At 39.1% G+C, this 72,089-nt stretch overlaps 2 long non-coding RNA genes across 4 annotated transcripts; both read left to right on the plus strand.

Annotated features, from left to right (window-relative positions):
* Positions 1-19,447: 19,447 nt before the first annotated feature.
* On the plus strand, positions 19,448-20,217 carry LOC133821585 (uncharacterized). Its single transcript, XR_009887687.1, has 3 exons — positions 19,448-19,537; positions 19,656-19,965; positions 20,050-20,217. It is a non-coding gene; the product is annotated as an uncharacterized LOC133821585 (long non-coding RNA).
* A 2,454-nt stretch (positions 20,218-22,671) lies between these two features.
* LOC133821586 (uncharacterized) lies at positions 22,672-23,576 on the plus strand. Of its 3 annotated transcripts, none has more exons than XR_009887689.1 (3): positions 22,672-22,786; positions 23,013-23,093; positions 23,509-23,576. It is a non-coding gene; the product is annotated as an uncharacterized LOC133821586 (long non-coding RNA). The 3 variants fall into 3 exon arrangements; XR_009887690.1 differs by lacking the exon at positions 22,672-22,786 and adding an exon at positions 22,796-22,845; XR_009887688.1 differs by lacking the exon at positions 22,672-22,786 and having other exon boundaries at positions 22,920-23,093.
* Positions 23,577-72,089: the final 48,513 nt, after the last annotated feature.

The raw sequence follows: 72,089 nt of genomic DNA on the forward strand, positions 1-72,089 counted from the left end.
ATTCTATGTCTCCATGTTGTGGAAGTATGTTTTAGACATAATGCATTTGCTGAAGTATGAGGACTTAGAGTTACAGACAGATTTGTCCTATGAAGAGCAACTGGTTCAGATTTTGGACCGGAAGGACAAAGTTTTACGGAATAAGACAATTCCTTTAATTAAAGTGTTGTGGAGAAATAGCAGGGTCGAGGAAGCGTCCTGAGAGATGGAGACAGCGATGTGGGATCAATATCCCGAGCTATTTAGGTAAATTTCAAGGAAAAAATTCTCAGTAGGAGGGGATAGTTGTAACAACCCAAAATCACTAATATGGCTTAAGGGCCCTGATTAGTGTGCCGGGAAGGCATAATTGACTTATGAGTGAATTTATTGATTTAATGCATGATTATATGATGGGCATGCTTGTATGATTATATGAACATAAATGTGATTAAATACTATATATGTGAGAACCACATTATTATGTGGATAGATTTGCAGTGAGCGACTTGTGGCGCTCCTAGGGAGCTAGATAGCGGGAAAGTCACAATGGGGCTTAGTATTTGACTTTGGATAAGTCAGGGGTATTTTAGGTATCGGGTAGTTATTTAGACTATCGGATTATGGAAATAAATATATGGAGATATATTTGAGGATAGAAAGCTTAGGCGGGAATATTTGGGAAAATTGCCCTCGGGGACGTTTCCGGTACCCTGAGCCTCGGGATTGACTTAACTGGCTAGGATTAGACTAAGTTAATGAAAAATAGAGGGACAAAACACAATCCGACCTCAGTTCTTCTTCTCTCTTCTCTTTTCTTCCTTCTCACTTCTCTTTCAAGGAAAACGCAGAAAATTCAAGGGAAATCAGCTGGAAATTTAGTGATTTGGGCTGGAACTTGTAGGTTAAATCTAGTGCTCAGCTAAGGGAACTCAACCAAGATTAAGGTAAGGGCTGAATCATGTCTCTGAACATTTGAATTTTGAGTTTTGACTGGGTATTAAGGGAGTTTATGGTTTTGATGCTTAAGGGTTGAATTAAGCTGAGAAGCTTTGATTTTAGCTCAGGAATTCGTCAAGAAGGTGGTTAAGAAAAAGAGGTAAGCTTCAATTCGTAATTCATAGGTTAAAATATGAGTTTTGCATGACTGGTTTTTGGTGTTTAGAGTTGTTGGGTTTCAGAGAATCAAAATGGAGTTTAGTAGGTTTTTAGGCTGAATTTCTGTTGGATTATGTTGTTAGAGTCATGATAAAAGTTTTGTGATTAATGGATTTTGAGTTAGGGTGCTTTGGAATGGTTTTGGATGGGGTTAGGATGCTAGAAATGGTGGTTTTTCTGGGCACGAAGGGAAGGGCCGCGGCTCTGTTCTATAGCGCTGCAGCCCTACAAAGTAAGAGAGCCAGGGAGGCTCGGCCAGGGGAGAGCGTCGCGGCGCCCTTGGGCAGGGCCGCGGTGCGTGTTTGCTTGCTGAGGGCCTTGGGCTCTGTTTTAGGGGCGAGCCGTGGCTAGGGTTCAAGGGCTGCAACCCTTTGGTACATTCTTGATCATTTGGGGATTTTAAGCGCGGGAATCTAGCCTAGGGTGTTCGGGATCGATTTCACCACCGTGCTTTGTGGAATTCGATGTCCCAGAAGCTAGTATTGTATCTGGAAACCCTTATTTGAATATTAATGGAATCCAATACCTTGGTTGTGACTAGGTGTTAAGGCTAGGGCTCGGGAACAGATCGTGCTCGAGGAGCGTCGCTCGTAATCAGTAAACGCAGAAACTAAAGGTAAGAAAACTGCACCTGGTTGTATATCTGTAATGGGATTAAGGGTTCCCTAATGTGTATGCTTGAAAGGATGGTATTATGCCAGGTAAACAGTGAACCAATGGCCTAAGAGTGCCAAGGGTTACACTAGCACACAGGGCGTGGCTTGGCCACTGGTAGCCGAGGACAGCTTATTATGCACTGAGCTCGGTTTAAGCGTGCCGGGGTCAGTGGGGTAAACAGAGGGTGTGCCCTAAGTTGTCAGCCCTGAATATTATGTGACCTGATTATTATGAGTCCCGAATGTTATTTGTAATTAGTTGCATCTTTGATTCTGAGTATGTGCTGAATGGTTAATGTGGAATATTTAATAATTGATCATGCTTAAAGATTTGACTTTCTGTTATTGTTGTTTGTGTTGCACATTATGTTTTCTTGTTGGGCCTTGGCTCACGGGTGCTACGTGGTGCAGGTAAAGGCAAGGGCAAGCTTGATCAGCCCTCACTTGGAGAGCTCTATGAGCTGAATGTACATGACTAGCTGCTCAGCCGCCACAGTTGGGGTTTAGGCAGGGACGCGAGAACTAGAAATGCCTATTTTGCCTTAGTATGGCTGATAGTTTTCTGTATTTTGAAGATTCTGTAAATTAACTTTTTAACCCTAGCTCATACATGTTTAGTGACACGTTTTTAAATTAATGACTTGATTAGCAAGTCCTGCACCTTTATAAGTACACAGTGTAGCGGTCTTGGCTATCCCGGGCGTTACAATACCTGCTCTAGGATCCCTAAAAATCCAATACACATGCTTGTAGCATATCCTCTAATATCTGAATTTTCTTCTTAGACTATCCATCGGTCTGAGGATGATAAGATGTACTGAACTTCAGTTGTGTACACATATCCTTCTGCAAGCCTCTTTAGAACTTAGAGGTAAAAGTGGGGTCCTGATCTGATACTATAGACTTTGGAGATGTACAATCTCCCCCACATACTACTCAGCGTACTGATCCACGATATAGTTTTTCCTCACAAGAAAAAAGCAAGCTGACTTGGTGTATCTATCAACGATCACCCATACAGAATCATGTTGCCCCACCGTTCTAGGCAAGCCTACCACAAAATACATAATGATGTCTTCCCACTTCTACTTCAACATGTCTGTCTCAGAAATGGTAAAGTCCTTAGCCACTCCAGCTAGGACGTCCTCCCGGTGCTTTTCTAACTGAGGATCATTCCTTTGAGCTTCTCTTACCCTCTCAAGGAGTGTAGAATGAAGAGTAATGTTGGCCAATCTACCCACAACAAACTTTATCCCAACTCTGGTCATATCCTCTACCGACTTTCCCGATATCTGCTTTAGACTAAACATCTATCCTGAACCTCTTCGACTCAAGGCATCTGCCACCATATTGGAATTTTCTTGATGGTAGAGGTTTTCATAGTCATAATCCTTCACCAATTCTGACCAACATGTCTGTCTCATGCCCAGATCCTTTTGTGTGAAGAAATACTTCAAAATTTTATGATTGGTGTATATCTCACACTCCATATAAGTAGTGTCGCCACACCTTCAATGCAAACACCACCACTGGCAACTCTAAATCATGAGTATGGTACCATTAGCTATCATGAAGCATAAGCAGTCACCTTCTCAGCCTGCATAATAACACAACCTAACCCTTGTCTCGATGCATCGCAATAAACCACAAACTTCTCCTGATCTGACGGAAGACTCAATACTTGAGTAGTGATCAACCGCCGCTTCAACTCTTGAAAACTGTTCTCACATCTGTTAGACCAAACGAACCTTGAGTTCTTGCATGTCAATTTTTTGAATGATGTTGCAATTTTGAGAACCTTTCAACAAAACGTCAATAATACCCTGCCAAGCCAAGGAAACTTCCAATCTTTGAAGCACTCCTTGGCCTTGGCCAATTCCTCACTGCCTCTTTCTTGGTTGGATCCACCATTTTCTCGTCCTTACTCACAATATGACCTAAGAATGTCACTTGAGGCAACGAAAACATACATTTCTTGAACTTTGCATATAGTCTGTGCTCTCTCAATCTTTATAGTACAAGTCGAAGATGTTGCTCATGCTTTGCCTTTGAGTTTGAGTAGATCAGTATATCATCGATGAAGACAATCACCAACTTGTCCAAATAATGTTTAAACACCCTGTTCATCAGAACCATGAACGTTTCCAGGGCATTGGTCCATCCAAAGGACATGACCAAAAACTCATAATGCCCATACCTCGTGCAAAATTGTCTTCGGGATATCATCCTCCTTGATCCTCAACTGGTGATAACCAGATCGAAGATCAATCTTCGAAAACACTGACTTTCCTTGCAACTAATCAAATAAATCATCAATCCTAGGCAACAAATACTTGTTCTTAATAGTCAGCCTGTTTAATCACTACAAGAAAACAAGGCTTTTACTTTGATTTTTAGGTTGGATTCACTTTGGTTTTCGCTTAAATTCACAACCGCAGTAGTTCGGAGCGAAGTAAAAAGTAGATAAAAATCAAAGTAAAATATAGGCTTTCTACTTTGGTTATTATGTAAAAACCAAAGTAGAAAGTGGGGATTCTACTTCAATTTGTACATAATAATCGAAGTAGAAAGTTGTGTACACCTCTGCGCGGTACCTTTTACTTCGGTTATTATGTAAAAACCGAAGTAGAATCCCCACTTTCTACTTCGGTGTTTACATAATAACTGAAGTAACAAGCCCCCTTCCTTTTTTTTTTTTAATAATTATTTCTGATTATTTTAAAATGGCCCAATTCTTAATTTATATATATTTTTTTGCACTGATTTTTTTAAATGGTCTAATTATATGAATTTATAGTTATATATATTTTTGCAATTGGAATTAGTTATGATTTTTTTTTGAATGAAAATATGCTAACTTTCATTAATTAGAAATGTCATACATAAGCATAAACACAAGTGCTTCAGTAAGATAGCCAGCCTTAACATTAATACATTTACATAAAACTAACTTAGAACTAAACAAACTCATAAACAGAATAGGCTTAATAAATGTATGTCATCAATTGACCTAACCATTCGTGTTGGATTGGCAAGAGGTCTGCAATCTCACAATATTCCTTCTTCCCATCAAACTGTAAAATTAATAAATATCAATTAATTAATAACAACATTGATTATTTTATAGGTTATCGATACCCAAATAACTTATAAAAAATAAACTTACTTTTTCTTTTAGGGTTTCTATTGTATTTGATGCCCGTACAAGATCTCTAATGTACTTCAACACATAAAAACCGCATTCATGACTTTGTAGTTGTTTTGGACATACAACATTGAATATCTTTGTAGGATTGCCGAGTAATTCATCGGAAGAAGCCTTATAATATGCACTATATAAAAAGAAAAAAATACAAAAGTTATTAAAATGTAGTAACATGTAATAGTTGTTGTGTATTAAGAAATATTTTTAAAATTTTGAAACTTACCTCATTATCATTGAATCAATTTCTTTAGGATGTTTGTGTACTTTCAATGGATCCAAGAACACGATTTTCCCTTTTGGCATAGCAATCACCAACATCCAATGTTCCCTAAAATAATAAGCATGTTAAATAAAATAATTAAAATTTTAATATGAATAATCAAATAAGAAAAGTTTATAGTATTTCTTACCGTATGTTCCAAGGTATAAAGTATAGTTGACCAACTTTATTTATGGTCATCAACCAATTTTCCAAGTCAATGGTTGATCATTCTACATCTTGTGCATTATTAATGCTAACACACTCAGTGTCAAAAAACTAGTAAAAGACACACTGATTTGGAAATAAGGACTCCCAAATGCATCTGCAAAATTTTCTTAAGTGTTAAATATTTTTTAAAAATTTCGGCAGAGTTTTCCCTATAAATAGGACTACCCAAACTTGTAAACATTCAATTTACTATGAAAATATGCCACAAATCACAGAGCAATACTCATAACCATCATGCACATTCATCTCTGCCAATGATTTACATACGACGTGCTTATCTTCTTTAGACAATGTAAAACAAGCAGGAGACAAATATGTGCGTTTACCTTTTTCTTCAGGTTCCAAGCGATGTCTTATACCCATCTCAACAAGATATAAACGACTAGACAAACCATCTTTGCTTTTACCATGGATATCAAGTAATGTACCGATTATACTTTCACACACATTTTTTTCTATGTGCATGACATCCAAGCAATGTCTAACGAGTAAATCTTTCCAGTAAGGAAGTTAAAAGAAAATTTATTTTCTTTGAAAACATCCATTGAATTTTTTGTTTTTATTCTTCTTCCCATACCTAAAGTCAAATTTTTCTACTTCCAAAAGAATTTGCTTACATGACAATGGCAAATGAGCAAGGTCTCATTCCACAGTACCGTCAAATGCTTTTTCTTTATTTATGTCACGATGACTTAAATGCAAATATCGTCTATGGCCCATATAACACATTTTGTGTCCATTTGACAAGCGACATGCCCTTGTGTTGCTGTAACAAATTGGACAAGCTTAGTAACCTTTTGTGCTCAACCCTGATAGGTTACCATATGCTGGAAAATCATTAACAATCCATAACAACACCACTTTCAAATTAAATACTTCTTTTTTAAAACCATCATATGTCTCAACACCATTTTCATACAACTCTTTCAAATCATCAATTAACGGTGCCAAATAAACATCAATATCGTGTCCTGGTTGTTTTGGGCCTGAAATCATTAATGAAAGCATCATAAACTTCCATTTCATGACCAACCAAGGAGGAAGATTCTACATAACGAGGAAGACAAGCCATGAACTATGCCTACTACTCAGATATCTATGCAGGTTTTCTCCATCAACAGCTAAACCGAGACGAAGGTGTCTTGGCTCATTTTTGAATTCTGGATTAAAATAATTTACTTTCTTCCAGGCCTATGAATCTGCAGGATGTCAGAGTTTACCATCATTCACTCGTCTAGTCTTGTGCCATATTAAGTTCTTAGAGTGTTTTGTGCTTCGATATAATAACTTCAGTCACGAAATCAAAGGTAAGTACCATAACACTTTCTGAGGAATAAGTTTCCTAATCTCCTTACTTTTGTTAGGTTTGTACCGTGGTAAACCACATTCTGGGCAAGTGTCCATGTCTCCATACTCCTTACGATATAAAACACAATCATTCAGGCATGCATGAATCTTCTCATATTCAACCCTATCAAACTTAAAAGTTTTGTTTACTTCATATGTAGACTCCAAAAAACAATTTTCTAGCAGCAAAATCTCCTTGAAATCAACTTAAAATTGACTAAAACACTTATCACTAACTCCATTTTCTTATTTTATGTTATAAAATTTAACCATTGTTGGCAATCTTAGTTTATTGCAACCACTGAAAAATTGTCTATCTGGATCTCGAACCACACTATCGAATTTTTCTGGATTATGAACAAACTCTTCTTGTGCTTCATCAAGCAATTCTATAGGATGATCATCAAAATTATTACTCTCAAAATCATCTACACCTCATCTACCTAATGGATATGGGTAATCATTTAATAATTCTCCATGCCAATACCATCTAGTACAACTTATAGCAAATCCTTGACAAAATACATGATCCTTTATCATGGTATTATTCCCCTTTGCTCCATTACCACAATCAATACAAGGACAATGAATTTTTTGTCAATCACTACAATTCTTTAGGCAAAACTATAAAAAATTGTTGAATCCATCTTGAAATTGTGGTGTTTCTCTCCTCTCAAGCATCCATGATTTATCTATAATAATAATAAAAATATTAAATTCCTAATAAGTTAGAAAAAAACTTATACACGTTTCAAAAACAATTTAATCATGTAAAGAGTTGTACTCTATGCATGATAACTTTAGGCATGTTATTAGGTTTTAGTCTTATAAAATTTTTAAAAAATATCAGCAGAGTTTCATCTGTTTCTATAGCATACTGTAATTTCATAATTACCTATAAAATTAATACAAATAAACACAATTGTTAAGCATAGATGAATCCATCATTAATAGCTTCTAGTCTTATATTTTTTTTTAAAAATTCGGCAGAGTTTCCTCTGTTTCCATAGCATACCGTAATTTCATAATTACCTATAAAATTAATACAAACAAACACAATAATCAAGCATAGATGAATCAATCATTATTAGGTTATAATCTTATAATTTTTTTGAAAAAATTCGGCAGAGTATCCTCTATTTCTACAGTAAACTGCAATTTCATAATTTCCTATAAAAGCAACACAAACAAACACAATAATCAAGCATAAATGAATTCATCCTTATATCACCACAGGAAAAAAATTTCCCAGAGCCTACTTCACTAATTTTTAAACATAACTTTCACTAAATCCAATATGCATGATTTAATTAACCTTATCTTTAAACATAAATCTTGTAGTAATATAAATAAAATTAAAAAATTACTAACATTCAATATTACTCTTCAATTCACCCGAAATGAACAACAAAGTCACCACTCAATCGACGACCCTAATAAAACATTACTTACATAATTAATTATCAAACCACTAAATAAAAAAAATAAATAGAACTAGTTATAGAAACTAATGAACAACACTTTGATCATCTTCAAGTCATTTATTTTTTCAAATATTTAAAAAGCGAATTCACCTTGTCACAATTTCTAAAATTTACTAATATTCACACATATATATATTTATAATCAAACAAATTTTTATCACATTATATAAAATAACAAAATAAACAAATAATTAGAAAATTTCACAAAATATTACTAAATCTAATTATAAATTTTGAAATAATATATATAAAAAAAAATAACTCAAACAAAGTTTGTAGGATCAAACATATTCATTGATGATTGAAATCGCTTCTATCACAATTTTAAAACTCAAACCCCCATACACATTCAACAAAAAATATGAGAATAAAAAAAAATTGAAAAAAACATAGAAAAATAAAATATTATCATAAAAACAATGATTTAGTAATTCATACCTTTTTTGAAGCTCAAAAACCCCTTACAATCAAAATCCTGCAAGAAACACCAAGAACCCTTCAGAAATAATACCCACGGCCAAATGCATTTTTTTTCCTCTAAAAAACCAAAATAGAAGGATTTCTAGGCCATATTTCAATTTATAATGAAGGAAAGTTGTAAGAAATGATGAAAAAATGGTTTTATTCAAGAAAATGCTTTTGCCGTACGATTGGCGTCAATGGAGCTCTTGGTTTGCACAGAGGGAAGAGAAGGGATTATGGGCCGTGAGGGTGGAAGAAAGGGTTTTAAAAGTCTTCTACTGCAGTTTTTAGATAAGAATCAAAGTAGAACGTAGGCTTTGCACTTTGATTCTTATCTAAAAATTGTAGTAGAAGGGATTTAAGAGTAGTCGGGCACGCATGGCTGGGTACTTTATACTGCAGTTTTATGTAAAATCTGTAGTAGAAAGCCTTCTTTCCACTTCGGTTCTTAGATAAAAACCACATTAGATAGTGTCCAAAAACTAATAAGGGACACGTTTGGCTCGACCCTTTTACATCCTTATTATCTCCAAACCAAAGTTATGGGCCTGTGCAACCAAACATGGTCCTCTTTCCAATGAATTTTTAACTTCGTTTTTAAAGAAAGTGAAGTAGTATCCAATATTTTTTAGCGCCAAATCCAAAAGCGAAGTAAAATAGTTTAAAAAGGCTTTTACTTCAGTTTTTCGTATGCTGAGTATAAAAACTGACGTAAAAGCCTATATTTCTAGCAGTAAATTCTCTACAATCGATACACATCCTTCTTCTTAACAAACATCATTGGAGCACCCCATGGAGAGTAGCTAGGTCTGATGAATCCCAAATCAAGTAACTCCTGCAAATAAATCTTTAAGTCCTTTAACTCTGCTGGTGCCATTTCGTAAGGTGCCCTGATACTTGTCTGTCCATGGTGCCAGCTCAATCACTAACTCAATCTCTCAATGCGGTTGCAACCCTGGTAGATCTTCTGGAAACACATCTATGAACTCACAAACTAATCTGGTCTCCTCTGGCCAAACTGGTACAACTTTGGGGGTATCCACCACACTAGCTAGGAATCCTATGCAACCTCCTTGTAATAGGTCTCTAGCCTTCAACCCCAAGATCATAGGAACATGAGGTCCGTTCACAGTACCTACAAACAAAAATGGGTCCTCTCCTTCAGGCTCGAAAGTCACCATCTTCCTTTTACAATCAATAGTCGCCCCATACATTGCAAAACAATCTATGCCCAAAATCATATCAATTTCCTCCATAGCTAACTCAACCAAATCTACTAATAACTCCCTACTATCCACTTCTACAGTAGAGATCTAATTCATCTCCTAGAAACTACTAACTCCGCAGTAGGCAATAAGGTCCCAAACCCCACAACATATATATCACAAGGACTACTGATAACTCTAGAAAATAGAGTTATCTAAGGCACTTTTAGGCTAATAAAATGAGTTAGTTTGAGTGATGTGTGTTATTTGTGTTTATTTTGTATTTACTTTATTTTCTATTTTATGTGTTAATTATTGTTGTCTATGTTGTTTGATGGTTGCTAAGAAATGATTAAAACAGCTTAGAATAAATGGAAAAGTTGATGGGTTAATGTAGGATTATATGGATTGTAAGTGTTGTAACTCACATAGTTTAATTATTGTAAAGTAGAAAAAAAAACCCAGGAATGCGACTGCATTGGATTTCGAAGCATTATCTGGAGACTTGAGAAAATGACGTGGAATTGCCTTAAGTGGGGTTTACACATGTGTTGAGGTGGCAATTTTTCTGTGAGGACAGTTGGAATTTGTCTTATTACATTATAAATGCTCCCAATTGAATGGAGCATGTGGGAGAGAAGGGTTTTTCCGACTTTGGTGAAAAATCCCTAAAAGAAGAGGAGAGAAAAGAGAGGCTGATTCATGACCTTACCTCCATAGACACTGTAATGCCCCGAAATCCCTAATGCAGTTTAATGGCTGGATTAGTAGGCCGGGAAGGCCATAACTATTTAATTATGCCATTAACTGATATATGCATGTTTATGTGAATTATATTATAACATGATGTTATATGCATGCATGTGGGTCCACATTTGATTATTAGGGTGTTTTGGTAATTAGGCTCGTTGAGGGCCTATTTGTGTATTTTGGTGCATATTGTGAGTTATGGACGAGATCCCATTATTATGGAGATATATTCGAGCTATTTGGCATGAGATGGTCTTATATTATTAATTAGCGGTTTTGTCATAACAGGGTCATTTATTGGGATATTGAGTAATGAGAATGTTATTTGATGATAAATTGGGAGTTATTGAGATCAGGAAGAAAAGTAATGAGAATGTTATTTGATGATAAATTGGGAGTTATTGAGATCAGGAAGAAATTCTAGGAGTTTTGACTATAATGTCCCCAGGGGTGTTTTCGGGACCCCGAGCACTAGGTTTTTATTTGAGGTTACTTAAGCTTGAAGTAGCTTGTCAGATAAAACTATACGTTAGAAAACCCTTTCTCTCTTCCCGTTAGTTAATTTTACCGTTCGAGGCATAACAATCCTAGGAAAGATTACACGCTTCTTGATCGAAGGATTTGATGAGAAACAACCCAATTAAAGGTAATCTAAGTTTTAAGTTTTGAGTTTTGAGTTTTTAGAGTTTCTAAGCTTCGATTTGGATTTTGTGAAACGTTGAGCTTTTGGTTCGTTTGAGCCTCGAGATTTGATGGTTTTTGATCATTGGGAAGTTTGGGAACTTTGATTTTTGGATTTGGAAGTGTTTATGTGTATTTTTGGAAGGTTTAGGATGGGAGAAATCGAGTTCTTGGTTGGTTCCTGGTGGGGGGCCGCGACCCTATTCTTGGGCGTCGCGGCCCAAGCTCGAAGAAGCAGCTGGGGAGGTTTTGGCCTTGCTGTGCGCCGCAGCCCTGAGTATGGGGCGCCGCTACCCTTGCTCCTGTTGTTTCTGGGGTTGTGGCTCTTGGGTGGTTTTGAGGTCGTTTGAGTGTTTTGACCTCGGGAACTTGGTTTTAGGCCTCGGGATTGTTCCTACTACCTAGATTAGTGGGGATTGATGTCCCGGAGGCTAGATTTTGGTTTGGGAACCTTTGTTATTCATTTTATTGGTGGTGTCCCATATTTGGTTATGACTAGGTGATCGCTAAAGGGCTAAAAGTCAGATCGTTCTAAGGGAACGGAACCCACATTAGTGACTTTTCAACTGTCACTCATCTGTTTTGGACTGAAAGTCCTGAATGATTATTATGATCATTGTTGATATTATATTCATGCTATATTGTGTTTTCTTGCTGGGCTTTGGCTCATGGGTGCTATGTGGTGCAGGCAAAGGGAAAGAAAAGCTCACCCAGCCTTGAGTGGAGAGCTTAAGTGGTGTTGTGTACATATGCGACCGCTTGACCACCACGGCCAAGGAGTTCTTGGAGGAGCTCGGGGGTTTACCCTATTTTTGCCACTTCGGTCGGCGGGTTTGTAAACTTCAAACTGTAATGACCATTTTGAGGTGTAAATAACTTGTAAGTGTTTTGATGGGCCCATGAACAGTTTTATGTATTTAATAAAATTTATCCTTTCCTTTTGATTGGTTTTCCACGTTAGCCTGTTAATAATACCTAGAAGCATGTTTTTTATCCAAAGAACTCGGGTAGCTAGTTAAATTTTTGGTTCACCGTAGCTGTTCTGGGGTAACCAGGGTGTTACAACTTGGTATCAAAGCGTGCCAAGGATAGGGTTCCTGTAGATTAGCTGGGCATGTACACACATCACTTAAGTCAAGCTTAACTCATGGTTTGGTAACTATTTATGTAGTTATATGTATAACTGCTTAAATATAGTATATATGCTTTACCTGTATGCATGAGACACCATGTTAGCAACTGTGTGCTAATTGGTACTGAAATTGCTGGAACATACTTATTAGTATTGTTGTTTGTGAATTATTATGTGATACATGCTAAGTGCTAAATGCTATAATCATGTATCCAATTGTATATTTGTGTGACTGTGGAATATGATAATTGTCTGCTTGTTCTTGGACCGTAAGGCGGCAAGAGGTTTAGTTATTACTACCTGACTGGCTGTATTGATCATTGATTCAGCAAGGTATCATTGATAAGAATGAATCAAGGGCAGACAAATATGTCAGCTGGCCAGAGTGATCAAGGCTAGAATAATAACAATCAGGGTCAAGAAAATGACCAAGGACAAATTCCACAGCCAGCTCCTGTAAACTGGTAGCAAATAATTATTGATCTGCAGGCTACAGTGTTGAGACAGGGAGAAGAGCTTCGTCTCCTGAGACAACAGCAAGCACCTGCAGTGGCCAGTGTATCAGAGGCACCTCCTGTGTTGGTGCCAGCAGCTAGGCAGCTGCTTGAGGTTGGAAATAAATGTGAGCCTCTTTATGAAAGGTTCAGGAAGTCGCAACCTCTAGTATTTGAAGGCAGTGCAGATCCTGCCAAGGTAGAGCAGTGGATGAGTATGATTACCACCATCCTAGCTTTCATGAGGGTGACTGGTAATGAGAGGGTGGCCTGTGCCACTTATATGTTTCGGGAGGATGCCCAAATCTGGTGGGAAGTTATTACCCAGACCAGAAATGTTAATGCCCTGAGTTGGGAAGAGTTTCAGACTCTGTTCAACGAGAAATACTATAATGATGCCATCAAGGCGGAAAAAGCTGAGGAGTTCATTAGGCTACTTCAGGGAGGTTTGTCAGTTACTGAGTATGCCTTGAAATTTGATCGTTTGGCGAAATTTGCCATGGAGCTGGTGCCCATTGATGGGACCAGAAGAGAGAGGTTCCTACAAGGGCTACAGCCCAGATTAGCCCGTGATGTACGTATTGCCACTGTGGCTGGGGTTACTACCTATGCATAGGTGGTTGAGAAGACACTCACAGCTGAGAGTGCAGAGAACAAGATTTGGCGAGATAGTGCAGCCAGAAAAGAGTTCAGGAGGACAGGTCCTCCATTTGTAGGTTCAAGTAGGGGTGGAGGCCCCGGTGAGCAAAAGAGGAAGGTTCTTGACACCTTCCTAGTTCCAGGTCCTGATAGGCGACCCCGTGGTGTTTCAATGGGTCATCCAGGTGGTAATGAAGCCTGGAAGTCTTATCCTGAATGCCCTAGATGCAAGAGGCGTCATTTGGAGAGTGTAGGGCAAGGGCCTACTTCTGTTGTGGAGCAGTGGGTCATCTTAAGAAGGATTGCCCTAAGGCTAGAAAAGAAAAACCCAGAAAAGTGGACAGCTCAGCCCCAGCTCAAGTGTTCGCATTGACACAAGCAGAAGCCAAGGCTTCTCCCTCAGTTGTTACAGGTCAGCTTCTTAGTGCTGGAACCCCTTATAATGTTTTGATTGATTCTGGTGCTACACATTCTTTTGTTTATAGTAGTATTATTGATAGACTGTGTAGACCCTGTGATTTTTGTGCTGTGGGGTTTGGAACTTTGTTACCCACTGGGGAGTTAGTGGTATCCAGGAGATGAGTCAGATCTTTGCCAGTGACAGTGGAGGGCAGAGAGTTATCAGTGGATTAGATAGAGTTGGTTATGACTGACTTTGATATGATATTGGGTATGGATTGGTTGGCAAAGTACGGAGCAACCATTGATTGCAGAAGGAAGATGGTCACCTTTGAGCCTGAAGGTGAGGATCCTTTTGTGTTTGTTGGTACTGTGCATGGACCTCATATGCCTATGATTTCTGTTTTGAGGGCTAGGGATCTATTACAAGGGGGTTGTATTGGATTCTTAGCCAGTGTGGTTGATACCACTCAAGTCGTGCCAGTGAAACCGGAAGAGACCAGACTTGTTTGTGAATTTCTGGATGTGTTTCTAGAAGATTTGCCAGGGTTGCCACCGCACAAAGAAATTGAGTTCGTGATAGAACTAGCACCAGGGACGGAGCCAGTGTCTATAACACCCTACAGAATGGGACCAGTTGAGTTAGAAGAATTAAAGGTACAGTTGCAAGAACTGTTAGACTTGGGTTTTATCAGACCTAGTTTCTCACCTTGGGGTGCGCCAGTTCTGTTTGTGAAAAAGAAGGATGGTTATCTGAGGAAGTGCATTGATTACAAAGAACTGAATAAGTTGAAAATCAAGAACAAGTATCCTTTGCCAAGGATAGATGATCTGTTTGATCAATTTCAAGGTAAGAAGGTATTCTCAAAGATCGACCTTCATTCTGGTTATCATCAGTTGAGGGTCAAGGAGGGAGACATACCAAAGACTGCTTTTCGTACCAGGTATGGGCATTATGAGTTCTTAGTTATGTCATTTGGATTTACTAATGCCCCTGCTGCTTTTATGGATCTGATGAACGGAATGTTCAAGGATTATTTGGATTAGTTTGTGATCGTCTTCATCGATGATATTATGGTATATTCTCAGTTTGAGTCAGAGCATGAGCAGCATCTGAGGTTGGTTCTACAGAGATTGAGGGAACATAGATTGTTTGCAAAGTTTAAGAAATGTGAGTTCTGGTTATCTTAGGTATCCTTTCTTGGGCACATTTTCAATAAGGAGGGGATTAAGGTAGATCCAACAAAGATTGAAGTAGTCAGAGATTGGCCAAGGCCAAAGAATGCTTCTGAGGTTAGAAGTTTCCTTGGATTGGAAGGGTTCTCAAAGATTGCTACTGCATTGACTGAGCTGACACGCAAGAATCAGAAATTTGCGTGGTTAGATAAATATGAGAACAACTTCCAGGTGCTGAAGCAGAGATTGATTACAGCTGCGATTCTGAGTCTTCCGACAGATCAGGAGAAGTTTATGATTTACTGCGATGCTTCTCATCATGGTTTGGGCTGTGTTCTGATGCAGTCAGAGAAGGTAATTGCTTATGCTTCTCGCCAGTTGAAGGAGTATGAAAAGGGATATCCCACTCATGATTTAGAGTTGGAGGTTGTGGTCTTTGCTCTAAAGATATGGAGGCATTATCTTTATGGAGAGAAGTGTGAGATTTATACAGACCACAAGAGCCTAAAATACTTCTTCACTCAGAAAGATTTGAATATGAGACAAAGGCGTTGGCTGGAGTTAGTAAAAGATTATGATTGTGAGATTTTGTATCATCTAGGATAAGCCAACAATGTAGTTGATGCTTTAAGCTGGAAGGGTCCGGGACAGATTTATGGTATGAGGCTGATAGCTAGAGAGTTGGCTGAGGATATGACCAGAGCTGGTATAGAGTTGCTGGTGGGCCAGTTGGCTAATATTACGCTACAGTCTACACTGTTTGAGAGAATCAAGGAGGGTCAGTTGAGTGATCCACAGCTGATCAAGATCAGAGAGGATGTTTTGGCTGGAGCATCCAGAGACTATATAGTGTCTGAGTTAGGCTTGTTGAGATACAAGGGGCAGATATGTGTTCCGTTAGACACTGCTTTAAGGCGATAGATTCTAGATGAATCTCATACTACACCTTACTCTTTGCATCCAGGCACCACAAAGATGTATAAGGATGTGAGATCGTTGTATTGGTGGCCAGGGATGAAGAGAGATGTAGTAGAATATGTGGCTAAGTGCTTGACATGTCAGCAGGTCAAGGCTGAGCATCAGAGGCTGGCAGGGTTATTGCAGCCTCTGAATATCCCAGAGTGTGGAAGTGGGAAAACATCACGATGGATTTTGTGGTGGGCTTACCCAGCACTGTTGGTCAGCATGATTCTATTTGGGTGATAGTGGATCGCTACACCAAGTCAGCTTACTTCTTCCCGATGAGAACTACATATACAGTTGAACAGTATGCAGATCTCTATTTGAGAGATATCGTGCGCCTCCATTGAGCCTCGAGGTCGATCATGTCAGATCGGAACTCCACTTTTACTTCCAAGTTCTGGGGGAGTTTACAGGAGGCCATGGGGACAAAACTGAAGTTCAGTACTGCTTGTCATCCTCAGACAAATGGGCAATCTGAGTGGACGATCCAGATATTAAAGGACATGCTGCGAGCATGTGTACTAGACTTTGGTGGATCTTGGAGTAAGTATCTACCTTTGATAGAATTTTCCTACAATAATAATTATCAGCCTACCATTGGAGTTGCACCTTATGAGATGTTGTATGGTAGGAAGTGCAGATCCCCCATTCATTGGGATGAGACAGGTGAAAGGAGATACTTAGGTCTTGAGGCAGTTCAGAGGACCAATGAGGCCATTGAGAAGATTAGAGCTAGGATGCTCGCTTCTCGGAGTAGGCAGAAGAGCTATGCAGATCCCAAGCGCATGAATGTGGAGTTCCAAGTGGGAGACTATGTCTTTCTTAGAGTCTCGCCATGGAAAGGGGTGAGAAGGTTTGGGAAGAAGGGCAAGCTGAGCCCTAGATTTGTAGCTCCATTTGAGATCCTGGAGGGGATTGGTCAGGTGACTTACAAGTTAGCCTTACCTCTGGCGTTGTCAGCCGTGCATAATGTCTTTCATGTTTCAGCTCTTTGGAGGTATGTATCTGATGTGAATCATATTTTGAGTTATGAAGATATGGAGCTTAAGGTAGATCTCTCCTTTGAGGAGTAGCCAGTCTAGATACTTGATAGAAAGGATAAAGTCCTCAGGTATAAGACGATACCTTTGGTTAAGGTATTGTGGAGGAACAGCAAGGTCAAGGAAGCGACCTGGGAGCTGGAGTCAGATATGCAGAGTCAGTATCCCGAGCTGTTCAGGTAAATTTCGAGGACAAAATTTCTATAAGGAGGGGATAGTTGTAATGCCACGGAATCCCTAATGCGGTTTAATGGCTGGATTAGTAGGCCGGGAGGGCCATAACTGATTAATTATGCCATTACCTGATAATATGCATGTTTATGTGAATTATATTATAATATGATGTTTTATGCATGCATGTGGGTCCACATTTGATTATTAGGGTGTTTTGGTAATTCGGCCCGTTGAGGGCATATTTGTGTATTTTGGTGCATATTGTGAGTTATGGATGAGATCCCATTATTATGGAGATATATTCGAGCTATTTGGCATGAGACGGTCTTATATTATTAATTAGCGGCACTACACCAAATGCCTCTTTCCACAACACAAGAAGATAAGACTATTTAAAAAGTATTATAGTAAGGATGTCCAAAACCAAATGAAAAAAAGGCGGTACCTTTAGGAACTCCCGCTATATTGAAATAGGCATTTTGGTCTGACTATAATATAGTCTCTCTCTACTTTTTTCACATGTAAAATAAAATAAAATAAAGAAGAAAGAAACCTTTCTCCCACCCGATCCTTATACTTTCCTTTCTCCCTCTCTCTATCGCATTTTTTCTGCTAGGCCTGAATGACGATGGCAGGGGCTCAGGGAATGGTGGTCGACGGCGGCAAGGGGGTCGGGGTCGGGCTGTTCGGCGGTAGGGGGCTCGGGGCTGGGTTCGACAACAACGACTAGTGGCTCGGGGCTGGGCTCGACAGCAACGACTGGTGGCTCAGGGTTGGGCTCGACGGCGGGTGGGGGGGTCTCGGGACTGGGCTCGACGGCGCAAGGGCTGGGCAGGACGTGGCTGCCATATTTTGGTGAAGGTGAGTTATTTTGGCCTAATTTTGGCATTTGAGTCATTTAACCTTAGTCATTTAGGTTGTCTTTGCAATTAACCTTAATGTTTTATTTTTCCATACTAAAGTCGTCCATGTTAAAGTCCTCACTCTCTATTTTCTAATTTGTATATATATATATATATATGGCCTCACTCTCTTTTTGCTAATTTGTAGGTGCATCGGTGGGGTTCGACCGTGGCAGAGCTCAACATAGCCGAAGGGCTCAACGAAGGTCGGCAGGCTCTTCTTGATATGCTAAAGAAGGCTGAGAGGGAGAGGAAAATGGAGCTTCAAGTGTTGTTGGAGCACAGAGCTGTAACAAATTTTCCACATCGCAACCGCATTCAGGTCTGTTGCTAGAAGTTCATTTCTATAAGAACAAGTAGATCATCATTATATCTAATATTGTAATTGTTGTCTAATATTATATATATGTATAATTTTTTGGTGAAAGTGTTTATATTTTTGCATTGATAGACATTAGGGTGTGATCATTCAAAGATTTGAAGTTGTTGAGCCCCAAAAATTTGGGAGAGAGAAATTTAGCTGTGGATTCTGGGTAATACCAAATTAACAAGTTAACTCATGCCTGTAAAACTACGATTAGAACATTTTTAGGAAGTACCAGATGTAAAATAAAATAAAAATGCTAGATGCCTAGATTGATGAAGTAATTTCCCCTCAAAAAAGAAAAAAAGAAAAAAAGAAAAAAGGACTTTGTAAGCTGTAACTCACGTGGGGTAGGTTTAGTTGGCAAGTCCACAGTGTTCTGTGGTTCCATTTCTTATGGGGCTACTTAAAATTTGCTGTACCTTTTTGTCTCCCAAAGATTGTGGGATTCAGCAAGAAGATCTAATAATGAGGAGAAATTATTTTTTGATAGTTTGTGGCCCCCTTAAAAAACATGCTTGAGTTCATCTCAGTTACAATTAGTCAATAAAACCGACACCCTTAAATTGTGTTACTGTTATATATCATTTTTTTTTGCTGATATGATAATTGTGTGGTTGAGCTGTGCTTAAATCTTGAATTCAATATTTACTTCGAGGTGTTGTTAAAACTTTTCCAGTGTTGCTAATTATTTAATTCTTTACTTTTATTTTCTCAGTCATTACTAAGAGGTTGGTTCTTGCATAATGGAAGTATGGTTGAGAATGAGAGGCCCTCTTCTGTGGCTGAAAGTGAATTAGGCTTATTGAGGCAAAGGCATACAGTCTCCGGTCTGAGGTATTTTCTAATTCAGAGCTCAATAACTTTATTTTTATTATTTTTTCTTGAATAAATATATAGTATAATATATGAATGGTTTTTGCTCAAACATTTTGGATCCTTTTCTTTCAATTAGGGAAGGGTTCTCCAGACTGGATAATTCTGTTTGTGCTCAAGCAAGCAGCAGTCTTTTTGATACATCTAACTAGGATAATATTTCAAATCGAAATGGAGAACCTCAAGAAAATAACTTATATGAAGTCAGAGATGATATTTGCGAACAATCAGAACTTAATTATGAAGCGAGTGAAGATCAAGAACATGACAGCCGTGGAATATTGGATGGTCGGAGTGAGTTTGGAAGCAATGCTGTTGAAGATATAGAATCACGGGAATCAAATGCTCATATTATAGAAGGATGGCAGGAACAAGTGCCAGATAATGTGGTAAGACAGTGGCAATGGCCAACCAATGCTAAATTTGCTGACAGTAGAGATGACACTGAACTAAACACGGATGTTGACTCACAGAAAAATACTACTGGTGAATGGGCCCATCATACATTGCATGTTGGTGTTGAAGAACGTAGGAATATTCTGGAAGCCAGTTATGCAGCCAATGATGAATCCAAGCCAAGAAGGGAGTCAAATGACTACCATCATCTATCCGGTCCTGCAGATAATTTAGAAGGTTACACAGTTGCTTCTCATGCGATCGGGCAAGAGTCTGCTTCTGAGGTACAGCAATGGCAGGATCAATCTCTAGCAATTGAGGAGGGAGACTGGGTTCAAGACGTTGCTGAATATATTGAATGGACAGACAGTCCAGGTGAAACTATGGCTGGAAATCAGCAACAAGCTGCCGAATTTGGATGGTCCCAGGGAAATGAAGATTTAGAAAATAGTCACTTGGAAGAGGTTCCTGAAGAGGAGTGGCATGAGGAATGTGATTTCCAAGAAGCTGTGCAAAGTTGGCTTGAAGGGCCTTCTAATAATGAATCTGTTCTAATTTGTAATTTGTATTTATATATGGCCTCACTCTCTATTTTATAATTTGTATTTATATATGGCCTCACTCTTTTTTTGCTAATTTGCAGGTGCATCGGTGGGGTTCGACCGTGGCAGAGCTCATCATAGCTGAAGGGCTCAACGAAGGTAGGCACGACAGTATGTATCTCTTCTCATTCTGCTTTTGTTTTTTTTTCTTTCTCTCTCTTCTCTGGTTTTGTGTTTGGCTCAGGGTTGAGGATGTGTGGAGGTCTCAATCGTGAAGTGGTATTATAGAAGTCTTTAAGGATGGTCTTAGTAAAACTAAGGAGACATAGGGAGATCGAATCTTTTTGACAGCAATGGTGAGACCTACTTCAACCTTCACTCTCCAATTTTATTTCATGGTTATATTATTATGCCTCATTCTAGCTACTTCAAGTGGTGTAGTATATATTTTGTCTCTTATAGTGTTAAGATTTTTTTGGCTTCATATTGGTTTAATATAATTTCAAAGTCTGAATAAGTCTTATATAAAATGTACAAGCTCCAATTCACAAGCTTCATTATTATTAGACTAATAAAAAATTCGAAGTCTTTTTAGAGTTCAAATTATATAGCTTGTTCTAATCAAAGGCTATAATGGATTTAATTTTTAGTACCTGGAAATGATTGTCTTTGAAGATACATATATTTTGATGATGTCTTTTAGTTTTCTATTTGTATTTTCCAGAGTTTGTCTAGATATGTTGTTTAAATTATTTTCTATTTTTTTCTTTCTTATTTTGTTTCTGGTACTAAGATGTGATTAGTTTCCTCTGCTTATAAGGTTTTTCTAATGTTGTTCTGCATTTTTTTGGACCCAAGCATGTGCTTTGTAGTAGGTTAGCTTAAATGGGCTTCATCTGCTTTTATGCTTTCTCTTGCTTTTTCAAAGTTAATGTATGTAAAGCAAGTAGTGTATTGTCTAAGTTGTATGCTTCTGTGCTGCTGAAAGTTGTGTGCTTCTTATTAGGGCACTTCTCGATCATATATCAAATAAGGTGTTCCTCCTATCCATTACAAGTCCTTATTCACATCTAGTATTTCAAAACAAAATAAATTTTATTTAGCATAATGATCTCTTCCTGCTTGCTTCAGCCATCTCACATGCTGAACAGAGAGAAGTAGATACCTTACACTTCATGTAAATAGCCCCTTGGCTGCAAGTATTACATTCTCAAAATAGCCCCTTGATATTATTATTACTTGACTTGGTTAGGCCATGCCCTTTTAATATAAATATCTTGGTATATTTGTTGTTTTCAAATATCTGACTATATAGTTTCCTGAGTATATTTTTGGATTTGACATTTGATCTTGTTTGTGATTATGTTTTATGGGTTTGCGATTATTTTAGTTTCAGTTTTTTTATCCTATTTTTGGATTTAAACTTTCAGTGTGCTGAGGTTGTTTTGGTTATGTATTTGATTTTCTTGTGACTAATTTTTGTTTATGAGTAAAGGTTACATTAGATCTTTGACTTTTTTGTGTATAAGTTTTCTGTGTTGAGTTCATGTAAAAAATTTCAAATTTCACAGCTGCAACTATTCTGTGAAAAAGTGATTGTTTGTTAATCAAAATATCCAAAATGTATTGTTATGCTCAATATTTTTGTTTTCGAAACAGAGGTTTAACTAGTGGCTGAAATATACTTTATATGATAAAAATATTGCCAAGGAAGCCTAGATTTAAGATGCTTGTAAGTTGAAAGTGCTTGTTTTTCTTCAAACAAAACAAAGCTCTAATATATCTTAGCATCTTGAATGTGGCTTTGGTTGACCTCCAGCTTTGGGCTTTTGTTTTGCTTGTTTCTTAGTTTTAGCTCTTGGACTTGGAAATTGTGATAATCAAGCCGTGACCCAATTTTGTTTAAATCCTTTGATGCTTTCCTCATATTAATCTATATTCTATTTGTGGTGATATTCCTTATGTTTGGAGGCCTTTGAGCTTTGACTACATTTAAGTTTGCCACTAAAATACTCTAGGGATGCTATATATTTTTAATTGGCTAATCTTACTGCCATTTTTTTTAATATTAAAATATACTCCTCTTATAAAATAGACCCGTTTTGAGTTATCATTTTATATTTTTGTATGAAAAAAAAAATCTTCGCTATGATGAGCTCAAAATTCTTGTTCACTAATGGTGCCTCCTATGTTTGGGATCCAAGAAAATGGTGCTCATTTGGCTGTGGTGGGTCCTGGGAGGGAAGCTGCATCTGCAAAGTACTCTGATTGGGTAAGGTTAGTTCATCACAGCTCTCTGTTGCACTCTAGTAACATACTGTAACATTTAAGGTTGAGTTTTGAAGTAAATGTTGGTTTCTGTGTGTGATACTAGATATGCATTTTTTTTTTAAGAAACTACATAATTTAACAATGAAGTGTAGATAATCACTACAACAAAGTGAAGTAATTGTCACTTAAGGTTTTTATTTTAATACTTTTCCATAAAACTTGTGTAGAATTTGGAAATATCTTGTCTTGAAAAGAATTTGGATATGAGACTCGGTGTAGTCACCAAAGAAACTAAACCTGGTCTAACTGTAAGTCTTCTATTTATCATATTAACTGAAAATCTAGCTTTCTAGAGACCACAGAGATATTGATTACTGCTAAATTATTCATGCTATATTATAGGAAGATGACATGCTATTTAATTTTTTACAGTAACCTTGTTATTATGAACACTTAGAATCTTGTGCAACTGGGATATCTAACTGAAACTAATCTAGATTTATGATGTTTTGACAATACTAATTAACTAAAAGCTTCTGCAGCAATACCTGCTAGGGTGTGTGTTTTGCTTTAATGGGCATTGGCAGCTCATTTCATGCTCGAGAAACTGCTGTGAGTGGGCAATTGGAGAGTCGAGTGTGGTAAATACTGTTCTTTTCCTGTGTACTGTGTTATGTTTGTTTCTTGCCATGTTAATGCTCTTGTCTCTTATCATTTGCCCAGGGTTGTTGAGATCATCTGCACTTTGGTCAGGAAATTATCTCCTAATCCTAATAGTGCTGCTATAATGGCCATGGGTGTTAACATCTTGGCAAAGAGATTGAAATGGTAAGCTAATCCATATTGCATTTTTTTTTATACTTTTGGGTATAAACTTATATATGGCTCTTTCCACTAGCATGTTTCTTATGAGAAGATTTTGTATTCTTCTCTGTATCAATTGTATGCAAACTTGAAAAGTAAAATAAAAAAATTGTATAATTGTGTAATGACCTCTATCGTTATGCTTTTTTTTTCTTTCTTTTTCAACTGTCCTTTGTTTATTGATATTTATTTTATTCTGCACTTTATGCCATCTGAAATTTGTACTTATTTTGTTAATTTAGTTGTGCATTGCTTACATTGATACCATTTTGGTAAATATGCATGAATGATGCTTTCTCTTCAATCTTGTGATATTTGTGATTGTAGAGTTATTTTGACTCGATTTGGGTAGTATTTGGTGCTTTGCTTCTGTTGTGTTATTATTGTGATTGTTTCTTTTTTAAAGATCACATGAATGTTTTTGTTCATCCTGGTTTTTTCTTCACCCTGTTGAGGACATTTGTTTGTTTCCTTTTTGATTGCAGTTCCCATAGTATCTTTTATTTGATAATTTCTCTAGTCCAATAACCAATTTCATGAACCTTAATATTGTTGTCTTATTGGGTGTTCAGTGTATTATTATGCAGGATTCAATATTAATTTGTTATTGGATGTTCCTTGCCATTTTGTTTTCACGTTGTCCTATCCTGTCTTCATATCTATATGGTCAATTTCTTGATGCATATGTCCAAACTTAATCTAATATGTTGAAAAAATAATTTCTTTAAGTTATTACTTGATTATGAGATTGGATTCATAGTTGAGTTGCTCATTTCAGTTTGAAACTTTATGAAGTTAAGAATAAGTTTTATACAACAATGCTTATGGTTTAAGACAATTAAAAAAAAAACTGCACTCTATATGTTTTATATATTTCTCTAAAATGGCTGGATCCTTTTTCAGATTGGGGTTCTTGTTTTAGTTTCTATCCCATGCTGCCATTGTTGGGTTCATGGGAGGAGCTGCCATTACAATTGCCCTTCAGCAACTCAAAGGATTGCTTGGCATAAGAAAGAATTTCACAAAGAAGACTGGTATTGTCTCTGTTTTGCGCTCAGTGTTTAATTCAACCCACCATGTTGTAATATGATTTCTTAAGCCTAGACTAGTAGACTAAATATTGTAATTACATTTGAGTAATTAATAAAAATCTATTTATGTTACCTTATTTGGCTTCAACTTTCATATTTGTTTTCCTAGTTTTGTGTAAGTAAAAAAAGATTATGTTTCTCTAAGCTAATATAACACATGTGTTATACTAAAGTGTAGTATAACACAAAAAATGTGTTATACTAAAGTGTATTATAACACAAATAAAGTGTTATACTAAAGTGTAGTATAACACAAATTCATAAGTATTGAAATGTGTTATATAATCGATTATAAATAACATAATTAAACACTTATCTATTTATTAAAATAACACAGAAATTGTGTTATCATTGACAGTATAATAATACATCTGTATAACAATGATAAAGTGTTATGTAAAGTACCCTGACCTACGATAACATAGTCGGTCTTAACACATCAAAAAGTGTTATGGTATGTTTTGATAACGCATTTTCGGTGTTATTAAAAGCATTTTTTCTTGTAGTGCGGTTTTGTCATGACAGGTTCATTTATTGGGATATTGAGTAATGAGAATGTTATTTGATGATAAATTGAGAGTTATTGAGATCAGGAGGAAATTCTGGGAGTTTTGACTATAATGTCCCCGGGGGTGTTTTCGGGACCCCGAGCACTAGGTTTTTATTTGAGGTTACTAAAGCTTGAAGTAGCTTGTCAGATAGAATCGTACGTTAGAAAACCCTTTCTCTCTTCCCGTTAGTTAATTTTACCGTTCGAGGTATTTTCAAAGAAATCTTGAGTTCCAGGAGTTGGAATCAAGCGAGGATCGAGGCATAGCGATCCTAGGAAAGATTAGAAGCTTCTTGACCAAAGGATTTGATGAGAAAAAACCCAAACAAAGGTAATCTAAGTTTTAAGTTTTGAGTTTTTAGAGTTTCTAAGCTTCGAATTGGATTTTGTGAATCGTTGAGTTTTTGGTTCGTTTGAGCCTCGGGATTTGAGGGCTTTGGATCATCGGGAAGTTTGGGAACTTTGATTTTTGGATTTGGAAGTGTTTAGGTGTGTTTTTGGAAGGTTTAGGATGGGTGAAATCGAGTTCTTGGCTGGTTCTGGGTGTGGGGCCATGACCTTGTTCTTGAGCACCGCGGCCCATGCTCCAAGAAGCAGCTGGGGAGGTTTTGGCCTTGCTGGGCGCCTCGGCCCTGAGTATGAGGTGTCGCGGCCCTTGCTCCTGTTGTGGCTGGGGGCCGCGGCTCAAGGTGCTAGGGCTGCGGCTCTTGGGTGGTTTTGAGGCTGTTTGAGTGTTTTGTCCTCGGGAACTTGGTTTTAGGCCTCAGGATTGTTCCTACTACCCGGATTAGCGGGGATTAATGTCCCGAAGGCTAGATCTTGGTTTGGGAACCTTTTTTATTCATTTTATTGATGGTTTCCCATATTTGGTTATGACTAGGTGACCACTAAAGGGCTAAAAGTCAGATCGTTCTCAGGGGTCGTTCTTTTATTCATTCTTGCTCGAATCAGATGTAAGAAAACTGCACCCTGTGTATATGACATGCATGATTGTTGTTGAGGCATGTTGGTTGATAAATGTGGACATTAATTGCATATTAAATGCTTAGCAGAGCTTGCTTACTTTTGTATGGCACTGATTAGTCAGGGACGACACTGGTCGCATATTACTGACCTGTGAGTCAGAAACGGCATAAGTGTCTTGAACGCAGGGCCGATAAAAGATTAGATCTAATTGATATCAGCGTTGAATGACTCTAAAGCATTAATACTAGAGCGACCCTAAGGTCAATGAAAATTATAAGTGATTGACTTGTCTAAGCTAGTTACTAAGAGCCAAGGCTTAAGGCCTAGGTGACAGCTTGTCACATGGCTAGGGAGCGGAATCCCATGGTTATGACTCTATGGTCATGCGATAGGTTATATTGGTGACCTGTTCATCGAGCACCTATCTTGATAAGCTAGTGAAAGGATCACTTATTTGTAAAGCCCCGGTGACCCTATCGTCACATGGCTAAAGGGAACGGAACCCACCTTAGTGACTTTTCAGCTGTCACTTATCTGTTTTGGACTGAAAGTCCTGAATGATTATTATGATCATTGTTGATATTATATTCATGCTATATTGTGTTTTCTTGCTGGGCTTTGGCTCGTGGGTGCTATGTGGTGCAAGTAAAGGGAAAGAAAAGCTCACCCAGCCTTGAGTGGAGAGCTTAAGTGGTGTTGTGTACATATGCGGCCGCTTGACCACCATGACCAAGGAGTTCTCAGAGGAACTAGGGGGTTTACACTATTTTTGCCACTTAGGTCGGTGGGTTTGTAAACTTCAAACTATAATGACCATTTTGAGTTGTAAATAACTTGTAAGTGTTTTGATGGGCCCATGACCAGTTTTATGTATTTAATAAAATATATCATTTCCTTTTGATTGGTTTTTCACCTTAGCCTGTTAATAATACCTAGAAGCATGTTTTTTAACCAAAGAACTCGGGTAGCGAGTTAAATTTCTGGTTCACCGTTCATCGTAACTGTTCTGGGGTAACCAAGGCATTACAGACACCATTAGAGAGTTCCAGCCACCCATACCAGTTTTGGCAGTCCCTTTTGGAGAGATAAACCATAATAGTAAGAGGAAAGGAGAGAGATACAAGGAAGAAGAAGAGAATAAGAAGGAGGACCACTTTGGGCACAAATTTGCTTGATTTTGTTTTTTTTTGTTTTTATCTTTGTATTTTAAACCTTAGTTTTGAATATTTTGAATCAATGGCTGAATTGATTGTTCCTATTTTCTTGTCTCTAGTCATGAACTAAATTTTTTGTGGTTAGAGAAACTAATGACCTTTAATATGTAATTTTTGATATTGTGGGTAAGTAATGCTATGCAATTTGAGGTTTTGTTCAATCAAGTGATGAAATTGTAATGCTTGTTGTGGTTTGACCAACTTTAATGGGTGATGAAATTAATATTAATGCTAGAAAGATCGATATTAATGGATGTAAAACTTGATTGATGCATGTTCTTAACTTTTAGGTTTTGAATTGTGAGAATATATCAATGTATATCACCTTGCATGCCTTAGAAGGTTTGTACTCAAATTGGTATTCTTGACATTAATTTGGCATAGGAATATGCTAGTTAATTAAAGAATTGAACCTTAATTGCTTTGGAAAAAGAATTAGGACAAGATAATTGCCTTAGTCAACTCTGCCTAGTTTGCGACCGCATTACTTGCCCGCATTTTACCCATATTTTTTGTATTAGAGTGAATTAGTTCTCTAACCCCTCATAATCATTGAAATCAACCCCTTGTTACTATTTTTAATCTAGTTGGGTTAATTAATTAATTAATTTCCATTTATTTCATTGTTCATTTAGTTTAATCAAATCCTTGAATTAATTTAAGCTCCAAGTTGTTGGTTTTTATTTTTGCAATATTTAGCTTAAACAATCCTTGAGGAGACAATAAAATTACTTACTACTTTATTACTTGTTAGACGATTATGTACACTTGCATATCCAAAAGAAAAATCGCAACAACTACATAGTCTATCAATCACCCTACTGGATACAAATGAATGCATAGCACCAGAATCAATCAGTATAGTATAAGTAGAGCCAACACTAGAAATCTGACATGTCACTACCGAGGGACTAGCCTCAACATCTGAGTAGGTCAGTGTAACATCCCAATCTTCCTAATAATGCTTAGTGTCTTGATTAGGGGGCCAGGAGGGCAATAATGAAGTTAATTATGTATTTATGTGCTATGGGTATATTATTATGTGAATTATGAGAGTTCTATGATGATATGAATATGCTTTCATGTTTAAGTGTATTAAATATGCATGTGGCCCCGTTTCTTATTAGAAGGACATTTTCGTAATTTTGACCCGTTGAGGGTACAAGTGTAAATATATGTGATTTATGATTGTGACCACATTATTATGTGGATATATTTGAGTTACCCGACACGAGACGATCCTAGTGAGCAATTTGGCAGAAAAGTCACAACGGGGCAAAATACCCAACTTGGGTTGGGCTTGGGGGTATTTTGGTAATGTGGTAAACTACTTCGATTTATTAAGTAACGAGAATTAACTTGGTGAATATTTCGCTTGATAGATTTATTTGGGAATATGTGGGGTAATTTGAGATTAACGGAAATTATTCCAAATGACTAATTTGCCCTTGGGAGTAAACCTTGAGGTTAAGCGGGGCAAGGGGCAATGTGGTCATTTGACCACATTAGATAGCAATAGGCAGTGGAACTCTTAGTCACGTTCAAAGCTTTTTCTATTGGGTTGTGGTCATTTTGGAAGAGCCTCTAAGTACCAACTTGTAGCGACCAAAGATATTTATTTGTTAATTTATTTAATTGATTTAATAGTTCACTAAATAATTTTATTTAGTGAAAATGATTTTCCTTCTCGTAATTAATTTAATTATATTGTTTCATTTTTTTGTGATTATTTGAAAATTGATTGTAATTGAAATTTTGTGACATAGTATATTATTATGTGACATGGGCATGTGGTGCAAGTTTAGAACAAGTGAGGTAATTTGCATTGGCTATGATTCAAGAAAAAGGAAAGAATAAGTAATGATAGTTATTTTTGGGTGTTTTATTTTATTTAACTTGTATTATTTTAGAATAAAGAAAAGGAAATATGAGTATGCATGAATGTACTCTCTCTTGATACTAAAAATAAGATTTATGAAATACTCAATATTTGTATATCTTGGGTATTTATCCTTTATTTATAATAACGAGATTTTTCTCCTTTTTGGCTGGTGATACCCGACCAAGGATGCAAAAACGGAATGATAGAGTGTGGAGCAAGTTTCCATAGTTGTCACGTTTAGAAATCCCGTAACTGTGTACCCAGCCAAAGTAAATTGGCTATAATGGGAGTTGTATACCTCCGATTTGGTCATATTATACATCGTTGGAAAGATAATTTGACTAACTACAACTTTGTAAAAGAAGTCATGGCCTAATTCACAGGTTATCATAGTCAAAACTGCTCCCGAAGTTACAGGATCCAATAGTTACGAAAATTAATCTAGATTCTTCCATTTTATTTTCCTTAACCTAGTAATCACCTATAAATAGATCCTTAAGTATATCTCTCTCTCTCTCTCTCTCTCATTTTTTACAACCCTAAACCGCAACCTATAGAGGGTGTAGCAAGTTCCAAGTTTTCCTTGTCTCCAAGTCTTCAAGATTAGGGGTAATGTGTACATGAAATCTCAAAGTTTAATTTTTCTTTTTCTTCTTCTCTATTCTTAGGGGATTGATAAGCTTTCCTCCTATTGAATCGTATTTTTCTTCTTATTATTCCTAAAATCTTGTTGTTTGGGTGGTTGAGGAGACTAGGTCATTGTGGTGCTAACTAGAGTGTCAAGAAGCTTGTTCCTAGTGCTAAGGTTTGGTCTACACTATCAAAGAGGTAAGTGGAGTTTGCTTGGTTGTTTATCTTTTCCTCTAGAAACATGTTAGGTTTGTTGTAATATATTTGAGACTTTGATTTTGGCATGATGTTTTGGCTATGGGGTTTGAAAACCCAATTATGTAAATGAGCAAGCACGTTTAGGGTGATAGTTTTTGGCTTTGAGGAATTAACTTGAACTTTTGCGGATATGATTTTATATTCTTGATTTTTGGGTATACTTGTTGTGAAATGAGAAGTTTTTATGGATCTTATGTATGGGTATTTGCTTAATCTGTAATCAATGGTGTGAAACATGCTAAGATTTACGTATATGTATATTGCTTTGGTGTTAATATGATTGTTACCTTTGCATTTTTGGTTAAAGGGTATTCAGACACACACTTATAAAATTAGGTCTTTTGTCGTTGCTTTTTTTTTTTATGTTATAAGCATGATGAATATATGTGTAATAGAAAACATAATATTCTATATGATATATATATATGAGCTAGAGTTTGTGATAGTTTTGTATCATGAATGTATTTAAAAGCATGATAGGATCAGCTTGGGCCTATTATGACAATTATTATTATTATTACTATTATTATTATTATTATTATTGCAATTTTATTCTTTAAGGAGCATGGTAGGTTGTTGATTTAGGATTTATATGCTATGTGATGATTTTGTGCAATAAAAGCGAATAGAAAGAATGGTTAGGGCTTTGATTTATAGTTCATGATTTTATGTGACTAAGTGTGCAAGAAAAATAGAAGCATGCCAAATATGTCAATTCGTTCTTTTAGCAAGGTGTTACCAGCAGCACGACTCCCACATGCTTATCTCACTCAAGGCTATAAATCCTCTTATATTTAGAAAAGTAAAAAGGGTCTTGGAACAAGAGTGTATCTTGGATATACGAGGGCAACCTTCAGGTACCAGGTACGCATACGGGAACAGGTTGTACGACCATGGGGAGCACAGAAGCGTAACCGTGACATCCATCTATGGCAAGTAGTGGAAGTACGAGGAGTGGTGGCATGGCCTGCATGTCTCTGACCATATATCAGAGTCGATGCCACAACCACCTGTGCCACTACGTCTGGTGCCACTTCTCTAACACTCATACTAAATTAGTAGTGGAGGCATCCCCACGGACCCTGACTATGTACCGGAGCCAACACCATGACCTTCTGTACCACTACTACCTGTGCCACCACACTGACGATGTACCCATGTACCATATGGTCCCCCAGGATCACAATGTATCATAAGCCATTAGAGCTTCACTATAAATTGATTCTGACCTATCAAACAAAGGGGTTGAAAAATTCTTGGAAGATTAGATTAATCTAAGAGAAAAATACGAGTTTTCTTTCCATTTCCTAGCAATTTTCCTTCAAGTTTCTATAAGTTCATTTGTGTTCATTAGATATTGATTTAAGTTTTTGAGTTTTCCATCCATATTTCGTTGACGAGTTCTTACCATCAACAGTTTGGCGCCGTCTGTGGGAAGGATAAGTGCTAAGCCACTGTTCTTCCATTAACTCCAGCATAAAGAGATGCCAAGACGCTCTAAGCGATTGAAAGAACCACGAGAGGTGGAGGTCCACCTCGACAGAGATCAGCTGTAGGCCTCCATGAGGAATCCCCCACCACTTGAAGATGTGGGTGCACCAAAGGAGCTAGGGGTTCCTGAGGGTTAAAAGGAAGCCTTGTCCCCAGCTGTCTCACCTGATGAGAATCTTCCTAGGTCAGCAGCTGCCCCCGCGAGAGATGCCGGCAAGTTCCTGTCCCCAAGGCCACCACAGGTGCCGAACTCCGGACGGCAAGATCCGGGCCCATCAACGTGTGGGCTCGAAAAGCATCCCCTAGTCCTTCCATGAGCTTGAGTTCTAGATCTTGATTTTACAAAGAAGAGATACACGAACTGCACCAGAAGAACCAAAGGCTAGAAACCACGTTAGAGAACATGCAAGAGGTGTTGAACATCCTGCTAGAAGGAAAATCAAGCGTGCCCCTTCCTAGACGAAAGGGAAAAGGCCCAGAGGGTGGAGAAACCACAGTTCCTATGGATGATGGGAGGACTCGACTCTCCACCAGTAATACCCCTCGGACAAAGTAGTGTGAACATCCTAGGAAGGCGAAGCAGCCCCAGTTGCCAGAGTAGAAGAAAATGCTAACCCTCCTAATGAAGCCGAAGTCACCTCTAGGGAGGCACCACCTGATCTAAGAGAAAAGCTCAATAGAAGGAGGTCAGAAGTAAGGACAACACCTACTGTGGCCCCTCCGAAAGGTAGAGAAAGGGGAAAGGTCGACCCTACCGAGGTGAGGGACTCCTTGAATATGAAGCGACAGGAGCTAGACACCGAGATGAGGAGCCTTCAGAGCAAGATCTTCACGGAGTCTGGGGGGCACATTACCGATGAAGAGTTCGACTACGAGTCACCCTTTACACAAGAAATCCAGTTGGAACAACTCCCAGCTAACTTTAAAGAACCTCATATGACCCCTTATGAGGGAAATACGGACCCCAAATACCATCTAGACACGTTCAATGACCTAATGAAGCTGAGAGGAATTAATAGCAGGGCCAGGTGCCACTGCTTTGTTGTCATGTTAAAAGGACCTGCTTACAAATGGTTCAAAAGACTCCGAAGGGTCTATTAGGTCATGGCAACAATTTTCTGACAAGTTTCTCCGACCACATCATGTTGTACGCGATTATACACTATCTGGCACTAGCCTTGCTAATATAAAGCAAGGAGAAGGAGAGAGCTTGAAGAGCTACATCGATAGGTTCAACATGGAGGCGGCTAAAGTGGGAAGCCTGACCAAGGGAGAACTTAAGATGGCGATCACGGCCAGAGTGCACCCATGCAGTAAGCTTTGGGATAACATGCTCAAAAGGTAGGTCACAGACTTAGAAGATTTCTATGAGCGGTCACAAAAGTACATTCGTGTCGAAGATAGTCATGAGAACTTGAAGGCATCACTTGTCAAGCACCCACCCCTGAAAGTTCAAATGACAAAAAAATGAAAAGCCTATACGAAGGCCCAAGAGATGACCACCAGAGGAAGCACAAACACGGAGGTAACCCTAGGCAAACATCCCATACTTTCTACACCGACTTGATGCATACTAGGGAGTATATCTTCATAGAAAACGAGAATCAGGTCCCCTCCAGAAGACCCCCACCAATGAAGAGAGATCAGTAAAAGAGAGACCCTGGAAAGTATTGTTAGTATCATAAAGACATTGGCCACACCACTGTAGAATGCACTCATTTAAAGGTGGAAATAGAGGAACTCATACGCAGGGGGCACTTGGGAAGATACGTCCGAAGAGAAAATGAAAGACCAGGTGATAGACCACCCTCGCCATGAGCGCGAGAAGTGGCCCCAGAAGTGGAAGGGGAGGTGAGAACAATCTTTGGAGGACCAGGATTCAGAGGAGAATCGAGAGTAGGGCAAGATAGGTACGCCAAGGAAGCTAGAAGAAGCCCACCCTCATGCACGTTAAGCTTAGAACAACGACCCCTGAAAAAATTTAAAGGGGAAAATGATTCATAACCTTCAGCAAAGAAGACGCACCGGGTGTGCATTTTCCTCACAATGACCCCTTGGTGTTGACTGTTCAGCTTGCAAACATGAGGGTACATCGGGTCCTGGTGGACAACGGAAGCTCCGTAGACATCCTATATCGCCCGACCTTAGAGAAGATGGGACTGGGTATCAGAAACCTAAAGCCCTGTAACACCTCCCTGTATGGGTTTACAGGAGACTCGATACAACCTTTGGGTACAATCGAGTTAGCCCTCACCATGGGAGAGCCACCCAAACAAACCATTGTAATGACGAACTTTGTCGTAGTAAGCTGCTCCTCGGCCTTCAACGCGGTATTAGGGAGACCCTCCCTAAGAGAATTGAAGGCGATAACCTCTATATACCACTTGGCCATAAAATTCCCAACTCCTGGGAGGGTGGCGAGCATGAAAGGGGACCAGAAAGAAGCAAGGGAATGTTATAACACGTCCCTTTGCCCATCCATGACACTACCAGAACTTATGGCGATGGTAGTGCATGGGAGCACAAACCCGAGAGAGTTCATCCCCAAAATCACCGAGGAGATAATAATTGATGGTTAAAGCTCCACTTTTAGTATGATCATCAAAAGGGCTACCACAGTTAGACCCCCAACAACTACGAATTAGAGGGGTAACTTAGATGCCCTGATATGTAGAAAGAACATTGTACTATCCTTATTTTTAATGAATATGTTTCTTATTGACCTTTCACACTCCTCATTTACGTGAACACATATCTAAGTCTTGTGTACCTATCATAAATTGGAATTATCAAAGTGCATGAGCAAAAGGATCAATATGCCCAACGAGATAAATCTCGCCAACCACTTAGGGGGCAGAGTACACAACCAAAAAGGGTCCTAAAAGAGAACCTTATAATATATATATATAAGGAAGAAAACCTTGCAAGGCATATCTCGAGTTCACAAGGATTAGCTACCCTTATTAACATCAAGAGGGTCAAAAGGTCCTACAGGAAGACCCTCCTAATAAAGGTTGACACCTCCACGAGAGGAAAAGCCTCAGGAAGAGCCTCCTAGTAAAGGTTGATGTCTCCATGAGAGGAAAGACCTCAGGAGGAGCATCCACTAATAAGCCTAGAACGACCACCAAGCCGTTTAGCCAAAAAGGGTCCTAAAAGAGACCCTTGCAAAAATAGTACTATGCATAATGACGAGAAAGACACTTCTCGCAAGAAATAATACGCGCGCGAAAAAATATATAAAAGGATGGCTAGAATCCAAAGGGTCAACATATCCTTATAAATACAATCAAGGTGCACCAAAGAGAGACCTATTGAACCCCTTTTTGCATGCTCAAAAGGACCTCAAACATAGAGGGACAAAAGCAAATGATTGCATATATATATAAAATAGTGATGATGAGCAAACAAAGAATCTAAAACAAGAAAAAAGAGAGAGGAAATGAAGACCTTAAAACCACCAAGCTAAGAAGATAAAATGTAAATATTGTGCTTGAGATGAAGGTCTACTTGTAAGATCCATAAGCTTGTCTTAGCCATTGGATTCAATGCCTGATCAATGGTCTAGAAGGAGGCTTGGCACTTGCCTTGGGATTCACAAGCTAATACCTCGCGAACATCCTAAATGCATCGTGCCTTGAAGTCTACAAGAGAGCCTGAAGACTCTCTCGTAGACTGGGGGGAAAGTGTGAACACTACAAATTGGACATGATCCTGAAAGGCCTAAGCCTCACACAAGGTCTTTGCGAGACTGACCTGTCTCGCCCCACGCGAATCCCAATCACACTTCGCCTCGCGTGCCCCAGCCCATGCCTCAGAGGGAGGCCTCGCGCCACCATTCGGGTGCCTTGCTCGCAAGCTCCACATGAGGGCCTCACACCACCAGCTGCGTGCCTTGCTTGCGCGCTCCACATGAGGGCCTCGCGCCACCAGCCGCGCGCCTTGCTCACGCGCTCCACATGAGGGCCTTGCGCCACCATCCGCGTGTCTCACTCGCGTGCTCCACATGAGGGCCTTGCGCACCATCCCATCACGCGAAGCCACACCTTGCAGGCCTTATCCAAGTGCCTAGGGACGCACACCATCTCGCGTATTGCAAGGCCTCGCCTTCACTGTGCTAGGTGCCCAAGCCCACGCATCATCTCATGAGCCACACCTCTATGATATAAGTATATGCCATGCTGAAGAAGCCCTCCTCTATTTTTTAAGTAAGGTGTTACCAGCAGGGCATGACTCCCACATGCTTATCTCACTCAAGGCTATAAATCCTCTTACATTTAGCAAAGAAAAAAGGGTCTTGGAACAAGAGTGTATCTTGGATATACGAGGGCAACCTTAAGGTACCAGGTACGCATACGGGAACAGGTTGTACGACCATGGGGAGCACAAAAGCGTAACTGTGACATCCATCTATGTCAAGTAGTGGAAGTACGAGGAGTGGTGGCATGGCCTGCATGTATCTGACCATATATCAGAGTCGATGCCACAACCACCTGTGCCACTACGTCTGGTACCACTTCTCTAACACTCATACTAAATTAGTAGTGGAGGCATCCCCACGGACCCTGACTATGTACCGGAGCCAACACCACGACCTTCTGTACCACTACTACCTGTGCCACCACACTGACGATGTACCCATGTACCATATGGTTCCCCGGGATCACAATGTATCATAAGCCATTAGAGCTTCACTATAAATTGATTCTGACCTATCAAACAAAGGGGTTGAAAAATTCTTGGAAGATTAGATTAATCTAAGAGAAAAATACGAGTTTTCTTTCCATTTCCTAGCAATTTTCCTTCAAGTTTCTATAAGTTCATTTGTGTTCATTAGATATTGATTTAAGTTTTTGAGTTTTCCATCCATATTTCGTTGACGAGTTCTTACCATCAACAGAGGTACTAGAAGCTATTAAGGACTCCTAACAAGCTATGAATTTCATAATTTAGTAAGTAATCCCTTTATTCTTAAGCTTTTGGGTTATTTTAAATGTTCTTGAGATTTTAAAGCTTTGCTTTTGGGTTTTAAGTTGAATGATGTGTTTTATGGGGGGGGGGGGGGGGGGGGTGATTTGTGGTTCAAATCCAACTGGAAACATTTGTTTTGGTCGAAATCAGAGTTTGGTTTTTGTAGCGAATTGCATGGGATTTTGTTTGGGGAAGAACACTTATGTTTTGGGAAATTTTTAAGTTTCTGGCGACCTAGCGCGACCGCGCTAGTTTCCCAGAAGAAGTGGAGTTTAAATTGGGTATTGGATTTCGAGATCAGGGGCGCGGCCATGCTAGGTGCAGGCGTAACCGTGCCAGGTGCCCCGAAAAGCTATTTTGCTGAATTTTGACGGTGAGGCCCAGGGGCTCGGTAATCCAGTTTGGGAGCCACATAGGGGCTTGGGGGATATTTTTAGCGCCCTTTTAACTGGGAACAGTTGTTCTGAGAGTTAGAGTCCATATTGGAACTTGGGATCTAGGGTTGATTCCTGATGAATGTATACTTGTATTGTGACTAGGGTTTCCGCAAGGCTCATATCAGGGATAGCTTTTGGGGTGGTTTCTTTATTCACACAAAATTCAAGGTAAGAAGACTGCACCCTAGTTGTGATTAGGGCATGGGCCCCTGTTAACGAGCATGATTATAATTATGTCTGTGAATATCTTATTAAGTATAGTGGAATGCGTTGTATTTCATTATATGATAAATATATTATATGTTTGATTATTCTAGATTGGAAAGTTCGGCGTATAAGCTGTGGTCGGTACTATGCGTGCAGAACGCTAGACGTTATGGCTAGGCCACCCTCGGAGCGTAGTATGTACTTGTTTGGCTCGGATGCCACTTGAATAAATCTAAGTGCGATATGCCCTTCTCTAACTTTGTGGTCGTATACTTGCATAATGTGCCTGTTGAGTATAGTTATTATTGTTACGTATGTTGACTATATTTTATGAACTATCTGAATTGGTTTAATTAAGTGTTCTTACTGAGCCTTGGTTCACAGGTTCTATGTGGTGCATGTAAGGGTTAAGAGAAGCTTGGCCAGCCATGAGTTTAAGACTTTTAGGGGCGGTGTGTACATATGCAGCCTGCTTGAATGCCATGACCGAGATATCATAGAGGAACTAGTGTTGGACACTATTTTTCTACTTAGGTTGGCTTATTTTGTAATCCTTTGAGTTGTAAATAAGTTTTAAACTTCTATTTTGGGATCCCATGTACAGACCAAAACTTTTAACGAAAATGTTTATTTCTTTGACAAATTTTTTTAATATTGGAACCATTAGTTACTTAAAACATATGTTTACGTCCAACTGACTCGTTTAGCAAGTCCAACACTATTTTAAACACACGTCGCAATGGTCCTTGATTAGTAGGGAGTTACAACTTGGTATCTGAGCTGCCAAGATTTAAGGGTTCTTGATGACGGGCTGGGAATATACACTCGCCGCTAAGGACAAGCTTGACTCAGGGTTTGGTTACTATTATTATAGTTATGCATGTAGTTGATTAAATTGAATATATATGCCTTACCTGCCTGACTCATTAGGAAGCATGAGCTATTCTGGTAAGGCCTGAACCTTGAATGTTGTATGCATGTTAAATATGTGATTAGTAGCACAATTGTTGCTTGTAGATGCTGAAGAAATGCTTATTAGCATCATTGTTGTCTCTAGATGCTTGAAATGTTTAATAACATTATTTTATGTATATGGATGCTATGACGTGCTTATTAGCACTGCTGGTGCTTTGGAATGTTAAGAACGTGCTTATTGGCTCCCTGATTGAGCATGAATATGAATCGCCATTCTTATTAGCACGATTGTATATGTGTAAAGCTATTGAAATGCTTATTAGCATTGTCGATCCATGTGAATGCTTATTTGACCAGCTTTGGATCGTGGGTTGGCATGACATACTGTTATTATTGCGTGATGAGCTGAGTCATTGATGGCAGTTAGACTTGGAAATATGCTTCCAGGGTAATCAAATGAGCCAGTTGGCATTGATAGTCAGGTCATAAATAATGACCAGGGCCAGAACCCCCCGCCAGCCCCTGAGAACTGACAACAAATGCTTGTTGAAATGCAAGTTAGGTTGCAAAGGCAGGAAGAACAAATTTTCCAATTGAGACAGCAGCAGATTCCGGTAGGGAGCACTGCATTAGTAGCACCATCTGCTGCAATTGTACCGAATGTACAACAGCAGCCAGAGATTGAGAACCGTTGGGAACCTACTCTATGAACGATTCATGAAGCAGCACCGTTCGACTTTTGAGGGTAGCGCAGATCCACTCAAGGGTGAGCAGTGGATGAGCATGATCACATCAATCCTAGACTTTATGAGGGTGGTGGGTAACGAGAGGGTGGCTTGTGCCATGTACATGTTTTGGGAGGATGCCCAAATATGGTGGGAGGTGGTGTCCTAGATTAGGGATGTGACCACAATGAATTGGGAAGAGTTCAAAGATGTATTTAAAGAAAAATACTATAATGATGCAGTGAGAGCTGTGAAGGCAGATGAATTCAATAGTTTGGTTCAGAAAAATATGTAAATAACAGAATACGCCTGAAGTTTGATAGACTAGCCAAATTTCCCTTTTGACTTGGTGCCTACCAATGTAACCAGGAATGAGAGATTTCTTAGGGCACTGAACTCTATGATAGCCCGAGATGTCAGAATTACTACAGTGCCTAGAATGATGACATACGCTTAGGTAATAGAGAGATCCCTCACTGCAGAGGGTGCTGAAAACAAGATCTGGCGCGAGAACACGGGCAGAAGGGATACCAGGAGGATGGGACCTCCTTTTACAGGATATGGTAGCGACGGAGGCCCTAGTGACTAGAAAAGGAAGACCCCAGATATTGTTTCAGCTTCAGGCCCTGATAGGAGGCCACAGGGTGTACAGATTAGTCAGCAAGGCGACAATGAGGTTTGGAGGACGTATCCAGAGTGCGCCAAATGTAGAAGACGTCATTTGGGAGAGTGTCGGGCGAAGGCCTACTTTTTATGTGGAATGGTGGGGCATCTTAAGAAATACTGCCCAAGAGTGAAGAAATAGGAGCCGAAAATGGCAGACAGCTTGACTCCAGCTCAAGTGTTTGCACTGACATAAGCAGAGGTTAAGGTTAGTCCCTCTTTAGTGATAGGTTAGCTTTTTAGTGTTGACAATTCTTACACTGTAATGATTGATTCTGGTGCTACACACTCCTTTGTTTCTAGTAGATTAATTGATAGACTGTGTATGCCATGTGATTATTATATTGTTGGGTTTGGAACCTTATTTCCTACGGGGGAGATGGTAGTCTCTAGGAGATGGGTCAGATCATTACTGGTGATAGTGGATAGCAGATAGTTGTCAGTTGATTTGATTGAGTTAGCTATGAACAACTTTGATATGATTCTGGGAATGGACTGGTTAGTTAGATATGGGGCAACCATTGATTGTAAAAAGAAAATGGTAACATTTGAGCCTGAGGGTGAGGATCATTTTGTATTTGTTGGCACTGTGCATGGACCGTGTGTACCTAGGATATCAACATTGAGGGCTAGAGACCTATTGCGATGTGGTTGCATAGAATTCCTAGCCGGTGTGGTGGATACCACTTAGGTCGTGCTAGTGGGACCAGAATAGACTAGATTAGTCTGTGAGTTCCTGGATGTTTTTCCAGAGGAATTGCCAGGGTTTCCGCCACATAGAGAGATAGAATTTGTTATTGAATTGGCACCAGGGAGAGAGCCAGTTCTTAGGACACCATACAGAATGGCCCCAGCAAGTTGAAAGAACTAAAGGTACATTTACAGGAGTTGTTACACTTGGGTTTATTATACCCAGTTTCTCTCCATGGGGTGTGCCCATTCTATTTGTGAATAAGAATGATGGTTCTAAGAGGATGTGCATCAATTACAGGCAATTGAATAACTCAACCATTAAGTGCAAGTATCCTCTCCCAAGGATAGATGACATGTTTGATCAGTTGCAGGGTAAGATGGTATTCTCAAAGATAGACCTTCAATTTGGTTATCACTAGCTGAGGATCGAGGAGGAAGATATACCGAAGACAACTTTTCGCACCAGATATGGGCGTTATGAGTTTCTCATCATGTCATTTTGTTTGACTAATGCCCCAACAACTTTTATGGATCTAATGAACAAGGTGTTAAAGGATTATCTGGATTGGTTTGTGATCATCTTCATTGACGCTATTATAGTTTATTCTCAGTCAGAGGAAGAGCATAAGCATCATCTCAGGTTGGTTTTTACAGAGGTTGAGAGAGCACAGACTATTTGCAAAGTTTAGGAAGTGTGAATTCTGGTTACCTCAGGTGACTTTCCTTGGTCACATTGTTAGTAGAGATGGAATCAAGGTAGACCAAGCTAAGATTGAGGCAGTCAGAGATTAGCCAAGGCCAAGGAATGCTTCTGAGATTAGAAGTTTCCTTGGATTAGTAGGTTATTACAAGAGCTTTGTGGAAGGATTCTCAAGGATAACTACCCCATTGATAGAGTTGACAAGCAATAGTTAGAAGTCTTTGTGGTCAGATAGATGTGAGAATAACTTTCAGGAGTTGAAACAACATTTGATTACCGCTCCAGTTTTGAGTCTTCCAACAGATCAGGAGAAGTTTGTGGTTTACTGCGATGCCTCAAGACAAGGGTTAGGTTGTGTCCTGATGCAGGCAGTGAAGGTGATTGCTTATGCATCATGTCAATTGAAAGAATATGAACAGAGACACCCTACCCAATGTGGACTTATCAATTGTGGTCTTTGCACTAAAGGCATGGAGGCATTACCTTTATGGTGAGAAGTGTGAGATCTACATTGACCACAAGAGTCTGAAGTACTTCTTTACACATAAGGATTTTAACATGAGGCTGAGGCGTTGGTTAGAACTGGTAAATGGTTATGACTGTGAAATCCTGTATCATCCAGGGAAAGCCAACGTGGTGGCAGATGCCTTAAGTCAGAAAGGTCCAGGACAATGATACTGTTCAAGGTGGATATCTAAGGAATTGGCAGATGATATGACTAGAGCAGGGACAGAGTTAGTGGTGGGCCAGTTAGCAACCATTGACCTACATTATAATCTTCCAGAGAGGATAAAGGAAAGTCAGTTGAATGAGCCACAACTGATGAAGATTGGAGGGGACGTCGTAGCTAGAGTAGATAGGGACTATACAGTATCAAATATGGGTTTGCTGAGAAACAAAGGTCGGATCTATGCTCTGATGGATGCTGTCATCCGATGGGAGATTCTGAATCAATCTCACAATACCCCTTAGTCTTTGCATCTAGGCACCACGAAGATTTATCAAGATCTGAAGACTTTAAATTGGTGGCCTGGGATGAAGAGGGATGTAACCGACCATGCGGCTAAGTGCCTGACGTGTCAGAAGGTCAAGACTAAACATCAGAGACCAGCAGGGCTATTACATCCTTTGGATATCCCAAAGTGGAAATGGGAGGACATCACAATGTATTTTGTGGTTGGGTTGCCCAGGACTGTGGGTTGCCCAGGACTGTGGGTCAACATGATTCAGTATGGGTTATTGTAGATCGATACACCAAATCAGCACACTTTCCACCAGTGAGGATGACTTCTACATTTGACCAGTATGCAGATCTCTATGTGAAAGAGATACTGCTTCTTTATGGGGCTCCGAAGTCAATTGTGTCAGATTGGGACCCCACATTTACTTCCAAGTTTTGGGGAAGTTTGCAGAAAGATATGGGTACACAGTTAAAATTTAGTATAGCTTATCATCCTTAGACAGATGGGCAATCAGAGTGGTCGATTCAAATACTATAATACATGCTTTGGGCATGCGTTTTGGACTTTGAAGGATCCTTGAGTAATTATTTGCCTCTGATAGAGTTTTCCTGCAACAACAACTATCAGATGACCATTGGAGTGGCTCCTTATACGTTGTATGGTAGGAAGTGTAGATCACCCATTCACTTGGATGAGATGGGTGAACGGAAATACTTAGGTCTTGAAGCAGTTCAGAGGACTAATGAAGCCATTGAGAAGATTAGAGCTCGGATGCTCGCATCACAAAGTAGACAGAAAAGATATTTAGATCTGAAGCGCGGAAACGTGGAGTTCCAAGTGGGAGACTATATCTTACTTAGAGTTTCACTATTGAAAGGGGTGAAAATGTTTAGGAAGAAGGGCAAGTTGAGCCCTAGATTTGTAGGACCTTTTGAGATCCTAGAGAGGATTGGTCAGGTGGCCTAGAGATTGGCCTTACCTCCGGCATTGTCAGCCGTGCACAATGTGTTTCATATTTTGATGCTACGGAAGTATGTGTCTAATGAGACTCATATACTGAGTTATGAAGATCCGGAGTTGCAGACAACCTTATCTTATGAGGAAAGCCTAGTACAAATATTAGACAAGAAGGACAAGGTTTTGAGGAATAAAACCATACCTTTGGTTAAGGTATTATGGAGGAACAACAAGTTCAAGGAAGTGACCTGGGAATTGGAGTCAAATATGCGGGATCAGTATCTCAAGCTATTCAACTAAAATTTCAAGAAAATTTCTGTAAGCAGGGGATAATTGTAACGTCCTAATTTCCCCAATAAGACTTAGTGCCTTGATTAGGGGACCATGAGGGAAATAATGGAGTTAATTATGTATTTATGTGTTATGGGTATATTATTATGTGACTGGTATGATGATATGACTATGCTTGCATGTTTAAGTGTATCAAATATGCATGCTAGCCCGTTTCTTATTAGAAAGACATTTTCATAATTTTTACCAGTTGAGGGTATAAGTGTAAATATATGTGATTTAGGAATGTGACCACATTATTATGTGAATATATTTGAGTTACCTGGCACGAGGCGATCCTAGTGAGAAATTTGGTGGAAAGTCACAACGGGGAAAAATATTCGGCTCGGGTTGGGCTTGGGGGTATTTTGGTAATTTGGTAAATTACCGAGATTTATTGAGGAACGGGAATTAACTTGCTGAATATTTGGCTTGATAGATTTATTTGGGAATATATGGGGTAATTTGAGATTAACGAGAATTATTCCAAATAACTAATTTGCCCTTGGGAGTAAACCTTGAGGCTAAGTGGAGCAAGGGGCATTGTGGTCATCTGACCACATTAACTAGCAAATAGACAGCTAAACACTTAGTCACATTCAAAACATTTTCTATTGGGTTGTGGCATTTTGGAAGAGCCTCTAACTATCAACTTTAGAACTAGATCAAGGGTGAATTATTGGGAATCTTGAGGAGATTGAAGATCTCTAGAGGTACTAGAAGCTATTAAGGACTCTTAACAAGCTAAGAATTTTGGAATTCAGTAAGTAACCCCTCTATTCGAAAGCTATTGGGTTATTCTAAATGTTGAGTTTTTAAAGCTTTGATTTTGGGTTTTAAGTTGGACGATGTGTGTTTGTGGGGTGATGAGTGTTGAGTTTAGTTAATTTGAACTTTGTGGGATGTCTTGTGGTTGAAATCATGATGGAAACACCCGTTTTGGTTGAAATCGGAGTTTGGTTTTTGTAGAAAATCGCAGGTATTTTGTTTGGGGAAGAACACTTATGTTCTGAGAAATTTTTGGGTTTCTGGCGACCTAGCGCGACCGCACTAGTGTCTCAAAAAAGGTGGAATTTGAATTGGGTTTTGGGTTTCAAGATCAAGGGTGCGACCGCGCCAATGCCCTGAAAATCCCAAAATATTGGTGGGTGCAACCGCTCCAGGTGCCCTGAAAGGTTGTTTTGTTGAATTTTAAGGATGAGGCACGGTGGCTCAGGAATCCAGTTAGGGAGCCATATAGTGTCTTGGGGGACGCTTTTAGCGACCCTTTAAATGGGAACGGTGGTTCTGAGAGTTAGAGTCTAGACTGGAACTCGGGATCTGGGGTTGATTCCCAATGAATGTATACTTGTATTGTGACTAGAGTATCCGCAAGCTCAGGTCAGGGATAGCACTTGGGGTCGTTTTTTCATTCACACAAAACTCGAGTTAAGAAGACTGGACCCTGTTTATGATTAGGGCTCGGGCCCTTGTTAACGAGCATGATTATAATTATGCTTGTGAATATCTAATTAAGCATACATGAGTGGGCTGTATTAGATTATATGATAAATAGATTATATGTTTGAATATTCCTGATTGGAAAGTTCATCTTATAAGCCGTGGTCGGAACTATGCGTGCAGAACGTAAGCTGCCATGGCTAGGCCACCATGGGAGTGAAGTTTGCACTTTTCTAGCTCGGATGCCACTTGAATAAATCGAAGTGCAATAAGCACTTGTGTGACTTTGTGATTGTATACTTGTATAATGTGCATGTTGAGTACAGCTATTACTCTTACATATGCTGACTATATTCTATGAACTATCTGAATTGGTTTGATTAAGTTTTCTTGCTAAGCCTTGGCTCACGGATGCTATGTGGTGTAGGTAAGGGTAAGGTAAAGCTTTGGGAGCCATGAGTTTGAGACTTTTAGGGGCGGTGTGTACATATGCATTATGCTCGACCGTCATAGTGAGATATCACAGAGGAACTACGGTTGGACCCTATTTTGCCGCTTAGGTCGGCTTATTTTGTAATCCTTTGAGTTGTAAATAAGTTTTAAACGTCTATTTTGGGATCACATGTACAAACCAAAACTTTTAATGAAAATGTGTATTTCTTTGATCAAAATTTTTAACACTGGAACCATTGGTTACTTAAAAAAACATTTAAGTCCAAATGACTCATTTAGTGAGTCCAGCACTATTTTAAGCACATGTCGTAACGGTCCTTGATTAGTAGGGCGTTACAGTCAGTGTGAACACTCAAGCTGAAGTCAAGTTATTGTCCTTCTTCTCCTCCTCTTTCTTCAGTTGCAGGCAATCTTTCCTAAGACGCCCTACCTCCCTACATAGGAATCATGCCTTAGCGCAACATTCTCCTAAATGGAGCCTCTTGCACTAGGTGCACTCTGGATAACTTCTCCAGGCCTCATTTTCGCCATGATGGCCACCTTGAGCACCTCGAACCCTCCTATCTGAACCAAGAGTAGAAGAAGTGTCTGGGTCTTCCACTTCTGGTCACTAGGGCCTGCGCCCCTACCAGATCCAGTAAATGGAGGTACCACCCTCCGGGCATCATGCCTAGCGGCGCTCTCGCACCAAATCTTGTCCTTTGCCCCCTCAGCAGTAAGGGCCTTCTCAACTACCTAAGCATATGTTGTAACTCCAGGCACTGAGGTAATTCTAACATCTCGTGCTATCACGGGGTTCAATCACCGAAAAAACCTCTATCTAGTTGCGGCATTGGTTGGAACCAAGTCAGATGCAAACTTGGCCAACCTATCGAACTTCAGGGCATAGTCAGTCACTATAACGCCCTACTTCCCTAGAGCCGTTACTAAGTGAGTTTAAAAACGTGCTTCCAACTCGCTTATCGAGGTTTTAGGTCAAACAGTGTAATTAAGCCATAAATAGAGGAGAAACTTTAGAAATAATAATTTCCATAGAAAATCATAAAAATTTTACACTTGGGATCCCAAAATACAGTTTAGAAATATTTACAACATATATAAACTGAACCAAGTCGACTAAACAACAAAATCTAGGTTTATTTACAAGCATCTCCCAAAATACTCTGGCTGTGGCAGCCAGGCTGGCCAAACATGTACACGCCGCCTCACGCCTACTGTACTCATGGTTGGTTGACTTTCTCTTTACCCTTACCTGCACCACAGAGCATTTGTGAGCCGAAGCCCAGCAAGAAAACCCACAAACAGATAACATATGCAACACATATAACAAGCATATAAAAAGGCCACCAATGGGCTAAACACATACGGCCTAGCCGTCTCAAGCGTTTACCAAGCCCTGGGTTCGAAGACCACGCCGTGAGGATATCCCAGGTATCCTTTTAGGGACTCGCCCTGGAAACTCACACTACACGTGATCAACGCTGCTCCCGGCCCCTTGCCGTTCTCGGCCTTGCACTCAACGTGCCCAACGCCGTTCCCGGCCTTTCGTCGTTCTCGGCCTACACCGTTCCCGGCTCTTGTTGATCATTCACATAATAACATACATAGTATAACAAGCAACTATAGAATTCTAGCATAATCAGTTGAAGGGCTACGCCCCGCAGTTCTAACATATTGGGCCCGGCCTTGCATATCAATTCTATTCAAACACATTGGGCTCAGCCCTGCACACAAGCTTTATGGGAACAAGGGTTTTCTTACCTAAGTCCCGAGCTCTCCGAGCACCGATGTCCCGAGCACAGTCCTCTAGCTTGAGCCTCTCCGAATCCCTAGTCATAACATATTAACAATATCCATCCATCAAATTCTAATCCAATAAATAACTCCAAGCCATAACCCTAACCTCCGGGACCTTGAATTCTATCATCCGGGTGATAAAATCCATCCCGAGCCTTACCCATTGAGTTCCCAAGCCTAAATACCCTTAAAAGCACAGACTGGCACTAAGAGCCACGGCCCCACCCACAAGAGCTGCGACTAGCCTCAAAACAGAGGCTAGCACACCCCTGCAACACACACGGGCTGCGGCGCGCGCATGAACTCCTCGGCCACCCTTGGCCGTGCGCGCACACGGGCTGCGACCCTCATCACCGAACCCAGATTTCCTCACCATCTTTCTACACCTTTCCTCAAGCCAATTCACCCAAAACTTGGCTAACATTTCTAGATAACCAACACAATTATTACAGCTCAGTAACAGCACCAAAACCCCATTTAAACCTACTCCAAAACTTAGCTAAAACACTCAAGACAGATCAAGTTTAACTAACATGCAACTCCAGCAAACCAACAACAATTCTTAGACAAAACCTTAATAATTAAAGCTTACCTTTACTGAACTCAATCCCTGGGGTTGATCCTCAATCCTTAAGCTTCAAGCTCCTAAGATATCTCAGCTGAAATCCTTCTAGTTTCTAGCCAATTCCTCCAAGTTTTCCTTTGAGTTTGCCTTAGAGAGTGAAAAAGAAAAGAAGTTGAAAGCTATCTGAGCTGAAAGCAGAAGTATAAGTCGGTTCCCCAAAGCTTCTAATTAATTCTTCCTTTTTGTTTTATTCAGCTTAAGTCTATGTGGTTACCTCAAGGCTCGGGGTACCAAAACGTCCCTGAGGGCAAAATGGTAAATTTCCCCAATATTCCCGCCTAGTCATTCTATCCTCAAATATATATCCAAATATTTATTTTCATGTCCCGATAATCCTGTAACACACCTAATACCCAAATTACCCCTCGACTCATCCCGAGTCCGAATCTCAACCATGTTGTGACTTTCCGACTAACCGCTCCCCAGGACTGTCTCGGATCGTGCTGCACAGACATATAACATATATATATCGCATTTATCACATTTATGCCCCTAATACACAGACGGGCCCACATGCGCATTTAACTCAACTAAACATGCATCATTATCATATATACACATAGATCCACGTATTAGCATATTAAATCATTTATTGCCCTCCAGTCACACTAATCAAGGCCCTAAGCTCGATTAGCAAATTCGGGTCGTTACAGTCACTGTCATGTTTCCCTAAACCAACCTGGTAAACTTTTCCACCTTTGTAGTCCGAACTGCGCCATTATAATAATTTTCATTGAAGAAATTCTGGAAGTTGTCACAACTTATAAAGGCTTAGGAGATAAAATTTTGGTCAAAAGATATAAATTTTCATTTATAATCTTAAAATAGTTACAAAGGATCCCAAAAAGTTAATTACAACATAATTATAAACAAAGTTTACAAAATAGTCGACCTAAGCAAAAAAATTTGGACTCATAACCTAAGTCCCTCAAAATACCTTTGCCGGGGTGGCCAAGCAGACCGAACATGTAGGTGCCGCCCTAAAGTTCTCCAACTCATGGCCGGTAGATCATTCCTTTGCCTTTACCTGCACCATGAAGCACCCAAGAGCCAAGGCCCGACAAATAATCATTGTAATACCCTAGGTAACCAAGACCGTTACACTGTGTGTTAAAATTAGTCCAGGACTTGCTAATCAAGTCATTTAATCAAAATGTGAATCTAACATCATCAAAAGATTAGGAATAAAATATTTTGGCCATAAACAAGTTATTTTATTAAAACGACAATTTAGTACATGGAATCTCAAAACAGGGTTTAGATGACATATTTACAAAAATTCCAGAAGTTATAAACAACTCAGGCCACTCTAATGGCAAAATACACATTTTAGGTTTCCGTCCCTGTACAATCCCTCGACTGTGGCGGCCGAGCAGCTGGAAATGTAAACCTCGCCCCCAGAGCTCTCCATCTCTTGGTTGAATCTACATACCCTCGCCTTTACCTGCACAACGTAGCACCCGTGACCCGAGGCCTAGCAAGAAAACATACAACATAGCGTGATCAATATCAATAACCAAGTATTCAGCAATTCATAACATTCACCTAACTAGTGATAACCATCGACAGATAAACAATTCGTCATTCAGATAACTCACTTATCATATTCATCAGATTAACAACGATAATCACATTCACAATCAACAGTTTATAACAAACATTACACAATATTCAGGGTCGGCGCCCTTAGGTCGCACCCTCTGCTTAACCCACTGTCTTCGACTCACTTAGGCCGCCCCTAGTGTTATATATACTGACTCTGGCCAGCTTAACTGAGCTCAGTGATTAATAAACTATCCTCAGCTACCAGTGGCAGAGCCGCTCCCTATGCGCAAATATTGATTCCGGCACCCTTAGGACGGTTATCATATGTCCCCGTGGCATAATACCACCTCATGACATTATATACAAATATAGGGAACTCTTAGTCCCAGCACAATTACATATCACAACCATACAGTAATGTGTACAAATATAGGGAACACTTAGTCCCAACTTAACCACCTAACCGGGTGCAGTTTTCTTACCTTTAAATTCCAATAGCTTTGTTCAATTCAACCCTCAAGCACGATCCCGCCCGAGCCCTTGCGTACACCTAGTCACAACCATAGATTAGAATCATCACCAAACTTTAATCCCAATACCTAGTCTCGGGACTAATCCCGAGCCCTCGGGAAACCTTAATTCCACCAAACGGGGTGGTGGAATCAAACCCCGAGCCCCCGGGCAAAAACCCTAGGAAATAACCCAAAAATCCCTTTCTGGGAACAGGGTAGCGCTACAGTGCCCTAAGGAGAGCGCTGTAGCGCTACAAACAGATCCAAAAGGCTCAGGAACTTCAGGGCCTAGCCTGTAGCGCCCAGTGACTAGCACTATAGCGTTAGTTACAGCACAACCCAGCACAGATTTCTCCCCTCCGAATTTTCCCGAGCCAAACCTTTCCAAAACTCAATCAAACCTCAATCAAACTTCAAAACAAGCCTCCCAACATGCTCAACTCATCCCATAAGTCCCAACCATGCAAAAATCAATCACATGCACCCCAAAACACAAAATCCACCATGGCTGAACCTAGTGCTCAAAACTCATCAAAGCAACAAAAATCACAAAGCCTAAAGCTAGAGTTTCTTACCCTAGGTTGTCTTCCACACTTGCTTAGCCTTCACCTCCTCAAACCCTCAGCTTTAATTCCCTAGAATTCCCATCAAACTCAGCTTAGAAAACTAGTTCAACACCAAAACCAGAAACTGAAGAAAACCTTGAAAACTTACCTCAAATAAGTGACAATTCCCTGCTAAAACCTCTAACTTCACCAAGGTCTCTAGCCCCAAGCTTCAACCCAAGTTTTCCTGAGTTAAATCTTCAAAATTCCTCAAGAGGTGGTGAAAGATGACCAAACCGATTGGAGGAGAAGAGAGTAAGTCCAAGTGTTCTGTTTTCCCTTCTTTCTTTCTTCTTTTAGTTTCTACTTCTTTCTAGAAATTCCACTAAGTGTTTAAGGCAGAAATAACTCTTATCCCCTATAAACCAAATGACCATAATACCCTCACATTAAATCTAAGTCATTAAATCATTGTAGGGGCATTTTGGTCATTACACCCAATTCCCGCTAATTCCTCAAATGTCTCTAATATTTACCGCTTACTTCTTGACACCTAGCTAATCACCAATTATATTCCTCAATATCAAAATAGACTCCAATATATTTCCTAAATTCTCAGAATTACCCCCAGGCTCGCCCTGAGCCGGGTATAAATCCCCGCCGTGACTTTTTCGCTAACCCGCTCACTAGGATCGCCTTGAGTCACAAGTTAAAAATATATCCACATAATAATGTGGTCTCAACAATTTATCACAAATATTTACATTTATGCCCTCAATGGGCCAAAATTACGAATATGCCATTCTACCCTAATCAGGGCCTACATGCATACTAATACACATAGTCATGCATCACAGATATCCAAATAGTCATATAAACATGCTTTTAATCATTTAATTCACATATAGTCCAACTATTCCTTCCCGACACACTAATCATGGCCCTTAAGCCTTATTAGTAAATTTGGGTCGTTAAAATCATACAACAATCAAATGCAACAGACTAAATAACAAGACAAGATCACACAACTTTAATCATATACCTAGTACAGTCATAATTGTATCAAGATAACAGGGCCAATGCCTAACATAAGGTGAAGGTGCTAGTTTTCTTACCTTAATTCAATGCAACGAATAAGGACAACCTCGAGTGCGATCCTTCCACGAGCTCTATGGAAACTCTAGTACAATGATAAAGTGTAGGTTTAGTTTCCCTCGCATTAAAACCTAACACAAAATTTATATGAACCTTACCAGGCCTAAATCCCCTTTTGAACATTCCTCATAATGTCCTAGGAACCTTAGGTTTCAATCCCCTAGGGTCAACCATTTATAACTATTGAAAATAACCCCAAAATTTTGCTGCCAACAAGGGTCGGTCGACTGCCTGGCCAAATTGGCCAGGCCTGCCAAGACCGTATGGCGATCAACCGGGTGCCTAGGACTGGTCGATTGATGCAAAGCATAGGCCAATTCTGCATTTTATTCCAAAATTCAAACTTAATCCAAATTGACTTAAAACTCTCCAAAATCTGCAATCAACCACAAAATTGCATTCCCAAGCATAAATATACATCACACAACATTGAATTAGCACAACCAAACACCAAATTTCAATTTCTAACTTGAAATCCAAGTTTTAGGGCTAAAAGTCCCAAAATTTTCCTCAGTCCCCAAAACTCAACAAATCAATATTTTTCAGTAGAAATTTAAACTTCAAAATAACTTAGAAACATGTTTCCCATCCCACCTTGCTCATCTAAAAACTCTAAAGCAAACAAATTTCAAAAATTCAACTCAAAACTCCCCAAGAGCAAGTGAAGAACATGATGAAGAACATCAAGAAACACTTACCTCCCCAATGAATTTCGAATCCCAAGTGAGTGGTGTTGATCTTAGCAGCTCTAACCTCCCTCTGAATACTTGAATCAGCCTCCCAATTCTTCCTATCCAACACTTGGATCAAGCTTAGAGAATTTTGTGATGAATGGGCTTCAAGAAGAAACTAGAAGATAGGTGAGTGTCTAAACGTGTAAGCTGGCTGTGTTATCCCATATTTTAAATTCTATCTATTAATTGGTCAAGTGACCATTTTACCCTAGCACTAACTTACCCTCAAAGCTAAACTCAAGGGAAATTTGATCTTTTGGCTTAAATTCCCACTAAACTTCAAATTTCCTAATTAATTCACCAAGATCTCAAACATCACTATTTCACCAATTAATTTCATTACCAATGAATCCCAAAATATTAAAATTCCCAAAATACCCCTTGGCTCGACCCAAGCTGGGCATTTATCCTCGTTGTGACTTTTATACTAAAATTCTTGAGAGAACCCACTCATGTCGAATATCACCAATATATCCACATAATGTTTAACCCGATTTTGACTTGATTATGTAACATCTAAGAAAGAGACATGTGGCATTACACTAAATTAAATTTAGAGAGCTAATCGTGAAGGAGTAGTTGCTCGAGAGGGCTACATCAGAATATAAAAGATTATTTAGCAAAGTTCAGGTAACATGCTCAATACTGGATCAGGCTAGTACCATCCCATGAAGCTACTCGGAGCGCAAGACTTGTTCGATGAGCATGTCACTTTTATCTGAAGAACTAGATTTCACGAGATACCAACAAATATCCCAAGATATTTATGTAACAGTTATTTCAATTGTATTATTCTCGTGTTATTTAAATTTGTAATTGAATGCACTCATCCCACACCTACGCGTGTAGGGCCTAGATTCGCTTGTAAGGGCCCATTGCCCACTGAGACTCTCTATAAAAAGGGAATTCATTCAATCATTAACCCAAAGTGAAAATTACATGAGAAAAGGCTAGAGATTTATTTTGTGCGCACTTTACTTACAAAATCCTTTGAATTGTATTCTTTTCTCAACTTAAGAAACTTAGTTGAATGTTGTTTCTTCTTGATATTGAGTTTGAGACCTCTTTGATTAATGAAAGTGCAAGTGGATGTAGGTTATTACCAACCATTGGAGCTGAACCACTATAAAATTCTTTGTGTTGTTTACATGTTTTCAGTTCGTTTAATTGTATTCCATTGTATAAATTGACATAGTGTCATTGACCAAAACATTGGTCAACATTTTGGTGCTTTCATTGAGAGCTGGAATCCAAGATCCTACTTTACTAGATCCATCTAATGCAATGACTATCACTACTAGAAGCCTGAGTCAAGAGCCACAAGGGGGGAACCCTAACACTACCCATCCTGACAGCCCCTTGAGCAGTCATATCTCTGCTTTGCGCCCTAATCATCAATTTACTCCCTCTAGAAACCTGCCTCCATTAGTCTCATTCGGGCATGACGAGCCCCATGTGGACTTAGGAGAAGATCTACACCCCGACCTTGAACAGTTGAAAGGGGTCATGGGGAAGATGCAAGAGCAATTTGTTGCCATGGCTTAAAATCAAACAACAACTCAAGGGTCTATATCTAAAGCCCTCAACAAACAAATATAAAATTTTCAAGCATAGTTGGATCAAAGACATCGAGCCTTTGAAGCTCGCCAAGAAGAAGTTGACCGTCGCAATGCTGAGATGACAAGATTGCCAGAGGTCGTCTTGTCCTAGAATCAAGTAGCGGGATCCCAACTAGTGAACCCTCAGCCCGAGAACATTGGTCAGGCAAATCGTGAAGCCCAACGAATAGCTGGTCAAGGTCCAGGACCAGCCAACTAACACGATATCGTGATCAAATGGTCCCTCCTAGACCTGCTAGGAGTCATCACTCCCATAGGGGAGCTCAGCTAGGATTATTGCGACCACTCCAGCAAGATGAACAGGTGCTGCCTAACAGAGATCAAGGTTGTGCCAGAGAAGTTTCTGGAACTGGAAAGCCTGCTAATGAGCACCCGAGGAAAGCAACCTCGAGAGGTGGGCAGCCCCCAAATTCTAAAGCTAGCGCTCAATTCCAACAACCAAAGAATGTGAGACCCGCTAGCCAGAATCGAGACCAGCCCCCTTCCCTATGTTGGACACAACTGTGGTCATTATCGTAGAAGAAACATAAGGAGAAATGACCAAGATGCTAACAATAGTTATCACAAAACATATAGAGATGGTTATAATGATGATGAAGGGGATAGTCGGTACTACAAACCCCATGACCATCAACAGTGTAATGACCATCGACATAATGAAAACAACTTATAGAGATGGTTACTGATGTTGGATTTTGGGCTTCTTAAATATGAAGTTGGACACAGTCAAAGGACCCCTAATACAACATATGATGGATTGCAGACAACAACGGGAGAGTTCTAAATATAAATGGCACTAGGCATGTGCTTAGAACTGAAGATGTAACGACCCGAATTTACTGTTAAGGCTAAGTTCCTGGATTACAGTGCCTGGAGGACATAAAGGGATATACATATTGAATTAATTGAATAAATGTGTGACTATGTGGCATCCATGATTTATATGATAATATGGATTTAAATGCATGTTTATGTGTATTAAATATGCATGCAGGCCCATTCTAGATAGTAAGGGCATATCTGTAATATTGGCCCGTTGCAGGCATAAATGTGATTATATGTGTGTAAATGATTGAGACCACATTATTATGTGATTATATTTGCAGTATACGGCTCGAGGCGATCCTAGTGAGCGGATTAGCAGAATAGTCACAACGGGATTTAATACCCAGCTCGGGCTGAGCCTAGGGGTATTATGGGAAGTTTAATGTATATTTGGGATTTATTGAGTAATGGGTAAGTATTTGATAATTAGTCTGACATGTTGGGATTAACGGGGGATTTGTAGGACGACTTGAGGAATTAGCGGGAAACGGGGCAATGACCGTTTTACCCTTGGGAACAATTAGAGGGCTGAGCTGTCTTGAGGGGTATTTTAGTCTTTAGGTTAAAGTGTATATTCATCTGAGGTTCCAGAAAAAACAACCAGAATTTTTGGGAATTCTCTAAAACACTTTCCCCTATCTCTCATACATTATCTCTCTATCACTCTCTAGAGCCTATGAAGACTTTGAAGTTTTGAAGGGAAAAGCCAGGGAATCAAGCTTCTGGACTGGGGAAATGAAGCTAGAAACATCTAAGCAATCTTTGAGGATTAAAGCTTCTAATTGAGGTAAGGATTCTGCTTGGTTACTACTGAGAATTCAGGTTATTAGGATGAATTTGTTAGGTTTTGAGTGATGACTAATTGATGATTTGGGATGGTAAATTCAGTAGGATTTTGAGTGTTTTTATGCTTAAGCTATGTGGTTAAGAGTCCTAGACTCGATTATGGGTTTTGCCTTAAAATTAAAAGAGTTATTCATTGATTGGAGTTGGGAAAAGGTTAAGGAAACCAAGGGAATTTTGGGTTCACAAGGGCGCGCCGCGACCCAGTCCATGGGCATCGTGACCCGCGTGCCCCAGAAGGCCCTGGGGGCTTGCTGTTCTGCAGGCGCGCCACGCCCCTGAAGGTGCTAGTTGCAGCCTGCTTCCCCGTGGGACCAGAGATAGACACCTCTAACTTGGGGTGCGCCACGACCCTTAGGGCCAGGTCACGGCTTGCCTAGGCAGCCCTAGCTATAATTGGTCTTAAGGCTTAGGGTGGCTTGGGGATCTAACCCTAAGCGCTCGGCACGATTTTTACTAACCGCTTTATTAGAAATCAAGGTCCCAAAGGCTCGTATATTATTCCAAAGTTTTTAATTGGTTTAGGATCTTAGTGGTTATCCATTACTGCATTGTGACTAGGTTATACCGCAAGGGCTCAAAACTAGGGATCGTGCTCGGGGCTGTCATACGCTTGCTGCTCGGGACCAAAGGCAAGAAAACTACACCCGAGTTTTGATTGGGGCTTAAACCCCCTTATATGAGTATGTTATGAGCATGAATATACCTGTATCTAGAATATATTGATGGGCATGCTTGTATACACTGCCATTGATTATGTGCTATGCATTGTCTATTGTGAATATATATATATATGTTTGCAGACCTGCTTAAAGAGGTCGACGGCCGATAGCAAGCGTGTGGAATGCAGCCCAACCTAAGGGTGCTGGGGGCGGCTAAGAGACCAGGGGACTCAGCCTAAGGGTGTCGGGCCTGGGTATTATACCATAAATAGAAGTGTGGTTCACACTTAATCATTTTATTGACTGATGAGCTTAATTTACATACCTGACTGAATTAAATATTACTGCTGGTTAGTTATTTATATCCTATTGTTAATTGAGTTTGATGATTAATATTTACAGTTTTATACTGTTGCTTAGTTGCGCAAGTTTGCTAAGCCTTGGCTCACGGGTGTTACGTGGTGCAGGTAAGGAAAGAGATAACGGGACCAGCCATGAGTTGGACAGCTTCAGGGGCGGTGTGTACATATGCGACCTACTCGATCGCCACGGTCGGGATAGTTTGGGAGGAACTAGGGTTAAACCCTGTTTTGCTTCTTAGGACCACCAAATTGTATTCTACTTGTTTTTTATGAGTCTGTAAACTGATTTCGGGATCCCGTGTATAAACTTAATATTTTAATGAAAAATAACAATTTTTTTGACCAAATATTTTAATACTTGACCTTGACTTAGTCTTTAATTACACAATTGGGTTCAAACGGCTTGCATAGCAAGTCAAGTACTATTTTAAACACACAGTGTAACGGTCTTGGTTATCCATGGCATTACACAAGATGGAGAGGATCATGAGTATCAAGGATGGGGGCACACCGATCAAGTTGCCACTTAGTGATTTGGATAACCCTTATAGGGAGTTGTTGCTCGAGAAGAGAATTGATTGATGTTGAATAAGTTGGAGTCTGAAATTAGAAGGTCAAGGTTTGCTGATGAGCTATTCATCTTGAGGTACGTTTGGTTTGTTGTTGGAGCTGTGTTGTATCCAACTTTCGGGGGGGCGTGTGAAGAACACGTACTTATCCATTGTCAATGATTTCAACAAAATCAAATCATTGAATTGGGCCTCCCACACACTCTCAAATTTGTGTGAGAGTGTCTAGAAAGATAAGTGTGGTGAAATACACTATATGCCAAGTTGTAGATTTTTCCTCGATATAATTTTACAAGTGAATTTCTATTTTGGAACTTGACTATTGCTATTATATTGTTGACAATTCATTTTTTGATTTGTGATGTTCTAGTTATTTTACCTGGATAACAATCAATGGCCTTGTGGAAATGTTGGTAGAAGCATCTCTCCAATTCTGTTTTGGGATAAGAAGAACTTTAGAAGGTTTCTAAACGTTGTTAGTGGCAAAGGAAGTTTTAATGACAGTTCGATGAGTGTTTCTTTTTATTTTTAAACATAGATGTTAGCTTTATATTATGCAAATCAAATTTTAGAGTGAATTTACCTCTTCATTATGTGCATCTTAAGTTAAGTGAAACAAGAGCGACCACCCCAAGTCATGTGACACACCCTGTTGGTGAAGATTGAGATAAAAACACCTCAAAATTTAGAATCTACACAAAAAATGGATTTGCAGAGACTAAATAATGATTGAGAAAGATTATGCAAACCCAAGTTGGTGAATGATCTTCTTGAACTTTGATGAACCTTCAAAAACTCTTGTAGAATCACCACTTTAAGAAAATCCCTAGAATAGAAGCAAAAACACAGGTTTCTTAACGTTGTCCTAATACTCTATTTCCTAGCCACCATTGAGGCCTTTCTAAGAGAACATGAGGATTGAGATTGAACAAGCCTTAAACTCACAAAGTCAAGCACTAAATTGATGAGTTTATTGTAGAAAACTTGAGATTCTTGGAGCTAGAGAAAGGTTAGAGAGATAATGGAGAGAGTGATCAAGTCCTCCAAAACTCTATTTTCATCCTTGTATAGAGTAGGCACCATCATTTGGTCTAATTAATAGGATTAGTGTAACGCCCTGGATAGCCAAGAGCGTTACACTGTGTGTTTATAAAGTGCTAGACTTGTTAATCAAGTCATTTAGTTTAAAACGTGTTACTGAACTATAAAGGAACTAGGGTTAAAACATTTTGGTCATAAAAGCCACATTTATCATAAGAAATATTTCCTGTTTACACGGGATCCCAAAAATATTAAGTTCAAAGACCGTTTACAAAAGTCATAAGGTTTAGATACAATAACAAGCCATATTAAGGAAAAACAGACAGTTAGGCAATCCCTGTCCGGATGGTGTCTCTTGCATCTCGTGCACTCTGGATGAGTCCCCCATGTATCACCGCCTCCCTGATGGCCACCCTGAGTACCCCGGCCTCTCCTATCAAGACCAGGAGCGATCGGAGCATCATGAGTCTTTCTCTTCAAATCACTGGGGCCTTCGCCCCTACCAGAACAAGAATATGGAGGCACCGTCCTGCGGCCCTCCCTCCTCACTACACTCTCTCTCCATATCTTGTTCTCCGCTTCCTCAGTAGTAAGAGCCTTCTCCATAGCCTGGGCATAAGTTACCCCTCCAGGAACTGTGGTAATTCTCACATCTCGGGCTATCATAGCATTCAGCCCTCTAATAAATCTGTCTTGCCTAGCTGCATCAGTAGGCACAAGATCTGGTGCGAACTTCGCAAGTCTGTCAAACTTCATGGCATATTCTGTAACTGTCATACTGCCCTGAACCAGCCCCACAAACTCATTTATCTTCGCTGCCCTGATGGCAACATTGTAATACTTCTGACTAAACAAGTCCTTAAACCATTCCCAAGTCAATACAGAAACATCTCTGGTCTATGATGCCACCTCCCACTAGATTCGGGCATCCTCCCTCAGCATATAAGTGGCACATGCCACCCTGTCATGTCCTTCCACTCTCATAAAATCAAGTATGGTAGTGATCATAGTCATCCACTGCTCAGCCTTCAGTGGATCAGGTCCTCCCTCAAAGATCGGGGGCTGCTACTTCCTGAACCGCTCATACAACGGTTCCCACTTGTTCCCAACCTCAATTGGCTGCACTACAGATACCACTACCAGTGGCACAATAGGGGCAACCCTCCCAGATGGAGCCTGATGCAGAATTCGAATCTGTTCATCTTGGCTCTGAAGCCGAGCCTGCATGTCGGCCATTAACTGCTGCCAGTTCTCAGGGACTGGCGGAGGGGTCTGGCCTTAGTCATCATCTTTAGCCCCAGACCTGCCAGCTAGTCGCGTGGATTTTCTTGAACGCATAGCTGTTCAAGTCAATCTGCAATCAACGACTCGACAATTAGGCTATGATGACTAGGTAATAATCCTTTCATAATCCATCACTGGAACTCCAATCATTCACAAGCAACCAAAATATAGCAATTTATCCAGATATTCATTCACATGCACAACAGTGTTAATAAGCACGCCTCAATGGCATCATGCAATAGTCAAGGGCCAGGCCCTATCAGTATCTCATGCTCCCTATTCATCAAACAGATATCAATAATCATATCTCACTCAAATCATTTAAACACATAATCGTGTCTACACAGTTACCAAACCCTGAGTTGATCTTCTCTCTCACGGCGAATGTACATATCTAGCCAGTCTTCAGGACCCATAAACCTAGGATGCTCTGATACCAAGTTGTAACACCCTGGATAGCCAAGACCGTTACACTGTGTGTTTATAAAGTGCTAGACTTGTTAATCAAGTCATTTAGTTTAAAACGTGTTACTGAACTATAAAGGAACTAGGGTTAAAACATTTTGGTCTTAAAAGCCACATTTATCATAAGAAATATTTCTTGTTTACACGGGATCCCAAAAATATTAAGTTCGAAGACCGTTTACAAAAGTCATAAGGTTTAGATACAATAACAAGCCATATTAAGGCAAAACAGATAGTTAGGCAATCCCTGTCCTGATCCACTCCTCGACAATGGCGATCGATCAGCTGTCTATGTACATTCAACCCCATAGCTCTCCACCTCAGGATTGGTCCAACTTGCCATTGCCTTTACCTGCACCACGCAGCACCCGTGAGCCAAGGCCCAGCAAGAAAACACAACAACAGAGCATAAGCAATCAATAGACAAATTAATATCTCATATCGCATCACAAGTTTTCAACCATATAATCATGCAGTATAATCAAGTATTCAGCACACTAACATGTCATCTCATATCATATATCAGTTCCCAAGTGATAACTAGGGCTAGCGCCCTTAGGCTGTTCCCTCTGTTATCCCACTGACTACGGCCCGCTTAAACCGAGCTCAGTGAATATTAAGATGTCCTCGGCAACCAGTGGCCAAGTCGCGCCCTATGCGCAAATATTATGTACGGCACCCTTTGGCTGCTTTCACATGTCCCATGGCATAATACCATCATTGACACGATACAAATATCGGGAGCACTTAGTCCCATCAGAAACATATAACCGGGTGCAGTTTTCTTACCTTTCAATTTGCTAGTTTTGATCACTCGACTCCTTGAGCACGACCCCTCTCGAGCCCTAGCGCTTACCTAAACACAACCATAGGCCAAAGTCATCATCAACTCTCAAGTTCAAAACCTAGCCTCGGGCCAACCCCAAGCCCCCGGGAAGTCCTAGTTCCACCAAACAAGGTGGTGGAAACAAACCCCAAACCCTTGGTCAAAAACCCTTGCAAGCAACCCTAAAATCCCCTTTAGAAGACAGGCAGCACTACAGCGCTCATTGGAGGGCGCTACAGCGCTACAAACAGAAGCAAAATCCCCTCAGCATGCATGGCCTAACGCTACAGTGCCCAAAGGCTAGCGCTGTAGCGCTAGTCACAGATAGGCAAACTCCAAATTTCCCTTCCTGCGATTTCCTCGAACCAAACTCAAGCAAAACTTCTCCAAACCTTTACCAAACCCAAAAAAAACCTTATGAACATACTCCACTCATCCCAAGCACCCCAAAAACTCAAAACCCAATCACATGCATCTCTAATCCCAAAATTCACCATAGCTGACCCTAAGCTCAGAAACTCAGCAAAACCAGTCAAAACATCAGAGTTAGAAGCTTAGAATTCATACCTTTAATGAAGTTTCGATTTCAAGACAACCTCTACACCTCCTTAGCTTGCTCTTCCTCACCCTTTGGCCTGAATTCCCTAAAATTCCCATCAAGTCCAGCTTATACACCATAGTTCAAAACCAAACCAGAAACTGAAGAAACCACAAAGCCTTACCTCAAGTGTTAAGGTGTTCTTGCTAAACCTCAGCCAATTATCCAAGCCTAGCTTAGGATTCTTGATGCTCAGCCTAACCCAGCTCTCCTCCCTGAGCTTTGCTCAAAAAATTCTCAAGAAATTAATGAAGGAAGCATAAACCGACCTTAGAGAAAACCAGCTCTGTTTTCTCCCTTTCCTTTTTCTTCCTCTTCCTTCTTTTCTCCCTTTCCTCAGACTTCTATATTTTTCTACAACTTCCACTTCCATAAAGCCTTAGTAACACTTAACTCCTGTAAGCCAAATGACTATTATGCCCTCCCTATTAAGTCTAAACCATTTAATCCACTTAGGGGCATTTTAGTCATTTCACCCAATTCATGCTAACTCCTCGAGTGTCCCTAATATTTTCCCGCTTACTTCCCAATACCTAATTATTCACCAATAATATTCCTCGATGTCTGAATGGACTCCAATATACTCACTAAATTCCCATTTATACCCCTACGCTCACCCCGAGCCGGGTATAAATCCCCACCATGACTTTCTCGCTACTTTGCTCACTAGGATCGTCTCGAGTCACATATCACAAATATATTCACATAATAATGTGGTCTCGACAATTATCACATATATCAAAACAGTTATGCCCATAATGGTCAAAATTACAATTATGCCCTTCTAACATAATCAGGGCCTACATGCATACTAATACACATAGTCATGCATCTCAAATATTCAAATAGTCATATAACATGCTTTAAATCATAATCATGCATCTTACTCGTTGAAATCACGCATAATTCCCATTATGCCCTCCAGGCACACTAATCAAGGCCCTTAAGCCTTATTAGCGAATTTGGGTCGTTACAATTAGACTGTAAAACACATCATTTAGGGAAATTTATGTAACTTGTACGGACTCTAGTAGGTGACGCGTCGCCTGCATGCAGGCGATACGTTGCCTACATGCAGTAGATGGATTTCCTGCTAGGATTTTTGAAACCCTAAGCATCAAGCGATGCTACGCCACTGGGGTGGTGGCGCATCGCCACCCTCTCAGTTTTTCTACCTCTCCAAAGTTCCTAAAAATGCTCCAAATGCTACCAAACTCTTTGGGGACTCTTAGATACCTCCATGCCTCACTTTGGACCCAAAAAACATATTTAAAGTACCTATAATTGAAACTCAAATTTCACATGTTCACTATGTGAAATTAACTAAGTATTTATACCTAGCTTGTATTTTAATACTTATCTTTTGTATTTAACCAATCATAACACACCCTTGTCCTCCCATGTACACAAAGTCCATCAACACCTAAAGGGGAGAGTGTAGTTCTAGTAGCAACTCGTCAAATGCGTTGGTTCACACAATTATGCGTCAGTTTGATCAATTCAAACTCATAATTAAGCATGAGTTGAAGGAAATACCAAACAAATGCAAAAAAGAAGTGCAACAACAGTTATTGAACATGAAAATTATAGTTGTTAAAGAGATGGGGACAACTGGGAGCTTGAAGCGGAAATTAGAGGCCACCCAACCTACCGACCCTATCACTCTGAATAATGCCACAGATGACCCAGCTAGAGCTATGAATGGGAAAGAGTTGAGTCCAAAGGAAATGTCTCTTATGCATTGGGGCCATTTTTTCACCACACAACTAAAGGGGCCGAAGAGAAGAAGAAAAAGGTGGAAATGCCAACTCCAGTTGAACAAAAAACAAGTAAATTTCCAAATGAGGAGTGCTTGGAAGAAATTTAAGTAGACAAGTGGATTAGTGGTCTGCGCCTTCAACCTGAAAGAGTGGAAAGATGAGGAAGCAATGAAGATTACTCAATTTATTTGGACCAACAATCTGGATAAGAGGTAAGAGTTGTGATCCCTATTAATATAATTTAGTTGTAGTCTTAGCATTGTGATTGAATATTTGAGACTAAGGAATTTACTTTCTTGCAGTGAAAAATTATACAGTTATTGAAACACAATCCTAACCAGAAATCAGATGAATGTGTTCATGTCGGGCCACCTAATATATGGCAAAGTGAGTAGAGAAGTCTGTTTATTTTCTTATTAATCTTCATGTACCCTTCATGTTGAAACTGACTAAGTTTTCATTGTAGGTAATAACTTGTTTTGCTCAAATTTTAGCAAAAAAGGAAAAAATGGGTGACATAACCTATTGGTTCATGCCAACCACAATTTTGGTAGGGAGACTATGCTATCCAATGTTTTCAAAAAAAGAAATGGTACAATCATATAAAGTCTAATTAAATTTATGCAATTTTTAATTATCCAGAAAAATCAATTTTGAAATTTATCATTGAAGATTATTGCAAATAAAGAGCAGCGGAAAGACTATCACTACGCTGGTGATCTGAAGTGTTGTGCACATTTACAAAACTAAAACTCCTTAAATATTTTAGCAATGTCTTTATATGTCGAATAATAGGCCATTTTGATAAATAACTAAGTCTAACTGTTATTGATTCCAGGTCCTAGTTCCTGTACTAGCACCAGCATTAACAACCGGGCATTGGTTCCTCAGCGATGTGGACAACACTAAATGCATGGTTGATGTTTGAGACTCCTTGCCTGGGGCCATGGATAATAATTGTATTCATTTTCTTGACTGAACTGTAATTGTATGCTGATAAACAATGTATTCTCTAATTCCTCAATAATCAACTGAATATCGTAGATTAAATTATGGCGTTGGAGTTGAAAATAGCTTTTGGAGATGAAATGGCATTCAACAACTTTGGAATTTCTCAAGCAAGAGGAGCTCAAACACAAGACAACAATAGAGATTGTGGGGTTTATGTCATGATGCTTATGCTACACTTGAGCACCAAATTGGCGCTGAAATGGGGAAGGTAAAATCACAAGTCCCTTAACTTCATTACAGTATGCTTTTGAACTTAGAAAATGGTTCATAGGCTAATATGTTTTGACTGCAATGCTTGTACATTTGAATGTTGAGTGGTTGGTCAATTAAATGCTTTGTTATGACTGTCTTGTGCATAGGTACACAGTGACACTGCGAGACTTAACTTGTCATTACAGATTGTCGGTGACGAAAGTAATGAACTTAGGGAGGAAGTGATGAACAAAAAAATAGGCATTTTACTGCTACTTTACTGGGACAGCCGAGGTACCAAGTCATGGAAACACTCCTGTGAAGCTTGATTATGTTAGAAGCCCAACCAAATCACTAGTTGATCGAAGGTTTTCTTCAAAGAAAGTGAAGGCCAAAAATATGATCCCTAGTGGTTCTGCAAGATGCACCAGGCAATTTGCTCACGTCTACCACTTCTGTTACATGACTCTGAGTTTTCATAGATGTGCATGTCTCCAGGAATGCATCAATTTTTTTTTGTGAAACTTTTCTCTTTTGGTGAACAATCATTTTATATTTATGTCTACGTTTTGGTGCCTTATATGGTACACTACTTTATGGACAATAACTATGGTATTTAGTGCTGGATAGTTTTGATGGAAGGCCATACCGTGGCCATGTAAAGTTAATGTGGTCATGGTCATAGGCTTAGAAAATTCAAGTCGCTCGGATTTATTATGGTAAGGTATTTAGTGCTGGATAGTTTTGATGAAAGTTCATACCATGGTCATGTAAAGTTAGTGTGCTCATGGTCATAGGCTTAGAAAATTCAAGTCACTCCGATTTATTAGGGTAACTTATGACTAGTGCTAATATATGTAGTTTCTGGGACATGGATGATATTTATCCTACGAAATATGACTAGTATGTTAAATATTTTTAACATCAAATGCCTTGTCGATTAACATCAGTTGTTATTCGAGTTTTTAACAATGGTTGACAAATATTAATTTACCATTTTATAAACATTAAGTAATGTCACACTTTCAATGTCAACCATTAAAACTATTTAAAAAAAACAACCTTATCATCATTATTTTTTTTTACAAATTGTAGATTGTTTATACTGCACAAACCTAAATCATTTGAACCTTAATTTAACATAAAAAAAATGTAAAAAGAAAAGATCCAACTTGAATAATAGTCAACTTAAACCACCTAGGGTTCGAACATAGGGTATGGTAGTAGATGAGGCATAGCGTGAAAAATATTGCACGAAAAATAGTCCACTGAAAACCTTAATGTCATCATATCAGTGTTCAAGCCATTATAGAAGATAAAGAACACTTTTTCTACAGTTAACCAGTACATTCTAAACTAATTCACGTAATAAGAATTTCATAATTTAGAAACTTAAGATGTGTTGTTTAGTTTTAAATAACCTCATTCCACAATAACTAAATTACATGCAAACAAAGCTATCAGTAATACACACACTATTCTAAATTTTCGGCATTAGGAAGTCATCCTTGCATTTTCTTTAGCTTCTTTGTCCAACTTTTCGAGAAAACTTGCCATTATTTCCCTTGATATGCCGCAAATAGATGGATCTTTCCACTGAAAATACTTGCAATGCTCAACTTCCTTCTTCCCCTGCGTATGAAAAAAAATCTGCTTAGTGGAGTAAGGGCTACCATTTACATGGTAACTTACATATTAAACTATTATATGTAAGGTAGAACACATTTTACTTACATAGTACATGCATCCATAGAAACGTCTTCCAGAATTATTGACTGCCAAGAAATTCAGGTTGTTGCTAAGATGCCTCAATGACAAAAAGGTGGGCTTCCATTTGAGGAGTTGTTCGACAATGACTGGCTCATGAAAAGAGAAAACAAGTAAAGGGTGATTTTTCAGGGACTGGTTGATTTTTTGCTTCTCTGTCCTAGTAATGGGACGAGCACAATGTACAATATATCGAAAGATGTTGCCAAATTTTTGGTGTCAAATTTTAAAATCGGAGGTTTCCTTATCCACCCAAAACCTTGTGTGTAGTCTTAATCAAATGGATGTCAATAGTACATACAACTGCACCTACGAGACAACTGGCCTACGATAAAAAGTTGGTCTACGAGAATCATTTTCTATCATCTTTGAATCCATTAAAAAGAGGAACTTTAAAAAGTTTTAGAAGACAATTTCCATAATACTATTTTACTTGCAATGCACTTAATTGACGCAAGAGTTTTTTTAAATAATTTTTATGGTCTTCATGTTATTCGAATTTGTAAAATTAATTTTAAGATTATTATAGACTCCTATTTAATTTCATGTATTGTACAACTTAAAGAAATTTATTAAACTTTTTTTTTTAAAAAAAAGAATCATTATTGATCTAGTGGGTTGTACTAGTAAGTTAGTTTTAATTCACACTTCCATAAAATTTAAAAATAATTTTGAAGTGTTATTCAAATTTATGTCACATTTGAGAATGATTTTCAATTTAAAGATTATTTTAGAATGCTATATAATCTCATTAGCTGTACTAGTATAATAATTTTAATCCAAGTTTTAGTACTTTATTTATTTTATTCGAATTTGTAAAATTAAGGGTTTATACATTTTCAGACCCTGTGTTTTGTCTCATTACCTGTTTGGACCCTGTGTTTTGACAAATTACTTTTTGGACCCTATATTTTGTAAAATTGTTAAAATAGAACCCTAAACCCGATTTTGGTCAATGTTTTTTCAACTAAAATCACAAATAATTTATCAAACTAACAATTCAGAAAAAAAATAAAATCATTCTGCTTAAAAACTGTGTTGTTGTATTCAATTTTTCTTTATCAAAATTGAGTTCAGGGTTCTATTTTAACTATTTTACAAAACATAGGGTCCAAAATGTAATTTGTCAAAACACAGGGTCCAAACAGGTAATGTGACAAAACACAAGGTCTTAAAAGGTATAAACCCTAAAATTAATTATAAGATTATTATATACTTCTATTTAATTTCATGTGTTGTATCACTTAAATAAAAATTGTTCAAATTTTTTCAAAAAAATAATCCTTATGGATTTAATGAGTTGCTAGTGTGAAATAATGCGATTAATCATAATTCTGAGTCACCAAGTGATATGTTAGTGTGAAATAATGCGATTAATCCTAATTCTGAGTCACCAAGTACAAAGTTAGTGTAAAACAACTTGATTATTCCTCATTCCAAGTCACCAAGTACAAAGTTAGTGTGAAACAACTTGATTATTCATCAATCTTAGTCATCAAGTACCAAGTTAGTGTGAAACAACCCGATTATTCCTCATTTTGAGTCACCAAGTACCATGTTAGTGTAAAAAAAATGCGATTAATCCTATTTCTGGGTCACCAAATGCCAAGTTAGTATGAAACAACTTGATTATTCCTCATTCCGAGTGACTAAGTACCAAGTTAGTGTGAAACAACTCGATTCACACATAATTCCGAGTCACTAAGTACCAAGTTAGATTGAAGTCATGCGATTAATCCTAATTCCAAGTCACCAAATGCCAAGTTAGTGTGAAACAACTCGATTATTCCTCATTCTGAGTGACCAAGTACAAAGTTATTGTGAAACAACGTGATTCACACATAATTCTGGGTCACCAAGTACCAAGTTAGTGTGAAATAATGCGATTAATCCTCATTCCGGGTCACCAAGTGCCAAGTTAGTGTGAAACAACTCGATTATTCATCATTCCGGGTCACCAAGTACCAAGTTAGTGTCAAACGACTCGATTATTCCTAATTCTAGGTCACCAAGTACCAAGTAAGTGTGAAACAAGTGGATTATTCCTCATTCAGAGTCACCAAGTACCAAGTTAGTGTGAAACAACTTGATTATTCCTCATTCTGAGTCACCAAGTACCAAGTTAATTTGAAACAACTCGATTATTCCTCATTCCGAGTCAGCAAGTGTTAAGTTAATGTGAAACAACTTGATTATTCCTCATTCTAAGTCACCTAGCACAAAGTTAGTGTGAAATGATGTGATTAATCCTAATTCCGGGTCACCAAGTGCCAAATTAGTGTGAAACAACTCGATTATTCCTCATTTCAAGTCACCAAGTACCAAGTTAGTGTGAAACAATTCGATTAATATTAATGCTGAGTCACCAAGTACCAAGTTAGTGCGAAATAATGTGATTAATCCTCATTTCGGGTCACCATGTGCCAAGTTAGTTTGAAACAACTCGATTATTCCTCATTCCGAGTCACAAAGTGCCAAGTTAGTGTGAAACAACTCGATTATTCACTACAACAATTATGGCTATTTGCGGCGAGGTCATTAGCGGCGGGCTCAGTCCGCCGCCATTAAAGAGATTATTAGCGGCGGACAAGGAGGGTCTGCCGCTAATAATATTTGATATTTGTAAATTATAAAATATCTATATTTATATTTATTAGCGGCGAACATACGATTATTAGCGACGTATAGTCCGCCGCCAATAGCCATAATAAAAAAGCCTGGAAAATTTTCAATTATTATTAACGGCGGGTAATTACTATTATTAGCGGCGGACTACCTGCCGCTAATAATATTAGCGGCGGGTAATTACTGTTATTAGTCGCGGACTACCCGCCGCTAATAATAATATTAGCGACGGGGACTAATAATAGCGGCGAGCCCCGCCGCTAATGCTCTTGAGCAGTTTAAATTTTCATCGCATCCCTTCTTCCTCGCCTCTCGCATCCCTTCTTCATCCATTCTCTCTTCTCCGTCTGCTCTCTCTAACCAGACAAAACCGCCGAGCCCACAGTCGCCGCCGAGAAACCAGTGGAAGCATCACCCACAGCGAGAAACACCCACAGTCGCCGCCTTCGTAGTAAGTTACATTTCATTTTCATTTTCAAGTATATTGATTTTAGTTCCTATTTCTATAATATTGCAGAGAGGTTAAATGATTGGCAAAACAAGAAGAGTACATGGATGAAGATTAATTTTTTTCATGAAACGTGATTTTTTTTTGCTAAAAATCTGATGGAATTTGGGTCTTGATTGAATTTTACACCTCTTGATAATGTTGTTTATAATCCTTGCTCTGGATTGCAGATTATATGTACTGTGAGGAAGGAAGCACATACTTACTGGAGGGCCGAAGCGTTTAGTTTTTACAGTTCCTCCCTTATTTTTTTCTCTTCCCTAAAGGTTTGCTTCTACTTGTTTGTTTGACTCCCTTTATAGGTTACCTACGTTAATTAATAATGTTAGGGAACTAAGAGTATATTATGTACAACTTCAAGATCACTCATCTGATCGAGTGTGATTATATTAGGGTTTTTATTTTAAAAAAAAAATCATTGATAAAAACGATTAATCTAACATGTTGGTAGGCTAGATATAATAGTGCCGGGGGTTGTTAGCAACCCTTTTGTTTGGTTTTTTGACTTTTATCTCTTGGCTTATGTGAACACATAACTCAAAGGTTGGACCTTTTTTCCTTGACAACTGATGATCTGTTTTTACTTATTACAGTATTATACTTCATCTTCATTATTATTCATGCATATGTGTATATCCATTCGAAACAAAACCCTTTGTTAAAATTAGTGTTATCTGTGGCAGAGAGGTTTTATTGACTCAAGAGGGCATCTATTTCACTTTGGAGCCAAACTTCAAGTTTCTCGAGGTAAGACGTTTCTTGACAGATTTTTCAAATACATTGACTCTAATTATAGTGTTCTCTGATATAGGATAATATATATATATGGGGAATTCTTCCATCCCTCGGTTTCTTTTGAAGGACTTAGTCCTGTGTTGATTTTGAGCCTTTGGATTTATTGTTTTAGAAAATAGATGGTCAGATTCAGTTGCTGAGTTTATTGGGTGTCAAAGTACCGTTATGCCCTTAGTCACCCCTTAGTAACCGGTCACCTTTTTTTTTGTTTGATTCGTGTATTCGCCCGTTTAGGCCATTCTTCTCCTTTCAAAAGGAAAAGTCCCTCCGAACCCAAACAATAACTGTTTGGAAGGAAAATTCCCTCCCATTTTTCTCCCTGACGAATTCGGGGTAGATTTTTTTGTTTGGAGTAGTGGGGATTTTGATTGAGCTTGATAATTTTTTCCGGCGTGGTTTGGAGGTGTTTGATTCTACATGCGATGTTGTTTGCCGTGAGTTTGAAGGACCGAGTGCCCACTTTTCTGATGTAAAGCATAAATCCCTGCATCTTTGTGTCGAGTTCTTAGGGTAAGTTCTTATAGCACATTTACTCAATATGTTTTGGGCATTAGCTATTTGGGCAACAAATTTTGTTTGGCTTCATTTTTTTTTGTAATGGTGCACTCGAGTATTTAGTGCCCGATCATATATAATGGTGACCACCTCATGTTTGAATTTTTGTTTGAGAGAAATTATAATAACAATTCCGTCAAAATGGAAGTCAAAATACATGAAAAAAAACGTCAAAATGGAAGTCAATTCCGTCTCCATTCTTATTTTTCTCAGGTACTGTGCTCCCAAAGGTCCTCCCACGTAATACCACTCACAACTCACGTGACCATGACGTGCTGAAACGCAAATTCTAATTCTCCCCACGTAATACGTGACTGCTTCCTTATGTTTCTAATAATAACATACTTTATGTAATTTTGACTGATGTGCAACCCTATTTTTGATAAGTGACAGTGCATTAACTACTCCACCATTTACAAGAAGACATCACCTTACACTTACTTGATCCACTCCTCCATGCTTGTGTTTTCTATATGTATATATATGTGTGTATGGATCATGTTGACCTCAATTCAATCTCCACCACCCTACATGTATACTTCTCTATCCTCTTTTTCTCTCTAAAATGGACTCCACACCTTTCCCAATGAATAACATCGTTAACTTCCCGTCGTTTGATGACAATCATCTTGAGCAAATGTAATACATTAACCGAATTGTGCATGACAACGTCAGGTTGGCCACCGAGCGGAACGAATGGGAGAGGAGATACAATGCGTCCAACATCCAGAACACTCTCCTTAAGTCTGACCTACAGTCCATCAAGATGGTGGTATTAGAGCTGAAAGAGAAGTCGGTTGCAACAGAGATGGCCTGGAGAAAGGAAATGGAAGTTGTGGCAGCCGCGATCGATGAGCTCCGGAGTGGCTATATCAACATGTACCCACTATACGTCCAAACTCAGAAGCCACCTAATCAATAGATATCTATTTTGTTATATGTACTCAGTTTGGTCTACACTTACTATCAATGGAATCACTGAATATGTATCTTTTCAAGTTTTAATGGCTTTACAAGTCACTTTGCTATAATACGGTCTTTTGGATCGTACTTTTGGAAACTCTTCTCTTTTGTGTACCCCTACTATGATTAAGGCTTTTTGATCAATGTGTAAGGGGATCTTGCATGTGTAATGCAAACTATCCTCTATGTATATATTAAATGTTATGGTTTCAGTTTTAACAAGTTTTCTCCATTTGACTTCGTATGTATTGTGTAACACCGACTAATACCCTGTATGGCCGATTACTCCTAGTGTTTCTCAACTCCTATGGTTTCTAAATGAATGTTGATTACTAGATGACATCTACCATTAAAAAAAGTATGTACTACCTTTTACACATTAAAGAATAAAAATCTATATTTGTAGGTATATGTATATATATGGTGTCTATATATCATCCACCACTTCATGTAAGAGTCCCAACAGCTGTTACCATTTCCATTTTCAACTCAACAAAGACGATTCATGTAAGTCAATCACTACACTTAACCTCTATAATATATTAATTCGTTTTACATCGGGTAACCTCTGTAATATATGTTGTTTGACCGAAGAGAATAAGTACTACAATAATTAGTTGATCCTCTCATATGGTAATTTTGAGGATCCATGATCTTACGCCAGTATTATACGTTAAGGATTGATCATCTCAGATATGTATTATAAATGCATCACTATAAGA

Source organism: Humulus lupulus, chromosome 3 (genome assembly GCF_963169125.1).
Source record: "Humulus lupulus chromosome 3, drHumLupu1.1, whole genome shotgun sequence".
Classification (NCBI taxonomy): domain Eukaryota; kingdom Viridiplantae; phylum Streptophyta; class Magnoliopsida; order Rosales; family Cannabaceae; genus Humulus; species Humulus lupulus.